This window comes from Anarhichas minor, unplaced genomic scaffold (genome assembly GCF_050575085.1).
Source record: "Anarhichas minor isolate MPS153535 unplaced genomic scaffold, ASM5057508v1 ptg000029l, whole genome shotgun sequence".
Taxonomy (NCBI): Eukaryota; Metazoa; Chordata; class Actinopteri; order Perciformes; family Anarhichadidae; genus Anarhichas; species Anarhichas minor.
In genome coordinates this window covers 1786924-1859012 of record NW_027466475.1, presented here as the reverse complement: position 1 = coordinate 1859012, position 72089 = coordinate 1786924, and the positions used below count along the sequence as shown (strand labels likewise).

At 43.7% G+C, this 72089-nt stretch overlaps 1 protein-coding gene across 1 annotated transcript; it reads right to left on the bottom strand.

Moving 5' to 3' along the window:
• Window positions 1-22779: 22779 nt before the first annotated feature.
• On the bottom strand, window positions 22780-47057 carry cdh11 (cadherin 11, type 2, OB-cadherin (osteoblast)). The gene is made up of 14 exons (XM_076104163.1): window positions 46907-47057; window positions 45977-46116; window positions 44931-45225; window positions 42612-42731; window positions 40439-40606; window positions 35285-35472; window positions 29708-29821; window positions 29464-29603; window positions 28712-28848; window positions 26767-26888; window positions 26513-26630; window positions 24468-24719; window positions 23361-23512; window positions 22780-23145 (listed from the first exon to the last, which is right to left on the bottom strand). Exons 1-14 carry the CDS (start codon window positions 47055-47057, stop codon window positions 22780-22782), a joined length of 2463 nt encoding a protein of 820 aa, XP_075960278.1.
• Window positions 47058-72089: the final 25032 nt, after the last annotated feature.

The following is a 72089-nucleotide window of genomic DNA, read 5'->3' as shown; positions in this document are numbered from 1 at the left end:
GTGTAAAGGATTGTTTGTCTCCACATGACTGCTTTTTAACAGGGGTTGCTTTGGGGTTTATGGGTTCCACACACACACACACACACACACACTTTCTGTACCTCACTTTATCTCCTGTCCAGAGCCTGTTAAATTGATATCACCTCCACTCAGCCATATGGCGTGGTGTGCTGTGGCTGTGGGAGAGAAAGTGGAAAAACAGCAGCGTCCGGACCTGACGAATAGGTGCAGACAGGCAGACGGACAGACGGACAGAGAGGAAGACATGAAGAGAAATGTGGTGAAGAGATAACGGCATAAAGAGAAGCAGTGTTGGGCAGAGAGAGAGAGAGTGATAATGAAGAGGAAAAAAAGGAAAAGATTTCAGGAAAATAGAGAGAGAGAGAAATAATGGAGTCAGATTCTGCTCTGCCCTCATAACAAAAAGCAAATACCTTTTCTGATTGGATATATTTCAGCACCACTGGTACCTACGCGTGTGTGTGTGTGTGTGTCATTCCCAAAAAGCATCCATGTCCCGCCGCTATCCGCCACGGCATCCAGCTGGATTTGTTGCATCTCCTCGGACTGAAAAAAAAGCTTTGCAAGCATATGCAAAATTATAGAGTTCAGCTGTGAAGAATTAGTTGGCTGCAAATTAAAATAAAAAAACAGGGCATATCAGCCGTTGCTAATAAACGTTTCCGAAACCAAAATGGAACTTTGATGTTCAGATTTCATTCATGTGATATCAAATAAATTAAGCAAATCACATTTTTGCTCCGGAAAGGGCCTTCAGTGTTTGGAACAAGTCGTGTCTGCCAAAGTCAGGCTGCTCTTATTTCAATGTGTAAATACATATTTAATCATCATTTCATAACTTCTGCTGCTTTTTACGACGTGTATTTAGAATCTTTGGAACAAACACTTCTCTCAGGCTCTGCCTTCGCTCATCTTCAGGTTGTAGCTGAAGGTTGTGTTAGTTAGAGTAGTGACCAGGTCTATTAATATCCTAGTCAAGTCAGTTTGCCTGTGCATCTCATGCCTACTGTACGTTTAACACTCAATGAATGGTATCAATTTAAAAAGATAACTTCATTTTTGTCCGTGCCCCTGCTGTTTCTTCTTTTGCACTAATACTTCTAGCATAGAGCCCTGTCATAGTGCTTCATATCACTAAACAGTGTACAGGATGTGCATGTGTAAACATGGGCAAAAATAACATAAATATTGCACGTGTATTCCGTTTCACAAAACATTCCAGGTAAATAATACAATTGATTTTCCCTTGTATAAGTTATCATAGTTGTATGCCACATTTATGACATCATTTTTTTTGGGCGTCTAGCTAACCCCCCCCCCCCCCCCCCCCCCATCATGTAAAGCTGTACCCGACCTTTAGCTTGTGGGTCCTAGAAGCTGGTGGAGTGATGTCATGGGTCAGAAGTTTGAATTCGGTCTGATTCGTTCATCTCTGCCGTACCCTCCTCCTGATCTTCAGCGTAGTTGAAGGAGGTGTGATCTGAGGCCAGCAGGGCTCCACCACTTCATATCTCTCTACAACCCGAATAATCAAGCGGACATATTTGCTAAGCCATGTCCACCTTTGAGTGATCCATCAGTTCTGTAGGATTTGATTTGAATCCCCCTCGCAGCTAAACCCCGCCCACATCTTCCGTAGTGAAAAGACGTTCATCCTTTCCTTAAACAAAGAGAAAGTAGAACTTCCTCTGTGAGCTGCAACCTTTCGCTGCCTGGTCCTTCTCTCGTGTCATCCGCCGGCATGGAGCATGTTGTGACTTTGTGCTCTCCTCACAAAGGTTAATGAGACCAGGCTAATGTGTTGTCAGTATAGAATGCATATGGCCGCTCTCTAAACTCACTGGTGTTTCTTTCCCTTTTTTTTTTTCTGCCCGTTAGTCCGAAATGTTACCAAATCATTAAAGCCTGTTAACATCAAAGGCCCCAACACACGTTCACAGTTAATTAACATCAATGTTCCCGGAAGAAATGCCAGCCAGCTACAGCATCGCCCGACAGTAAGCGCTCCATCACCATACTTTGGAGTGTTTATGCTGACGGAAAAACGCTGGGACGGATGATTTATAATGTCATCCTTCACAGATTCACATGTTTGTTTTTTGCACAACAAATAAGAGTCAAAACCAAAACCGGACCTTCAATCACAGCAGGCTGTTGTTGTCTCATTACTACGAAACAAACAGACATGTCAGTGTCATGAAACGGAGACGCACTCTGTTGGATCACAATACACTGCACAACAGTATCGTGATAGGTATACCAGCGCTGCTAATAGTAATACTTTAGATGAAAGAAAGAAAACAGATGTCCGTGTATTCATTAGCAGCGGACACAAACTATGATGAATGACGGAGCTTGTGGTGTTATCAGCCGACCCTGTTGCTCTGTTCAGGGTGTAATAGCATGGGATAATAGCTGCTCAATTATTCATATTGCCCCTGCGCTCTATGGAGGATACTGTCACACAGCCGCTATATGTCTTGATCTAATTAGCTGGAGGAGAGAAGGGAGTGGGAGGAAGAGAGGAAAGAACAGAGAGAGAGGAGGAGAAAGGAGGTAGAAATAGGGAAGGAAGGGAAATCAAAAAAAGGGAAGAAACAGAAGTGTGGAAGTCGTGTTTTGCCCGGAAGCTTTGTAAACACTCCTCAGTGTTTGTTGTAGACTACTTCCTGAGTCTACGGAACTGTCTCTGCGTGACTTCCATGTTGTGTGGATTGTGTGTGTGTGTGTGTGTGTGTGTGTACACTTGTATTCATATATAGGTTACGTCTCTATCGAATTCAAATGTGACGTCGTCATCGTGTTAAAAGCAGATTTCCGTCTCTTCATACTAGTTCTTGTGTCAAGAACTCAGTTAATCCACCAGTTGAAAACTAGTAAAAAGATAATTCATGTTCAGACCGATTTGTTTGTTTTTCTATCAGGTAATCTCATGCTGTACATGGGACCACGAAACCCACTGTTTAAGTTTAAAATCTGCTTTAATAATTGTCTTCATGCTCGTGAGCCTGCAGGGAGCTCCTTCGTCCGTTTAGATTTTCCTAAATCAGAGCGTGCCAATCAAATCGTGACGTTTCGTGCATATCTTGACCTTCAGGGCACTTTCCATGACATTCTGTAGCTCGTTAACTCGCCCGAGATGCATATTCATCGACCGAAAATCAATGCTGCTAAATGGCAAAGCTGAAGAAGCTATCTGGTTGAGGTATAGAACAGCTTTGACAGTATTAAAGAGCAGGCTGGTCTCATCCAGCATTCGTAGCTGTAGCTATGAAAACTAATGCGCCGTAATCTGCAGATATCCGAGTGATCGATGTCATCCACTTCATCTTGAAGGAGGAAGTATAAAGGCTGATAAAGCACACAGGAGGTGGATGGGCCCGTCATGCAGCGATCTTTCAGCCAGACCGCTGTTCGATCCCCGTGTGAAACGAGAAGTCAGAGGGATTTATTTAACTCGTAACTTGTGTACTTAAGTATCCGTACTTCTGTTGTTATTTTAAGCCAAACAACGATCTTTTCCTAAACCTAACTCTGTAGTTTTGTTGCTAAACCCAGCATTTTTTTTGTCATAAGCGCAGGCGCCTCTGTCTTCTGCCTTCTGGGGAAACAGTATTTCTGTTGTCAGTGCGACTTAACCAGAGCTGACAGGATGAAACAATATCAGCCTGATTCTGGAAGACACGAGCATGAATCAAGTCCTAAAATACAATGTAAATAAAACATAAATAAGGGGGGATGAGTTGTTATGAAAGCAGATTAATACATACAGTGTATAGTGTGGTGTCAGTGCGGGCTGATGCTATAGTGACTGCTTGTAGAACAAAGAAAGGGTTGAAGAAAGGAAAACAGGATTATTATAATGCACACACGAGGTTCGACAGGAAGCTACACTCCAAAAATAAGACTTAATAATGTAAAAGAAAGAGGAGGAGCTAAAGAGACACTGCACAGCCTCCCTCTGAGGGATGAGATGATACCCAGAGATCTCAATCATCACTAGTGTTTACTGCAAAAACACAACAACAAGCCCTGCTCAATGACGTTACTTTAGGCTCACCGATTTCTATTCTATTGAGTTCTGTTCTATTGTATTCTATTATATGCCAAGCCCTCAGACCCTGCTGATAAATGAAGTGGCCAGTCAGGTTATGCTAATTGATGTCTCCTCCTCTGCTTCCTTCCTCTTTTCTCCAAAGTTCAATTACACTCATCCACTGCCATCCATCACTGGAATGAAGCTGGCTGCGGGGCTAAATTAAATGTGCCAATTTCAATTAGCCAGCGTGAGGCAGTGCAGGGGGACAGAGGTGACTGTGGTGGAAATTGGTTAGTGGAGGGGGGGGGGGGGGGGGGAGGGGGAGGGGTGTTAGTTGAGCTGTGGGATGTTTGGGAAGCAGAGCCGCCCTGAACTACACTGATCTGTTTATTCTTTCTTGCTGTTTTATTCCAGCTGTTCAGGAAGTAATGCAGCTTCCTGAATTGTTTCCTCCAAGTCCGTCTAAAAACAGGTGCAACGTGCAGAGGTTTGCGTCGTGGGTTGGATCATTATATCGCATCAGAGCGAAGCCCCATGCTTTGTTTTGCTGATTATTTTTTAATAATGTAACCATAGACTGTAAATAAGACGTGGACGTAGTCATCGTGACGTCACCCGTTGGTTTGTGGACTGAAGCCTCCAGTTCGGCATTTGGGCATATCGCCATCTTGGGTTTAGGCCGTTGCCGTCTTTGTTTTTTTGCAACCAGTGAATGTAAGTGACCATAGTTGGACCGCTGAGGTGTGACCGCGTGGTAGAGACGCCTTATACGGTTCTGGTAGCTACCTGTCAATCACAAGGTAGCCCCGCCCTAAAGCAAACCATGCTTTATGCTTTATTCACTAAATAAAGACATGCAGCTTAGGTGAATTGATGACTCTAAATTGCCCAGAGGTCTGTCTGTGTATGTCAACCCTGCGATAGTCTGCCGATCTGTCCAGGGTGAACCCTACTCCATGTAATCTGGTCACAATAACGTGAGTGCAAACATTTCAATTCACACTTGCAGTGCTGTCAACACTTGCAGAGGCAGCATGCAGAGGGATGTGATGGAGATCAGCAAGAAACAAAAAAGTGGGAACAGTGCAGGAGAACAGACTCGTTGGAAGGAGAGCCGAAGCGTGAGACGACAACAACAACAACAACAAAGCAAAGCTGATGAGGGGAAAATGAATATGGAATTTATTGTGGCGGATGACCAACCCGTTTCCCTGCGGCTTCCACGCTTAATTGAACATCTCGAGCATCGACACAGGACGCCAAACCGACACGACATGGCTGTCCCGCATCTTTGAGCGCTTGTGAATTATTCTGGAAAATGTTGCCGTGGTGGTTTTAAAAGCCGACATGCGGAGCACAAGCATCTGTCAACAACCTAATAGACAGTAATAATTTGGCCATTGTAGAAATATGAGATTTGTGTCTTGTGCTTGGGGGAGAAGCACAACATGCCAAAATGACAATGCTCTGAAAATGTTGTTGAAAGAAAATAGGGTGTCATAATCAGCACTTTTTCACATGATGCGAGAAGCCCTTTGGAAATAATGATATCGAAACTCTAATCTTTACTTTTGAAGCACATTCTGTTTTTATTAAGAAAGGGAGAAAACAGTGAATCAATCTTGAGTTTAATCCCTTAGATTACATCAGGTTTAAAACAACCCGCTGAAAGGTGTGCCAGCGCACCGCAGATCATATCCAAACTTAAAATCAAACCCGGCTCCACGCGTGTCGTCAAAAGCAGCTTGTTTTAATAAGCAGAGAAGCCGGAGACGCTTCTTTGTTAGCAGCTTGTTATTAAAGCTGCAGCGGCATGACGACAACAATCAGAGGAGTTTCTTTGTGTTGCTGTTCAAGTGCCTCTCACATGATAACTAGAACTCTCTGGGCACCAGACAGGAACGGCTGATAAATAATCTCCTCTTTACTGAGGACTGGCAGGCAGGCAGGCTGGAGGAGAAATAATAATTTTATCACCTTTTTTTTCTTCTTCTCAGCAACGGACCTGGTTTTAGCCACAACAGCCTCCTCCCTCCCTCAGGCTGAGACAGGCTGAGACTTTACAGAGAAGCGATTTCAAACTTTTAAATGGTTTCTCTGTGACTTGTATATCCTCTAATTGTTATTCATAGCTCTGTCAGGAGAGGAGGAGGAGGAGAGAGAATGGGAAGAGGGGGGGGGGGGGGGGGATGTCGAGGACAGACGGTGGAGGAGAGGGAAGGAGAGCGGAGGAAAGGAGGGCAGATGGGCGGACAGAAGAGAGGAAACAGAGGAGAAATAAAAAAATGAGGAGAGAAGGTACAGCCAAACAGGAAGTAACAGTACCTTCCTCACATATTGTGATGATTACTTTGTAAGACCTTCCACACACACACACACACAAGCATACTGTGGACAGTTGGGGGTTGTAACAAATCAAATCACAGAATAATTAAATCATTATACAACCTACAACTAGATGTGGAAACTCTGTCAGGTGTATATTTACTGGAGGTGTTTAAACTCATCCCCGTTCATCCACTCCAGACTTCACGCTGAGCATCAACGTGGCAGCAGCTGCATTTATTCGGTGAAATGCAAAGCGCTGTTTTCAGCCGCTCTCCTCCCGAGTGAAGGAAATGTCACGGGGAGAAGAGAGGCAGGCGTGTGAGGTGTTCCCAGTGTTTTAACATCAGACGTTTCCACCAGCATTCAGGGAGTCTTACTCTATTTGTTGTCGTAATAACTCTGAAAGAGGAAATTTACCGTGCATGAGAACTTGTTTTTTTAAAATTTTTAAATACTCTTTCAGACTGATTAATGCCAGACACGCTGATGTAATGATGCATGAATCGGAGAGCTCTCAAGGTGTTGAGGGAAATCAGACAATGTAAGCTTAGCGGCGTCTAATCTGCGTCCCCAAAGGCCTCACTAAACTGTTTATCTGTGTCTTAAGAGCTCTGACAGGAATGATAACTGAACTCCAAACAGGAAGAAGGGATTTTTCATACGCACCTTCAAGTCTTTATGAACACTAGAAAGACCAAGGCACGGTCAGCTGACTCACAAGTTATCTGGAAATTTGAACAGTACTCTTTGACTTTTGCATTTTCTTCATTTTTTTGTTTCACCCCTGTTAAAGGTTTGTTTTGTGTTGTTTCACGATGTGAAGGAGGATGTTGTATGTTGTACAGCTTTGTGATATTGGGATATACAAATAACATCTCATTTAATTTAATTGAAAAATATCCCACAAAATGGCATTCACACCCACATTAAACCCTACAACATCACATATTGACTATTATTTTATAATATTTAATTAATACTATCATCTGATTTAACTTGAAAGGTGACGTATTTGGAAAAAAAAACGGTAGTGAGCTTTGTGGAATATTTGAATTAATTGAATTAATGATAAAACTTCACTGTCCGTGCGTTTTACCTAAAATACACCCCCTGTGAATCACAAACATCACGACCACGACTTATTAATGCGGTGTCATACAAAGGGCAGCCCCATATGTTGTTGTTCTGAATATTGTATTAATTCTGACAAATCAATTAGCGATGTCTTAACTGCAGTTACTGTGTGCCTGAAGCTTCAATTATGTACCTCGGTATAACCTGTCACACCGAACCCTCCGGAGACATCGCCGTGTGCTCAATTAATCTCTGCAGCTGAAGGAACATTGTTCTTTCCCTTCTATCGCGGGGACATAAAGTGTACGTTGAGGAGAAATGAAAGGAAAACCTTTACCTTCTGTTCCCGCCCAGTGAAACCTCAGCCAGTTACAGACATTATTCAAATTCATTCATTCTGCAAGGAGCCACATCAATGTGTGACTTGGTCAAAAGGAGCACAGTGTCATGACTGCAGAGCATGTCTAATGCATTTAAAGTGGTGGAAAATAAATAACAAATGCCATCGTTTGGAGAGAGAGACCCAGGTTGGTGGGCACTGAGAGAGAGAAACGCTTTTGAGTTATTCATTAAAGAAGAAAAATGGGATCATTCTCAATTACATCAAAATTGGCTGTAAGTAACTATTTGATTCTCATGCATTGACTCGGCAGCAGTGAAATCATCAAAATTAAAATAGAATTACTCTGAAACTGAAATAAAGAGTGTAACTGTAACCTAATTATCCTACAAACAAGTCGGCCTAATATTTCTAATTGTTTTCTGGCTGTTACGTATGAAAACCTGAGCATTTCTCCACACAAACAGGAATGAAACCATAACTAAATATCCATTGGGTCAGATCTGTCCGTGCTCGACTCGGTCCACCACAGAGCGCCACGGGAAGTCACTCCTGCCTGTGGCCATCACATGTTTCAACTCCTCCCAAGAGTGTCAAACACAATAGACCCCGGAACTCCCAATCCCAAAATGCAATCTATTGGTTTCGTGTACAGATACACCAATTGTCCAGCTTTTTTTGGTGTCACTGGGAATGACTTTTTTTCCGCTGCCGACCTTAAATTAAAAACAAAAGTTAGGTTTAGCCAACAAAACCGCTTAGTTAGGTTCAGGAAAAAACACCACGGTTGGGCTTAAAATAACCACTACCCACGCACCTCCACTGCAGCCCACCAATACTCGTCTTTTGTGATATGGAGTGTTTGATTCTGATGATTATTCTGATACGTGCTAACATATTCAATAATACTACCAATTCACTCACCAAAAAAATGACTTCTTGGATGGTCTGTACAAAAAACTAGGGATGCAAATATAAATTTTTCCTGATCTATAGCCAAAGTAGATTGCAGTTTCCACTCCAGTAGTTTAGCTGTGAGGTGGAGCGCTGCGTGTCGGCCTGCTGTACTCTGTCATGGTTTCCGCTGGCGTATTTCAAGCCCGGCGTTACGTTAGCAAATGTCCAGTCGAGAGAGCGTACGTGTGAAGACGAGTATGGAGTTAGCAGTAACGTAGTAGCTATGAAGTTTCTTATTTCTGCTGTTAAGTTTGGCATTTTAACACGGGGGTCTACGGGGATTCACTCACTTTTGTGGAGCCGTCCTCCAGTGAACATTCAAGATACTGCAGCTCTATTTCGGGGTAAAACTGACACCCCAGGATGTTTTAACGCAACATAGATCATTGGTTTGTGTGCCACACTCTCACTGGCCTTTGCAACAGTTCTCTCCATCAGACAGTAACAGATGTACAGTGGCAGGAGAGAGCAGCAACAGTTGTCAGAGTTGTGCCTGTCTTTTGCTGTACTGTTGATGTTGTGCTGCTGTGCCCCTGGTTTGCCATAAACCTCCAGTAAATTATTTTGCCATCTGGATGAATGGCTGAAATTGCTGGTGTGCACGGGCGAAACCGAATTACCAGTCTCCCCTGGTGGTACTAATAACCAGGGAGGGCTTCAGCGGGCGTTTATGTGTAACCATTAGAAGTAAAGCAACTCCATTGTCTAGAGGTGAATTCAAAGTTATGGGGGCAGCTCCAAAGAATATGCCCTTTAAAGCACCACGATGGAAAAAGTCCAGACTGGATTCAGAAGGAAGGTTTAATGCACAAGAAATAAACACAAAGGGCCAATAATGATACATTCTCTCTCCGTCTACATGGCTGCCTGGCTGGCTGGTTGTCACCCTATTCTTTAATCTGTTCCGGGTCTAATTGTGAGTAATGACGCTATTGGCTGATATGGCCTGTGGCTCAGCCAGCCCCTCTGTGCCCACACTGCATATCCAACCCATCTGTGAGCCACACACATGCAGCCACAGCACAGTCCCCCACCGATACACACAGACACCCGCACATGTACACAAATCACTGCGGCAATCTCACACACACACGCACACACACACACACACACACACACACAGCACACTAGTGTCACAGCAACCGTCAGCTTTAGCACGTTGGCTAACCAGCAAAGAGGATTCATAACACACCAAATTAGCTTTAGAATTGCAATGAAAGATCAGTTCATTAAAAATGCATTAAATATGAGCGGGTTCAGTTGATGCTAAATGGAAGAAGGGGGGGGAGAGATTAATCTAGCCTCTCTTCCCTGTCCCTCCTTTTATATTCTCTTTCCCTCTTTCCTCCTGGTTTTTTGTTTTTGTTTCATTTTTTTGTTGGCGCCTCTCAACTGTCTGTAATATCTTCTTTTGTGTCCGAATCAGTGTCGCATGTAACCACGACTGTGCAGAAGTATCCTTTCAGCCTGTCCATCCTCTGGAAAACGCTTATTTTGGGCCCAGTTGTTGATCAGATTGTTTTTTTTTTTTGGGCGCCAACCGGTCATGCAGCAGAGTTTTGTAGTGGATTCAATCAGATAACAGATTTTCGGTTGGTCCAATCAGAGAGTTTTGAACCGGGCTAATCCAAACATCAGAGGGTCCAGTTGCTCCAGCCCTGATGAAAGATGCCATTTGTTTGTCCAGTTAGCCTGAATATGTGTGAGATGTGAGTCTGGCTCCGGCCCCGTGGATTACACATGTGCTTTGTTAACGTGCTGCTTTACCAGGTGACACTGGCCACAGACACACTTTCCAATGCATTGTTCCAAATTGCAGAGATCGTTGCCGTGTGCCATCCCTCGGCCCAGAACATGATTTGGCAGAATGTGCTCTGGTCCGTGTCTGCACTGCTTCCAGACTACAGCACCAAGTCATTCTTATCACCATGCAAACCGCAATTCTACCACGTACGGTTTTTGAGAAATCCAATAACAATATGAGCAAAAAAGCCATATTTTCTTTTTTTTTGTAGTTGCAGACCTGTCACCTAATGCTTGCCGGTATGATAGGATGATAGAAGCCACAGTGAAAGGAGGGGAGTAACTGCAGGCAAGATAACTGGCAGTTGTTTCCGGAGGAGAAAGGAAGGCAATTTGTTTGCTGGATTATGTGAGACAGAAGAGAGAGAGGTTTGCGAGACAACTTCTCTGCACACCTATTCTTATCTTTGTGCAGGTGCCGGTGGGAGACAATGAGGTCATAGCCCCACACAAAGTCTCAAATAAAGCTCCTGCATGTTGAGCAAATTATACTCTGAAACATTTACAAACAGAGCCTCCGTCTGACACATGCAGGCACAAGGAAACTGGTCCATAAATAAAGTCTTTTTGGAACCTCCACAAATATACACAAACATGGTTTAAAGGAGATTCACCGCTGTCACATCTGTGCATTTTCCTTTTCTTTCGTGAGGTTGTTTTACCCGAGAGAGGAAACTAATCTTGACATTTGACAACCTTTCACATTTTGTACCCAATGATGTCGTACACAGTCAGTGTGCGCGTGCAGTTTGACAACAGAAGTATGGCGGAGTTGTATTAACCAGCAAAGATCGCCAATACAGACCAATCATATTAACTTTCCAGATCAGTGTGCTAACAGTGAGTGAGTAGAATTCAAGGGTTCAAGGATCATTTCTTGTCATTATGTGTTTATTATCTGCAGCAACCATTTACGTTAAGTCACTACGAGCAAACACGGACACGTTCTTGAGTCCACTGAAGGATTATTGATTCTGACAGACGTGCAACAACCGGACATTTTGTTGCTGGTAACAGTTTTAATTAACTGTTTAAAGTTGCTACCTCGTCTGGGGGGCTGAGGTAAAACACTACTTCCTTTGCCAACATGTGCACGCATATTCTTTGTGACATGGGCTGTGAAAGGGTCTTTAGAAACTGATTATGAGATGGAATAAGGCACACAATTTAACTCTCTTATCACCACATCTATTAAGTCAAATGCATCCTGGCTCAAAGGGTCGGTACACTCCAATCAAAGTGGTGGTTTGATGTTTGAACAGCGTGTGAACCCGTCCTCCCCGCACCACTCTGATAATCACATACTTCACAATCAGAAGAGAAACTAAGCAGCGTTTAAACTTTATATTTCTGTGTCCGTCACTTGTTGTGTGTACAAAGCGCCACACTATGAACGCCCTCCAGGAGAGACTGTCCAACATTATCGTGTCTCTCTCTCTATGACGACGGGCTTTTCACCCCACCTTCGAGTGTGGCTTGCTACGATGAGTCGGTGAGAGGAGGGGGGATTATGAGGACCGGAGGAGGCGAGGAGTGGAGGAGGTGGTCTCTCACTGGATCCCACACAGACTTGTTTCGCCGTCTTGGACCGGTGGCTCTGCTGCAAAGCAGCGTGGGGGATCAAGCAACGAGAGATGATGATTATGGAAATGAGCGAGCCCTCTTTCTGAAAGATTAAACAGGCCACTGATTGCTTTTACATAACCTTCACTCACTGAGACACAGGCTCGCTCTGTCCCTCTCTCTCTGTCGCTTTCACACACACACACTTATTGTTGTTGATTTTTCGAATTGCTTTGTCTGTTGTCTCTCCTCTCGTGTAAAAGTAGCTTCTCTTCAACCCTTCATGCGTTATGCTCAGCTTCAGAAAACCAAAATGCCACACACACACACACACAAGAGATCTGCAGTGAGTGTATATCTATAAAGACGTGGCTCTATATAGGAGGCTATAGCAAGAAACGGCCACCTCATAGTGCTTTTAAAAAAATATTCACACTATTATATATCTGATGGATGGACATAAAGAGACGGAAGATACAGACAGATGGAAAACTCTGAATGAAGCAGAGTGCGTAGTATAAATATGTATCTAACACACACACAGGGCAGACGGGAGACATTGATCCTGAACCTAACTGAGTTTCCTGTGAAGACGGAGGTTTATTTTGAAAAGACGGTACGCATGTAAGGTGCAGACATTAACACGTGTTGCTGGCGTTCGAAGGACAACATGAAAAAGGAGAAGTAACTTTTCGTAGGATATCATACGAACCGTTGTGTGAGGGTACGTTGAAATATTACAAGGTAAATGTACTAGGTAGAGTACTAATGTACTAGGTAGAGTACTAGTGTACTAGGTAGTGTACTAGTGTACTGCCTGCAGAACTAAACTCCTGCACATCAACAACTTGTAGAATTAGCTCATCACTCACTATATGTATTCTTCAGTCTATCCACAGCCATTTCCATGGTACACGTTTTTTTTTCACTTCCCTCAGTACTGAACGATTTGGTGAGGCCTTTCCAAAAAAAATATTCTGCTTGAATACCAATTTCTCCTCAATCAATTGGGGACCAATCTAATCTCTTCCCATGACACAGCTTTGAGCATCAACCCAGATTTTGACACATAATAGTCCAGCTGGTGGCTTCAAACAGTGCTACGCTTTTATCTCCACTAATTGCCAACACAACCTTCAATTTAACTGAAATTGCACAACCCCCCCCCCCCAAACACACATACACTTTTAATTTATTATTTTTTGTTATATTTCCTCAGGACATGCAGCAGGTGCACGGCACAGCAGAGATTTAGCGGCTGCAGCAGTCGGGCTGGAGTTGGCGGCTGCAGCTCCTCGTGAATATGAAAGGTTCCCCACCTGAGGGCCTGACGGTGTCAGCAGACAACATCATTATCAGCACAATGTTGTGACTTTCAACTTCATCAAACAACCACAGTTGCTTTGAAAAGCTGGAATTTGTGGCCTAATGATTTAGTTTCAGGACATTGTTGAAGACTGTCCGGTCACATTTTCTGTGTTAATTTAGGCACCTGATTTTGATTTAGTTAAATGTTTCTGACAATAATGTACAGGATATAATTGAAGTCAGTTTTAGTCAACACAAATACATTCCAGTCTCGTCTTTTTTGCTTTTATATAAAGTAAGAAAAATACATTTTCGGAAGGCAATTTGCCTTTTATTTGACAAGTTAAAATGTGTTGAGGCGGTCGTCCAGTAACCACAAAGGATGGGTAAAATGCAGAGATCAGCTTTCATAAATGTACCTAAAGTAAATAAAGTTTAAGTTTTACGTATGACCGGGAATCAAATGGCAGACGTTGTTGTGTGCATCTTGACTGCTACTCTGTCACCACGGTCATGCATTAGTAGTTTTATGTCTTCTAAGCATTTTGAGGCCACAGCTGGCGGCGTTATTGTTGTCAAGCTGCACAATTCATCAACATTTTATGGAAATAGCAACATGGCCTCCTGCAATTTTCCAAACAGCAAAAGGCACAATATGTGTTGAAGGTGAAATGTGTGTCACGATGCACAGACGTCCCGGCCTACGCGTCATACTCTACAGACTGGAGACAAATCTTAGCTTGGTACACATTCCTGCAGAAATCACACCATGATCATTCAAACATGTTTTTCTAATGAAAATGAGAATAATAATGTAAAAAGTGATCATTCCCTCTAATAACGCAAATCGTACCGATATTGCAATGTCAGTCAAAACATTGCTATTAGATATTTCTTCTGACTTGTTGAGTGTGTGCACAGTTACCATGTTTCTCGTCTTATCGTGACGTTGGTGGAGATAATGTCCATCTCACTCTGCAGTACAACAGACTGACCGACGTCGTCCCTGCTCAGCTAGCAGGGTCAGCTAGCTGACTGAAAGCACTTGATGACGTTACATTAGCTTACCTTATGTCACCACGCTGACCTGCATACTTTTGTGTCAACTGTTGTTGTTGCTTTTTGTAAAATTTCCAGTGGATCGTTTATTATTTTAGTCCATAAATTGGTTTCCTCTAAGAGCTGGTGACGTCAGAATACAATACTGAGGGAGACAAAGTCACTGAATGCAAGACGCTTCTTATTAACGGGAGAACAATCAACTGCTGCACAACAGACCTTTCTTTGAGCGGTGGAGGACACTGTTCTATAATCAAGAGCAACGTGTTATTCCACAGATTCATGCCGGTCGCTAAACAAGACTTTGCATTGAAACAGTAGTTAGTTCTTCAATTTGTGCGGTTTTTAAATTATCTTTAAGTTTTGCCTCTTTTTTTGTTTTCGTCGTGACAAACCGGTACTCGGTACGTAGATTTAGTCATAGCTTTTGTTGATAAAATTGACATTGCACAACACTGACAACTGTTTTTTTTGTTGGTACCTTCGTAGACATCTTTGTGAGGAGATCATAACAAATCTCTATAAAGTTTTCACTATTTGTTTCACTGTATAATATTATTTTGGGATTGCGTCAGACTCCCTCATTTCCCCATCTGTCACATGCCTGTTGGATTAAGGTGCCTGCTGACAGATGAACCAGGCCAACAGTCTAACTGCCAAACTGAATGACTGACAGACGTACAGAGAACCTATCTGGCTTAACGTGGGGGGTTGGCTCACTCCTTAAATAACTAACTTTCCATTTCACTAATTTACTTACCGACTGACTGATGGCTCCTTGTGTGAGCGGCTGCGTGCTTCTGTTTGCGGTTTATTCAAGGACATCAAGCTGATACAGAAACACATTCCCCATGCATCTAACCAACTCACAGACGCACTGGCAAACTGGATGAATAACCACATTACTGACTGGCTGCCTGGCTGGTTAATTAACTTACTGTCTGTCTGTTTGTAGCGCACCCAAGGACATCCATCCAGCTTGTACACAAACTATTTCACAGGCGCACACACACACACACACACACACACACACACACATCTCTCCTCTCTGGAGTGACGGGAAGAATATTTCCCTGTTTACTCAAGTGCCACTTCATGATTAAAAACTAATCAGGCTTCAGCCAGCCTGGGATCCCCCTACACACTGACACAGAATGAACTGTAATTATCTTAACAGCGGAGCGAGCGAGAGGCAGAGAGACACGGACAGACAGAGAGAGAGAGAGAGAGAGGGAGGAGGAAAAGCAAAACGACAAGAAGGGAAGGTGAGGAGTCGGGTGGAAAATAGAAAATAAACAGAGATAAAGCGGGAGAGGTGTCAGATCCAGAGAGAAATAGAGACGAGATAGAGGGAGGTAAAGATGGAGGGAAGAGGATGCTTGTGTTTAAAGCCTGCTGGCCTTGGGGATTGGGTGTTACTGTAATACAACATTAGCACAGGTGAGACGGCAGCTTGCTGTTTAGGTGAGACGGCAGCTTGCTGTTTGGTTGAGCTACAAAGCGTGACTCATCACATATCAAACACGTTTTTCCGTCAGATATTTGTGTATTTGTACTTTAGCTCCCTGCCGAAGCTAAATCCACTCATGTCGGCCTCGAGCTCCACGAGAAAGTTTAAAAGGACAAAGTACCACTTCAAATGACTTTCATTTTTTTACCCCACTCGGCTTTCTCTGAAGCTGCTGAATCATGCTTTTTCTCTTTTTTCCCCCACAATGCTCGGAGTGAACAAGGGCTGCAGCATGAAAACAAAACAGAAACAACACAGACAGTGTTAAGCTTCAACTGCAAACACAATTATTCCTCCCCGGGGAAGTGATTTGTCATATACTTGTTGTATTGTGTTTTCATTACAGTTAGAAAATTGACAATTAAGCCAGTGCAAGTTATCTGTCGGGATAAAGATTAGATCTTTTTTTGTGTGATAGTATTGTCAGATTGTCTAGGAACACAAGAGAGAGAGAGAGAGAGAGAGAGAGAGAACACCGGGTGAACTAACGATATCAAATACAAACGATTGGAGTGTTCTGATCATTGATTTATTATTATAATAAAATGTCATTCTGTCAGTATGTAAACTGACTCCTATGGGACGTTTTATTATGTAAGAGTCAATGAGTTTGAGTATTCTTTAACACTTTCACTTCGTCACTCACTCAGTCAAAACATTTTTTGTGTGTTTTCCTGCAAAAGTCCAGCAACACGAGTACATTTCCCCTCGTAGTCGTACAGTCTTTTCAAAATAAACTTTCGTCTTCACAGGAAACAACTTCTTTAGGTTTAGGCAACAAATTTACATCGTTAGGTTTAGGAAAAGATCGTGAAATACTTTGTTAGGTTTAGGCAACATGAATTACTGAGTTATATTTAGGAATAGATTGCGGTTTGGGTTAAAATAACTACAGAAGTGGTGTTACTGAAGTACAGCAATAACGTGACAAATACGACACCTAATAAATAACGTGATGTGGCCTGAAAATAAAATCTCTCTGTGATTTACAATTTTATTCAATTATTTGTCTTCACAACAAACCAGGCCGACTAAAGACAAATGAACTATAAACCTTTACCAAACGTCACCTTTTTCTATAGAAAAACAACATAATGCTTGAGGTTGCTGAGCCGACTGTCACGTTTTTTTGGAAACAAACTCATTTTTATTCACACGTGCCGCCATATTGATCTTGTGCGAGAGTCTGAAGAGAGCTTGCATCTTTACTATGAACTACGGGAGCTCAGAGAAGTGGTGGCAGATCTGTACCGTAATTATTACCGTAATTACCCAAGTTAAAGTGAACGAACTCGAGGCTTCACAACAGCAGTCCACAAACCAATGGGTGACGTCTCGATGACTAACGTCCACTTCTTATGCACGCTCTATGGACCGTATGCAGTTAGTGAACACACATGCACACTTGTTGCTGGCTTTCGTAGGAAAGTGCACGAAAAATTGAGGAATAACTTTTCACAAGATGTCATACGAACCGTTGTGTGAGGATACGTTGAAAACTTAACAATTAAATACAAATAGAGACATGAAAATGTACAACAGAGTATGGAAAACAAATATCTACCATTAAGTAAAAGGATGTCTGTTTTTAAAGTGTTGAGTTGTGCAGGAATGTGTAATGAGTCCCAGTCAGTGGGGGGTCCCGGGCCTGGTTGATGAGGCCGACTGCAGTCGGGAGAAGCTGCTGTTATTAATACTACACATTAAGGGTTATTAATCATACTCACTTCTGCTGTATTTTGGCGTAGGTATTAATGGCTCTACAGAAAACAACATAAAGAAACTCAATGGGAAGCTTCCATCTTGGTCATTCAAACTAAGCTGTGCTTGAAATTACACACACAGCAGTTGCCTGCTGATCTCCTGATGACTGTTTAAACTGCAACAATCTCTGATTACACGCTCTAATTACATCACATTTGGCCCATTAGCCATTGAAATGTTTATTTCTTTTCCTTTCTTGAACCAGCCAAACTTGATTGTCCTCGTCTTCGCATCTGTCTCTCTGTGTCCCAGCTGGAGATGCTAAGTCTGCATAAACAGGTGCAAAAGTTCACCTCCCCTCTTCTTCCTCCTTGCTGCGTCCTCTGCTTCTTCAAACCTCGCCTCCTCTCTCACTCGTTCTTTTACTTTACGCTCTCCCTTCCCTCCCCTCGCTCACCTCTCGCTGGCACAAACAGCACTTGTCCTCCTTTTTCTCTGATTGATTCTCCTTCGATTTCCTTCTGTCTTTCTTCCAGTGGGACACGGAAAAGAAAAGTTCATTCAGGTGCAGAAGTTCACCTCTCCTCCCCCCTCCTCCCTCATTCCCAGTGGGACCTCTGTTGGCATGAGGCTTCTTTATTCCACCTTTCCTCTTTTATTCACACTCCCCATCTTCTGTCATATTTTGATAATTCATATGCAGTAGTATTTACTGTATCTGTCGGCAGAGTGATAGCAGCTAGCCAGAGAATGAACCGAGGTCTTTTATACAATTTTTGGACATTTTTAATCAAGAACATAATGAAAATCATCGTTAGTTGCTGCTCTAATTCATTGTGAATGCTGTGTTTGAAGAGGATCTGCCTTTAATTCCACACAATACTGTAATTCAAGCTAGGTCAGACACATCTCTTTCTCATATCCTCAGCTCATTCATATAATAGAATATCTGTACTATAACTGCAACATGATTTCAGGTATCATTTTTCTGCACCGGTCCTCTCCTTCCTGGCTCCTCTCTCACTTTCGACTCACGTGGTTCTATTTCCCCTCGTTCCTTTCACTTCCTCCTTTGTGTCTTCTCGCCGTCTCTCTTTCTATATCGACTCTTTGTTGTGCATCCAAAGTGCAGCCTGACCTTTCTCAGTGTTGCTCCCCTCGGAGTGAGTGAATGAAATCTCTCTGTGTGTGTGTGTGTGTGTGTTTGTATACTTTGAATTCGTGCATTTGCACATGACATTTCTTTATGATGGAAAACGAATGGAATCGGCAACCTCTTTCTAAAGGTGTGTTTGTGGAAGTTAATATGCAATATTAAAGTGATTCCGGGAAAACTATTTCCTGAATATTTTGCCGCGCTATCTCTTGCTCTCACAAAGGCAGAATAGGAAGATTCTGACTGCAAAACTTGGAAAGACAGTTTGTGTCCTTTAAAACGTGCATTCTCTCTAATGACCACCAGGGGGCGACTCCTCTGGTTGTATAGAAGTCTATGAGAAAATGACTCTACTTCTCTCTTGATTCATTACCTCAGTAAACATTGTAAACATGAGTTTATGATCTCAATCTCTAGTTTCAAGTCTTCTTCAATACAGCATGATGTTCATTTAGTACATTATGGTCCATTTAGAGTCAAACCGACCATAAAGCAGACCATAAAGCAGACCATAAAGCAGGGTATGACTGTAATGTATGCTTCAGGGCGGGGCTACACTGTGATTGACAGGTCTCTACCAGAGCGGTATCCGGTGTCTTTACGTCATCTCCTCCACATTCCAAATATCGTAACTTCTGTTCAACGGTTGCAATAAAGAACAACATGGCCACGGCCGTATTCCAAGATGGTGTTGGCGGAATCGGCGAACTCGAGGCTTCCTAACGGCAGCCGACAAACCAATGGGTGACGTCACCATCGCGACGTCCACTTCTTCTATTCAGTGTACGGGTAAAAAAACAATCTGTTGATGACCAGAATACAGTTTTCAAGGCGGTTTTATTGGCCCCATGGTGGCGATGTCTTCTAAGACTTTCGTTGACCAAGTTGACTTCATGACCAAATACCTAAAAAGCTAATATCGTTCCCATCAGCTGCACATTGTGTTTCGTCGTCTGGGAGCACCTTCCACCCCCCTACTGTCTCGACCCCTTGATCTTGTCATCTGCCAGCCGTGTGTCCTTCCTGCAGCTCTGAATAGAAATGCCCCCTTCCTGCCTTTTGTTAACATTTGTAGTTGCGTTACGTCTGATCACGCTCTTCTCTTGACCTTTGTTCTCTACTTTCTACACACCGACTAATCACTGCGTTGGCTTACTGAATAAAGTGCTTCCATTTCATTTGCTCTGGGTCAATTCACCGGCTCAGATCCGTTCCGTGTCTGTAGGTTCACCAGTGTGCCGGCGTGCTTCATTAAACTCACACCACCACAGCAAACTGCTGAACTGGACTTCAATGCTTTTCTTGGAACGTGCTAACTAGCTACGCTCAGATGTGGAACGTGGGGAATATTATGCAGTGGAAATGGCTCATAGTGATCAACCATCAGCACATGATTATTTAAACTTTCTCATGCAGATTACCAATTTACATTTTTTAAATGTAAAACTCAAATGTATTTGATTGAACCCGGGTCCATTGATGAGCGGCTGCATTTGCTCGTTAACATTTTATCGGGCTACCGTTCACACATTTGCTAATAGTTATTTAAAAGTTTATTTTACTGCTGTGCATGTATCCCATGAAGACCACCTGAGTTAATAGGTATCCTTTCTGTGTAAATGTAGTGAAGTACATTAAGCACAAAGTTTACCTCCACACACAATTCAATATCATTTTATAAAAAGAGCATTTATTTCAAAGGTTTTTTTTTCGCTTCGGAGATTGAAGCACATAGTAAAGCAACATTACAATGTTCAGAAAATATAAGTGTGATGCTGTAACATTTTTTTAAATCTTATCTTAACATGTTTTTGTTGTAATACTGGAATATTCTGCATGTATACTAAAATAAGAACTTTTAAAATTGTACAAATCGGTACCATAACACTTGACAGAGAATAAAAACGAGGCGTTCTCTCGCTGCAACACACAGATTGCTAGTTTTCCTCCTGAACAGGGAGAAAGAACGAAGAGACGCCAAATAATGGAAACCGAAAAAAAAAAATGGAAAGAAAAGAGAAACAAAGGAAATGAGAGAGGTTGTATTCACACAGACATAAACCAAAACTGATGTTTAACTTCCGGCTGTGATGTTCTTATAACGTCCAGAGATGAAAATCAAATACTCTGTCGTCCCTCCATGGTCAGACAACCATAACAACATCACATTTGCACGAAGTTAAACATGAATTAGTTCCTGTGTATCTGCAGCCAAAGAAAGAACAGTTATTGTCATAATAATGCTGATAATAATAATAATAATAATAATAAAAAAACAACAATAATAATCATAATAATATAATAACATTAAAAAAGAGATCGAACAAGAACCCACACGCTTAAAAAGGATGTTCTGCTTTCAGCCTCTCTGTATATGTGGCTCTGAAAACACACCTTGTGTTGTTTTCCAGCGTGCACGTTGTATGTCCAAACAGCAACACGTGTTGATACAACAGGCGTTGCTGCCGACATAGCCGGTGTCGAGGGGGAAAATAACACAACGCACATTTTCTCGGTCTACATGTACCGTGCCGGCCAGAAACTGCACATCCTGTTTGAAGAGTGCTCGAGGCGCAGGTTGGATCCGCAAAGTGATACATCACACGTCTGCACACCGCTCTGTACATACCTAACATGGAGAATAGTTTGCTTTCTGAATATACTTCTCAAGTTACAAAAAAAAAGAAACAAAAGGAGAAAAGAAAAAATGAGAATGCACTGCGTTGCAAGAGTGTCCGTTAAGTTTAAGGCGATTTTTAGAGCTCACAGGTTGTTTTTTTCTACTCATCGTGATTGATCATCATTGGTGGACTCTGGATGAGGAAGTGATCATTCATTGGTGGACGCGGTACGGGAAGTGATTGTTGATGGGAGGGATTGGGCGGGGGGGGGGGAGCTTTTCTTTTCACGTCAGTTCTCCTCCGTGAAGAATGAAAACACAGAATCATCCACAGTTTTTTTTTTTCATTGAATCCATGTTCAGTCTCGTTTTGGGAGGAGTAAAAAAACAGGTATTTGTGTTCCATCGTCACAGATCCTCAGTCCTGTCTGTGCGTAGCTACTGAAGGTAGCGCTCTCTATGCTCGCCTTTTGTAATGTTCACCCCTGGAGTTGTTGTTTATTTATTATAAGGCCACCATACTGTGAAGATGCTGTGAGCGTCTTCAAAGTACCAACAACCCAGAGTCTGTCACGCTATTTAAACCACAGAACCTGCTGAATTCTGCACACACGACGACAACATTTGAAAAAGCATTTACTTTCAACTGTTGGACCCCACCGACACGTCTTCTGTACCTTTTAATTTCTCTTTTGCAACATCACGCCATTGCTGGATCCCACGCTAACCTTTTCTTTTAATTAGCTTGTATCTCCTTATTCGTCTCTTTCTGTGTCTTTTTCACACACCACAAAGAGAGCAGCTCAGGAACCTGTTCGGGGAATAAAATCTCTCCCAGGAGCCACTGAGGAAGTACGTGAATCCAGTCCACAAAAGTACATAGAACCCCAAAGAAACTAAACAGTTAGCTAGAAGCAAGTCATTTTGATCACACAGCAACATTTTGTTCCCAACAATTTACTTTCAAAACTGGTGACAAAACTAATCTCCCAGCCCTGCAATGCTAGAGTCCATAGAAAGAGAAAGGGAAAGACATACTGTAGGTGGGAAAGGAGGGATTTTGGGGGAAAAACTGGAAGCCGAGTCCAAGAGTTCGTTATGTGTTCATTACCAAATCGTCTTGGAGGACCAGGGAGAGCTGTTCACGTCCGTCGACTCGCTGGCGTGAACGGATCAGGTGGTAGTTGGTAACATTTGGGTGCTGGGGAGTGTTAACCCTCAGCTAACAAATCCTCATGGAATCAATAAATCAGAAATCCGGGGAGGGGGGGTGGGCGTCCACTCTGTAAGACCACTGTTAAGAGTCTTCACCATCATCGTCATCGTCCATGATGCTGTCTTTGGTCCCGTACAAATCCGCCAGCTTCTTAAACCTCGGCCCCCAGCTCTGCAGATAGTCATAATCCAAGTCAGAATCTGTTGTGACGGACTCGAGGGAGCTCAGTGACCCGGCCAACGATCCTCTGCCTTCATATCCGTAGATCTGAATGGAGTCGTACGGGGGGGCCGTCGGGTCGCTGTCGGCTTCCGCGATCCGACTCTTGATGAAGTCGTCGACGTCGACGCTGTTGGCCGCAGTGTGGCCGGCGCCGGGCCTGATGGAAAACTGGAGCTCTGGTTTCATGTCCTTTCTTGGCAGGAAGCCGTTGGCACCGTCTGGGTTCTGAACAATTAGAGAGAGAGAGAGAGAGCACCGGTGAGATAAAAGCTGTAAAGACACTTTTCAGAAGTTATTGGAGAATGAGCCAGAGCTGAAGAAGAATTGTGTTGGCGGATGAAGTGCATCGTGTCCAAATATCGGTAAATAACAAAGATATTATTGTCAAATACAGAGTAAACTGAAGAAATACTGGGTTGCCACCTTGCCCCTCTTCATACCTGAAGTGTGGCGATGTCGAAGGCCTCCGTGTCCTCCTCACCACCTCCCTCGTCATCGTACGTGATAATGTTCTCCCTGATGTCCTCCTCCTCGAACACTATCAGCGGCTCCTTCTTCTGACGCCTCAGCGCAACAAACAACACCACAATCGCTGCCAGAGAGAAACACACAGACACACGAATCAAAAAAATTGCTCCGCATTTAGTGATTACATAACAATCCTCACAAGATCTCTGTGAGAAAAGGAGAAAAAGTGAGCATTAGATAATTAGTGTGCACTGTGGGAGATAGTGTAATTAGACCTTGGACAGTTTAATTAATATCATTACTGTATTGTGCTATACACACACATGCCAGTTTAATTGCAGTTGGTTATCAACATGTTGGACTTCTAAAGGGATCCCAGCTGTGGAGTACGATGGTGTGAGAGTACATTACAGTGAGACAAGACAGCGGCTGAAAGGTGGGCTGAGGAAGAAACGTAAGGCTGGAGACACAATTGAAGACTTTCGCTGTTTCTGAAAGCACATTTTCACCAAACGGCAAATATAAAAAAACAAACAGATTTTCACTCAGACCCCGAAGATGGAGTATCTGAGAAGAGTAGAAGTGATGCTGTAGCCGCTGATGAACGAGTGACTCTAGGACCTCTAATCTTATCAGGAGCTGAAACAATGCAGTGCAATGCCAACATGGACGTTAAAAGTAAATATCCAGCATGTTTGGTATATCTTGGACATCGAGTATACAGACTTGGACCCTCTGTACCCCAAAACCTGCAGGCAGGATTGAAAGGCATGTTGTTGTTTTTTAACAATCGCCAAAACTACACCGTTTATCATAGCCAGAAAAGTCTGTATCGTCAGATTTTTATCTTTCCGACGGTCCTCCAACACATCATGTGTGACGAACACTTCTGTCAGAAAAAGCAGCCAAAACAAAGCTTAGAATTGTGATATTTCTTCAAAAACATTTTATTCTAAATGTCTCCTTTCAAGTTTTGGGGATCAGAAGCTTAAAAGACTAATTCTGTAAACAAATGAGCAACCCTTAATGGTGTTACCAAACCAACTAAATATCTAAACTGACTAGTTTGAGCTCCTTACCCAGCAGAATGACGATACATGCCAGGATAGCTATCAGCGCCCCGGTGCTCAGACCAGCGGGCAGGACGTAGGGCTCCACGTTGCAGGAGAGGATGGTGTCTCTGCTGTCACAGGAACACACTCTGATGGTCAGCGTGTTGGTGCTGCTCATCGCGGGGAAACCGTTGTCGTTGATCTCGATGGGAAGGTAGTAAACATCCTGGGTGAGGCGGCTGAATCCTTTACGGAGCACATAGATGCTGGCCGTGCTGTCTGTTGAGAGAGATGTTGGTAAACGGACAGGAACATGAGAAGATGAAATGATTTTAAAAGTAAAGAAAACAAATAATCTTTCATCACATCCTCTCTCTGGAAGAGATGAGGTTTCTTCAGAGGCGTTTTAAGGGCTTCATCGCCAAGCAAACTGTCTCTTAACATTTACATTAAAAGTACATTACCAAGCAGTAGAAGTGAAACGTGTAAAAGCGACGTGCACTGAACACGGTACTTGGAGCAATTTAAGGAAAGTGGCTCAGGATGAGCCGCAAATTATCTCAAATGTACACAGAGTTACTTTTGGACAAACTTTGCAGAATCACAAACTCTCTGGTATTACTATACTTGTGAGCACCCCCACGGGCTGCATTTCTTTCTTTCCCTCAAACCTTAACCTTTACTGAAGCCTCGTCCTTAAGCATAAAACGCTGTTATCACTTCTACATCTATAACTTCAGCACATTCAGCAGCAGCAGAATGCTCTTGCTTCCTATTTACCAAAATATGTTTTGGGTGATTCTACTGAAATCTCACTTTTCATCTCTTTTCATTTCCTCCAATTCTTAGTGTAGTGAGGGGACACACACACACACACACACACACACACACACACACACACACACACACACACACACACACACACAGGCCTGGAACCACTGAATGGTTTTCTATTGAGGGCTATCATGATCGTACCTCCCGACCGCACTACTCCAATATATTCTGTCAGCCTGACTCTCTGTAGGGTTTACTGTAGAATAGCAGCAATAATGATCTTTATTAATAGAGAAATGCTTTAACAATACAAAGACATAGACATCACTGTCTTTCACTGTTTAAATAAAGCTCAGGTAAAAGGAAAGAAGGATGCAACACACAGCAGTTGCACTGAGGAATTAAGACCTTTGTGATTTTAACATTTACATTATAAGCACAACAAAACTACAGCTCCCACAGAAAAAACACAACAAAAAACTACAAGTGTGGCACGGGTACTTGCGTCATTGTAATTTGGTTTTGTCCATATCTGAAAAACTAATTTTTTTAAAGTCATTTTTTCAACTTTGTATTCGTTATGTCTGCTGTCTAAACACTTGTACAGCGTTCGCTTGTCTGCTGTTATTACAAACAGACTCGCCTCTTCTATCGAGCCATGGCGTTGAACCCGCGAACATCTGTGGCTCATGGGAAATAGTGTTTGTTAAAAGCCGCTCGTAACAAATATCTAATAGACAACTTTTTCTCATATTTTCTGAAAGAAATATCCTTCACTAGATGTAAGAATTGAGCCACGTGTTGAAGCTCTGTTCCAAGGCGGGGTCTGTCTAATGCTTGGTTTTGTATGCTCAATACGTCCTCCCTGTTCATCATATGAATCTCACTGAATGAATCTTACGTGCTTCTCTTCAGCCTCTCACAATCTTCTTCTTCTCCATCTATAGTCTTCTTCTCTCTGTCTCTCACTTTCTTTCTTTTGGTCTCTCTCTCCCAGCACTGACAAAACTTAATTCAATCAGTTGGCCCCCTAAGATATTTGTACAGACGGAAAGAGACCCCACTGCAATTAATACAGCCCGCACAACATGTGTGCATTCGCTCGCTCGTGTGCGTGTGTGCGAGAGAGATTCAGGGCACCTGCTGCTCGCTACAAGGTAGCGTAAGCCTCCATCTGGTTATGCTTTGATCTAATCTGAGTGAAAGAGGGAGGGAGGGAGGGAGGGAGACGGCAGATGAAGGAACTGTAAGATCCGCAGCTAGAAAAGGGTCAGAAACGCATGGCAAAGGTGGCCTACCTCTGTTGTCTTTGAGGGAGAAGTTGTGGTTGTGTGTGACTTCTGGAGCGAGGCTGAACGTGAAGTGTTGTCTGTGAGCCATCTCGTCCTTGTCCACCGCACTTACTGTTTCAATGTCCTGACACCCACACACACACACAGACACGAGTTAGAAGAGAACACACATCCATGTAGAATAGTGGTTGTGGGTAAATCATGTGTTTACCATCATCTCACACACACACACAGACACACACACACACAGACGTACGTACCTTCCCTGGCGCGACAGTTTCACACATGAGGACTTCGTTGTTGTTGCCAAATTCTGGGGCGTTGTCATTCATATCTTTCACTTTGATGTTAACACGCACTTTGGTGTCTTGGTGGTGGCCTCCTGCACACACACACACACACACACACACACACACACACACACACATAGTTTAAGGCAAAGTCATCAGTATTCTGCTGCATTCAAAAATTCAAAGCAGTGTCAAAGTCATTAAAACCAGACTTGTGTGAGTGAGGAATTGCTCGAGTGTCGGCACTGTAATCCATGTGTGGCGTTGCCCGAGCACAAAGCTAACGATGGATATTTTCCAGCACAGATTGCCTGTCAATCAGTCAGCCACTCAGCCGGCCATTTGTTGTTTTTATTTTGCGAGACATCAAAACCATGCAGTCGGACAGCGTGCCACTCAGTCAGCCTGCGCCCACACTGCTTCTTTACTGAAACCATGTTGATATGATCAAGTTATAAATGTCAAGTTGTGCCTGTTGAAGATTAAATTGATGAACAAAGTGTGTTGCAGGCAAATATACAAAGTTAGACTCCCGATTCATCCAGATTATTAGCTAAGAAAGAATATATTTTTCTATCTATATTCATCTTTAAAACAGAAAGAAACAACCATTTGTTTCTACACTGTACTGCTTCGCATATTTGTAATTCTAGTCGGTATGATTTTTCCCTCTACCCTGTCATTACCAGGCATTTATTTAGCTTTCCAGGGCCTGTTAGCGGTTTGCAAGGGTCCTAGTTTTGTGGGCGGCGAGCCCGTTTCCATCTGGCCGTCTGGCGTCTAGCACGCCACAGGGAAACCACGCGGCGCTCTGCTAGTTTGAGCCCAGACCACAGAATACCAGGGTGGGGCCACTGCGGCTCGCTGGCTGGAGAGGGTTTTTCTTTGTGGGGTCGAAAGCCGAGGAGAGAAAAGCGCCGGAGGGTTAGGGTTGTGAGTTGACTGGCGTTTCCCTCTTTTCGCCCCTCACTCTCTCTGTATAGTCCGGGGTTCTGTGGTGGGGACGGATACCTAAAGGTTTCAGGGGCGCCTTAACTTTAGTTTTTCACTTCTCCTTCACTGCTTCACGGTTTAGATAACCATTTTTGTGAGCATCAACAGCTGTAACTGTATGCCTTCAGGTTTTCTTTCATGTATCCAAATCACAGAACTAAGTCAGAAGAAGTTTAAAATCCAAATCACTCGCCACATGTGGGACAATCTCTTAAGAGCCAGCCGAACACAGTCGATCCGTGTTGGTTCCTCTTTCTGACTCTGACGTTAGCTGCGTGAAAACAACACGAGATGCCATGCAGACAAACTGCACCCAATGCAACAGTTACATACACCGGCCTGCCGGGACACGACCTGGGGTAAATAATACCACCGAGCATCTGCATAGAGCTACTCCCTCCTGGTTGAATCTGAATATATAATTCGTTTCCCAAGGTTTTAAGCAGTTCTTCACTGACATTCACGGTGAAAAAGAAATAAAAAAAGCTAACTTTAGTCCCAGCCAGAGGGAAAAAAATAAAATAAATTAGAGGCAGCAGCTTGAATCCACTTAAATGTTGTGCATTAGATGTCATGCAGTCTCCCCAGCACCCGCAGAACGACATGTTGGGCTGTGGATGCCAGCAAATGTACAGCCTGGTGACTGTCTGGGATCTTTATTTTGTCTCCCCATCTTATACCAGTGTATATATATATATATATATATATACAGTTTATATATATATATATATATAAACTGTTACTACATCTCAGTAGTTCAAATCAGCCAGTCACTAACTGTTCTTCTGAAATGACTGAACACATCAGTAGATTAGCACCGACAGTCCCGCAGCCGTCGTGTCACTTCACATTCAAACATAACGGGAAACAGACAGAGCGGCTGCACACTTGAGGACGTTTGTAGACGTGCACACACACGTACCTATCTCTGTGGCTGACACAGAGATATTATGCCAGGCCTGTGCTTCTCTGTCCAGTGGCCTCGTCGTCGTGATCTTGCCGTCTTCCGAGTTCACGCTGAAGAACTGCTCTATGTCCGTGTACAGAGGGATCATGTACCTGTACGCGGAGTTAACACACAGACACAACGGTGCTGTTACACATGAGGAGGAAGAGACGTATGAAAGCTTGCATTTTAAGACACGGATACACTAGATTTATTAGTGATATTCATCAAAAACAGCTGTAAGATGCAGCAATCCTCCAAGTCTTGCAGAGGGGAACGTTGAGCTTTCAGTCGGATTATTGTGGAGATAATTCAGTTACAAAAAGAAACGACTTTGCAAGCATCTGTTTCTATAGGTAATGTAAAATTACTGTATTTAGGAAATAAAAAAAAGTGAGGCATGCATATTGTTTTATAGCTACTAACGCAGTGTTTTCAGTTGATTTGTTATAAAGTGGGACTGGCTCTGCCTTTGTAATCCTATTTTGCATCCCTATTCTGTTGAAAACTCTTTATATGTAATTTGTGTTTTCTGCATAAAAATATAAGTTCCTCTGAGTCATATTGTTTGTTCAGTGTAGCTGAAAATATTGTATTTCAAAGGTTTCTTTTTTTTGGCGATGTTCCAATTCAAACTGGTTTGAAAATTGAAATTGCTGCGAGCATGACTTGGTGAATGTGTGCGTGTGTGTATGTGTGTACACACACGCCGCGTGTTTCCTTGTTACCTGACGGGATTGTTGGCAACATCAGTGTCCTTGGCGTGGACTCGTCCCACCAGGGTGCCTTCAGGCGCATTCTCCTCCACCTCAAAGGTGTAACTGGGAGCTACAAACACAGGAGGCTCATCTGCATCCTCCACCGATATCTGCAGCCACGCAAACACACAGTTAAAAGGCTCCACAAACACACACACACACACACACGCATACACACAATCAAATGCATGCACTTTTTTGTTTACATGCCTACCTTTATTGTGGCTTCGTCCTTATAAGGCCCCCAAGCGAGGTATTGGGGGTCAAGATGCTGGTTGGATCCCTCCACCTTCAAGGTGTACGACCTTTTGGTCTCAAAGTCCACGTGCTGAGAGAGGAAGAGAGAGAGACAGGTCACTTCATTCCTCTTTTACCCAATATCAACTATAAACACATTCAAATAGTGTATCATCTTCATGCAGTGTGATGACGTCTGATTCAGTACTGATCCAGACAACAGCCATTTTAAAAGGTGTTTGCTCGTTCTCTTGCAGACAGACATGACGGAGCAATGAGTCTGACTTTTTACAAAATACTTTGATCCGTTGATTGCATTCTCAGACACTGGCTCTGTGATATTCAGTGAGTGGCCGGTGCAGTATCTCTGTCCTCTGGTAGGGGGAGCTGTTGCTGCATGAATGCAAACTGTCATTTTATCACATTATCACAGTAGCAGACTCCAGTGTTACCACTGCTGTTACAGACCAACGGAACCAGGAGGAACCTGAACGCAGTGGTTTGATATGATTTAATACGATAGGAGTAGTTTGGGACCAAATTAAAATATGTGGTTGTTTCTGTTAATGAAACAATACAGGTCTGTTTTTAATGAGCTTTGGGAGTCTGTGAAATCACATGATAAAGGGGAGGAGTAAGGGTTTGGGGTGGGAGATGAAATTCAAGTCCAAGGCCACAAGAACTTCAGTTACTTGGCGTTTTTTAAATAGTTTTTCATTTATTACACCCTTTATAATGAAGACAGGTCAATTAATAATACGTTATTATTTAGAAATCCCTGGCATGGGTTTTTCAATATCACAGGTAGGCCAACGTCAGACCCTCAGATTGAATTCACTCATATTGAACTGAGCGCCAATTCACTTACTCTATGCTGGGAGAAAACCCATCGACTTATAATGGCTTTGATATTAAATTGACTGGAGTGTGTGCTTTGAGGTATGCAGCTCGATTGCCCGAAAAAAAAACCTCCATTGTGCATTTTCCTCACGTCACCTTATCACGGCCGTTGCGTCGATGAATCCAACTCTTTTCTCCTCACTTCTATTCTCATGCGCTGAGTACTTGCGGGGAAAAGTCAACTAATGTGTTGGCAGTCATTGTATGCAAGCTATAATACCAGAGGGAGGCTCTCCGCCATGATTATGGGGACTTGTGCATTGCCAGCAGCACTTGGCTGCGACTTGCACTCATCCGCTGCTCCGTCGTAGCCGTAATCACACACTCTTATGGGTGTCATTGCTGTATTATGAACCCAGATAATAACCACTTTGGTCCCCACCACTATTTCTTTTATATATTTTTTTCCCAGCCAGTATGACTGAACTGGCGAAGTCCCAGGAGCAAGCTTGATCTTTTCATCTCCTGGCTACCATCACTTAATGAACCCCCAGTGGGAGGAGAGCCCTGTGTGAAGTGTTGTGAAAGCAGAGTGAAGCTGCTGTAGATTTATGAGTTCAGCACAGGCGGCAACCTCCGCTTCTGAAGAGTGAAGCCAGCGCTCAAGTGTCTTAAACTTTCATTTTTTTCTACTGGCCAACAGGGGTGCGCCTCCTCTTGTTGTAAAAAGAAGTCTAATGAGAAATTAACCTGACTTATTAATTGATTTATTACCTCAGTAAACATTGTAAACATGAGTTTATGGTCTCAGTCTCTAGTTTCAAGTCTTCTTCAATACAGCATGATGTTCATTTAGTACATTATGGTCCATTTAGAGTCAAACAGACCATAAAGCAGGGGATGCTTTGGGGCGGGGCTACACAATGATTGACAGGTCTCTACCAGAGACGTATACGGCGTCTCTACGTCACTCCTCCTCAGTCCAAATATGGTCACTTCCTGTTCACCGGTTGCAAAAAGTCAAGATGGCGACGTCCAAAACGTCACGTTTTACGCTTCATAACGTAAGTCCACAAACCAATGTGGGACGTCACGACAACTACGTCCACTTCTTATGTACAGTCTATAGTTTAACACACACACACACACACACACACACACACACACACACACACACACACACTGGGGGTTTGCAGTGATTAGGATGGTCACCAAGACTACAATAACAAATATTATGGATGGAAGCTTCTGCATTAAAGAATGTCTCATCTTGTACTGTATATTGAAGCTACCCTGCTCGTAAGTGACACAAGAAGAGAAGGGGTTAACGCCAATAATTCTCCCATCATATCAAACATGGTGGCCATGTCCTCATCATCAGCAGGTAACGCCTCTGAAAACAGCTCCCAGCAGCTCTTCACTCTGATCAGATTCAGAACATTTTCATGTGACGCGGCTGCCAAGTGAGTCGGCGCCGCAGGGACGTTTCTCCTCTGGATGGATTGTCTCACGCTCATTCAGTCGCAGTGGCATCTGACTCCGTGGCGTCGGTGTTTAGCGTGTTGATGACAGGTACAATGCTAGTCGGATAGATTTGACCCAGTTCTTTCATTTTCCCTTTCTTTTTCCGTCACGCTCCCTCTGTATCATCTGCCCTCTCTCTCTCTCTCTCTCTCTGTCTCTCTCTCTTTCCCTCCCTCCATCTCCCAGTCTATAGAGCCACTCTCTCTTCATGTTCTCCCTCTTTTTGTAATCAGTGTGAGATAATAATATTCACAATAATGCCCCCCCCCCCCCACACCCCTCTACTCCCTCTCACGAACACACACACATACACACTCGGCTCCTTAATATTCTGTGGACTGCTTTCGTCAGGACACAGTTGAAAGAGAATAGCTGATTAAAGCTCATCCCTGTGTGTGTGTGTGTGTGTGTGTGTGTGTGTGTGTGTGTGTGTGTGTGTGTGTGTGTGTGTGTGTGTGTGTTAGAAAATAGAGATTAGTAAAGGCCACTCCCAATGCTGATTTTGAAAGTGTGTGAGCATGCCTTTAATTCTGCATTGTACCTTGAGGGGGCCAAAGGTGTTAATTTCCCCCGAGAAACATCATGACTCAATAAACACACACACACACACACACACACACACACACACACACACACACACACACACACACACACACACACACACACACAAAAACACACTTCAAATCAGCTTCAGCCTATTAGGCATTTGTTCCAGGAGACACGGGGATCCATGTCGAGGGATTGTTGTGCGATGGCTCCTGCCGTCAGTCGTGTAGACAAACATGTTTCATCAACCGTGGTCGAAATAAGCTCTTGCTGCTTTGGACGTGTTGGGGAAGTGCCGGATACTTTGGACAGCCACACGCCATCCTGTCTGGGTTCATGACATCATCCGGATGCACTCTGAATTCAACCCAGCTGTATTCTGTTGTATTTAGCAAGCCACACGTCGTCTGGTTTACTACCGCGGTGTGAACCCAAAATAGACAGATTTAGTGCATAAAAACTAGATCACGATGCCGATTCCTAATAAGTCTGAGTTCATGCTTTTGTTATCTGAACGGAGTTGGGATGGATCAGTGCTAGGCTATGCTAACGCCGTATAGCTGCTCCATCATCAATCAAAATAACGTCACCTAGGCAGCAACGTTTATTGTGCAATCCAGAGACAGACTGGTTTACACACACACATGTAGACACATAGTTCTGTCTGGTTTCTGGTGTTTTCGCAAAGCTACAAAAAAACCACAAATCACGCAAATTCCGAAATGAATGACTCAAATTACTGTCACTGCTTTCCAGACAGATTAAAGTGGAGCTGTGTGTGTGTGTGTGTGTGTGTGTGAGAGAGTGAGATGCACCAGACTGTTTTTACAACGAGGTCCATGGTCCTTAGATATACCGAGTTGAGCGTAAGATGTTCACACAGGCATTTAATTCCAAGTTTTCTGCCTCTGGCTGGTTTACAGACACACACACACACACACACACACACACACACACACCGTGCCCCACTTGAGTGTAATCAGCTGCTCTCATTTCTTTGATTGGACTGTCCTGCTTTGCTCATCAGTGCATTTTGTCAACTTTGAAAACTACACATTTTAAGGGTTCCCATGTGCGTTTTTTTACATTTTATCTAGTAAAAGCAATCTGTATTCCAGTTCTTACTCAAATCTGGTTTTACAAATTCCCACCTGAGCACTGCCCACTACAACCTCACAGTTTATACTGTTCTACTGATCTACGGGTTAGCGCCTTGCTCCAGGGCACACACACATGCCAGGCAGCGTTACTCATTATCGCTCACTCATTTCCCTGCTCGGTCCTGACGACACCGGTGGGAAGAGAGCCCCCCTAACCCTCGTGCAGTCTTAATGCCACGCTCCAGCAGACGGTCGGTGAGAAAAAAAGTCATGAGACAGACTTGTATCGATTGATTCCGACGGAGTTTTTCCCACAGCGTCGGTACAACCGAGGCCGGCTGCTCTCTTGAGCGACGTCATCACACTTTCATGCACGTACTGTAATTACATATTTAGATGCTAAGCCTGCTTTTCTTGCGTCTGGCAAACCTAAAACTGTATTCTTTATATTTCAAGGATATCAATCAGAGAAGTAAAAATAAAATCTTTCAGGAGACTGACTTTGATGTGCTTTTCTACAACACACTGATAGCTCCACTATGAATGCTTTTATCTTTTAACTGAGAGGTCGGACGCTAAAAGCAGGCCACCGTAGCTCACTGGAGGATTCAGCTCACTGCAGCGACACATTCTGTGTGTGTGTGTGTGTGTGTGTGTGTGTGTGACGTGTGTGTGTGCATGTAACAGAGAGTGTTTCTGTGTATTTCAGAGAATAAGAGACGGACAGAGAGTAAGAAAAGGTAATGGTGTGTGCTGAGCTGGATCACTGAAAGTGTTTGTGGGTGTGTGGGTTGTATGCACAGTGCAGAAGATGAGCATCTCTGACCGAGGGAAGCATGAAAGTTAATGCACGCTCACTCGCGTGCACACACACATACACACACACACACACACACACACACACAGCAATGGAAGAGTCAGTGTTCATATCAAACACGATAAGAAACCACGAGGGTCATCAGAGGAGGAAAGGAAACGCATCAAAGCCTCCCCTTTTGCTTCCACCCACGTTTCTTGCTGCTCCGTATTTCCTTATTATTTTAACACATTATATAAACTCACAAATATGGACTCAAACGTGGGGCTGTTCGAATCCCACACTGAGCCGCTTTGTCTATCGAAAAAGTGCCGTCTCGACTACATTTCTGTGCCGGCAAATTGAAAAAGTGGACGATGACGCAGACGTCACTCACCGCTCTCATAGCATCGTTTTCAGCAGACGGACACAGTTAGCGACTCGGTGATGGACATAGTGGAGCATTTAGCAGCTGAAACAGATATTTCCCTCAGGAGTTGGTAGAGACGGAAAAACCGAGCTAAGACGGAGTGAATGTTGGACTTAAATTCAACAAATAGTCAGAAACACGACTCCAAATGAACGGTAACGTATGTTATCAATGTTAAAATTAGCAACTGTTTGCTGACAAGTTTGTCTTGTCAACCTTAAAGTTGCACTTGCAACTTGTTTCTACTGCCCCCCAAGAGGCAAAACAACAGTGAGCTTAGCAGGTTTAAGCCATAAGTCTTGTTCATTCTCTCCTTACCTTCTTCAGTTTGATGACAGCCTCTCTGGTCTCGGAGTCGGTGCTCAGTTCAAACATGTCCAGTCCGTCTCCGTCTATTAAGCGGTAGTTCACCATCCCGTTGTCTCCGAGGTCGGGGTCCTTGGCCTTAAGACGGCCCACCTCCTCTCCGGGCACTTTATCCTCGGATACAGACATTGGATACACACCTGGGAGGAACAACAACAAAAAAAACAGGTGGAAAATGTCGTGAGCGTCGGTTGGCTGGTCGGGGGAAATGTCTGATCCCAGCTTGTTTTCGTACTCAACACTCTTTAGAGTCTTTCGATAATAATTCCTGGCCGGCTGCCACTGTGTTTACTATCTGAGGCAGGGGTCAGTTTGGGAGGGCAGAGAGGCATTACCATGAACTCTGCCATCTGTCTGCTGTGGCCCAGAGGATATTAAACCCCCCCATAGTGTCAGGTGAGTGTGTGTCTGAGGGAGCAGACACCTGGCCTGCAGAATGAGAGCGGCAGGACCATATGTCTACTCCCTCTCCCCCTTTATCCTTTAAACCCTCTCTCTTGTACTCTCGCCCCCAAACCGTGTCTCCCCCACTTCATCTCGTCTGTCTCATTTTATCGTAAAATGCAGTTCTCTCCCTGCTAAGTTCCCCTCCGTGTCCTCCCGCTCTGTGATTCAGACATTGAGCTCAGAGTGGACTCATCACTTTACACCATTAGCATGTTTGCCCCGCTCGCTCGTGGTGTCGCAATCCTGTGAATCATCAAATTCATCTTGGTCACGTGGCTTCCAATGAGAGGAGAGGAGAGGAGACTCACGGGACTTGATCCACCCGAGCCCAAATCCACCTCCGCCACATCTCCTTCAAATCCTCACCCAAATCCCTCCTCTCCTCTCCATCCTTCCTCTTCGTCTTTAAACTCCTCTCCACACTGTTTTACTCTCTCTTGGCGAGATCCTTCCCTCCCTTTTCGTCTCTCACTCTCCTCTCCCCTTTTTCCACGTCACCCTTTCCCAAATCCCTCCATTCATCCTCACCTCTCCTCCCCCTCGCCGCCTTGTTTCTCTCATGTATACCCCTCCTCCTCCACCTCCTCCTCCTCTGGCTAAAAGCTCATTTCATCCCTGCCCTCCTTTCACCCTTTTTCCTCCCTCTCTTCTCCTGTCGGTCCATTCTTGCTTTTCTTAAGTAGCTTAACTTCAATGGCTGCTGGCAGCTGAGTTAAACGCTGTATGACAGGACACACAGGCGGCCTGGCATACCTGGCTGAGGGATAAAAAGAGGCACAGCTCACACAGGAAAACGCACTATCAAGCCCCACAGTGGAAGAGAAGTTAAACAATAATAAACTCATAAATCACCCGTACTGGTTTCCTCTGTAAAGAAAAAGTTCTTTTTCACCAGTTAGTTAGAGTTTGAGGAAGTCATTAGATGCTTTCATTAGCTCTGTGTAGTTGATTGCTCTATTCGTATTCTAATCAGATGAACCATAAGGAGAAGCTCCTTAAATCAGCAAAGTTTAGATGGAAGCGCCAATAAAGAGCCTCGTAAATGTAACTGATGGCCACAATCTGCTAGGTCAGTCATTTTAATGTGATTACCAACAATAATGCCTGATATTACTTTGTAATTTATACTGGAGATTATGCGTTATGAGATTGATAATATTGTAGATGCATTTTATATTAGTATTTTCAACTTGGCCGGCAGACTGGTTCACAAAGCTTCAGGAAGAAGAACATCCATTTGTGGAGTTTAGGAGAATAATGTCCCCTTAACAGCGACTCATTTATACATTTTTAAAGTAACTTTCAAACAATTATTGACACGGGAGTTGTTTATTCATGAGTATAAACCGCTAATGTGTCTCTGTGGTGGGTTGTAATCACTGTGGACTTTACATTTAGCTCAGAGGTTTAATTTGTACCAACCAAATTGTTATCGAAAGTTGGAACAGTTTGCATTACTAATATGGAGGATTTGAACAGGACTCAAGGGTTGCTACATGCTTTAATATCCTCACTTATGAGATGATGGTATCCATGCAGCACACTCAACATCGTGCACTAAAGGCTTAAAGGGCCAACTGAACGTTCTCACGATTTAATATGTGATAACTGATCAAATTTAACCAAAAAGTAGCGTGGCTAAAGTGCTAACTGTAGCACATCCCCTTAAAAGTACGAAAATGTTACTCCATATTTTTGATGCATTTTTTGTTTTTTTATGTCAATTTCTGCTCGTTACATGAATGCATTATTTTCAAAATAAACTTCTCCCTTCACAGGAAACAACTTCGTTAAGTTCATGCAACAGAACTGCTGAGCTAGGTTTATGAACAGATCGTGGTTTGAGTTAAAATAACTAGGGAAGTGGCGTTGCTTATGTACAGAAGTTACGGGACAAATATACCAACGATGATTTCTTGTTTCTTAACTTCTGGGTGAAAGACCAGCTTTTGTTGGAGCCATCCAGCCCTGTGTGTGTTTTTGCGCTCTTTTCTACTTCCTGGTTCACGATTAGGAAGATCAGGAGATGTGAAAAGTTCCTCCCCAGGTTTAAAGTTGGATTTCCCGCAGGGACACAGAAATCCCTCATGGAATGTAAGCCATCCTCTTGTTTGTCTTTTGGTGATGAGAATAGACGCTTCTGTACAAGCAATCCTAAAACACACTGGAGGTAAATGATATGCGCAAATACAACCCTGCAGATATCAACCGACAGATCTCTCACAGCTCCAGACGTCTGCTATCGTCTTTGTTCTGCGTTGCTCATGTTTGAACAAGACGGAGAGACAGCCGGCCGTGAACGACGATATTCAATAAGAGCCATCTCTGTCACGTCGGGCCAAATAAAGACCCAAATCAGAGAGTTGGAGAGCAAATTGTTATTTGGTTTTTTATTGCTGTGATGGATTTTTCTCCTGATAATGAGGTGAAAGGGAGAGAATTACAAGGACAGAAAGTCTGTGAGCGCTCGAGCCTCGGAGTGAAAATATAACAGCTTGAATGGAAACTGAAAAGCTGGCGGAACACATGAGAGGGAGTCAAACTGCTACATATCTGCCTGTTTTTATCTCTTTCGTTGTGTTTTCTCTCTTTGTATCCGTTTTATTTCTGCCTCTTGTTTTTTAGTCTTGACTTGCTTATCTGATTTCCCTTTTCCTCTCCCCTCTCTCTCTCTCACTCTGCCCAACTACTGAATAAGTAATCACTGTCCTCATTCACACCATCTGGGAGGCTTTTCTTGCAGGTGTTTGTACTGCTTCCACTTTTTTTTTCCCATAGCAAGGGTACCGACAACCACAACATATTGCTATTTGATGTGTTGTCTTGTATCACAGATGTAAACTGCCAGCGATGCACGGCTGATATTTAGAAGTAATGCAAAGAGGCACTTTGTAAACACTTCTGACTGATAATGTGGCTGTGAATCCTGCGTTTTGTCCTTTTTGTCTTATTTTCAAAATGTTTGATGTCCACTTTGGACGTGGGAACATAAGGATGGCCTGAGAACCCGTCATTACGTCATCATTACGTCGTCCTATAAGCGTTTCTTTATTGGTATACTGACTGAAGTGCTGTCCTGAAGTCACTGGGAGGCTTCGCTGCCGGCTTCAGCTGGGAGCCAAAACCCAACGTCTACGCTTCTGGAGGCCCAGGCCGTATTGCTGGGCCCGCTGGAGGGAAGGCAGGAACGCCAGAACCAGAACCAGGACTGAGCGGGTCAGACTGTCCGACCCCGCTGCAGTGAAATGAGAGGTTTTCTAAAGGGAGTCTGGTGCTCATACATACATACATACTGACGACACTCTGCTGGAGATACAAACTTGTTTTTTCTTCATTTGAGCTGTCTTTCTCATCAAACTCTCTCTCAAAATGTTGTACGTTTGACCTGCAGAATGAGATTTTAGCTTTGTGTTGCAAAACACTGGTACACAGTCGGCTCCTGGGAGGTACACGAGAACCGGAGTGATGCTTTTGACGATCTCTTTCTTTCTCTCTTGTGTCTTTTCCCTCCCTCGCTACGTCTGCTTGTGTCTCTCCCTTCCCTCGCCTATTCAGCCTCTCCACAGGCTAAATATTGAGCCCCCGTCTATTGGCCCCCCCCCCCGCCCGCCTTCGCTCCATCCATTCTTGCAGCTACTCTGCTGAATCTCTTCCAGGAGTTGCTCTGCTCGGAGCCCCGGGAGAGGAGGAAGAAAAAAAAAGAAAGCTCAACAATATCAGAGAGGCAGAAAGAAACTCCAAGACAGGAAGAAGAAGATAGAATAGATAGATAGAAGATAGAACATGTTGGACATAGAAGTAGATTAATTGATAATAGATCCACAAAATATACTCCTGTTTCTGTCGGGTGAACCAGAAAGAATGAATCTTTGATTGAACATGTCAGACATATTTACCATCTACATTTGCTGCATTTTGAAATATTAGCATTGTGTGGTGTCAGCAAAAGTGATATAAAAAGGAGACATTTCCCCCCCATGTTATCTTTCAGTCTCAGAGTCAAATCAGAAACTGTCCACTTGTTTACTTGATAGCACCGCTGTGAAGGTTGGTGATACCAACATACCAGAAGATGAATCGTATTAGAACACCTGAGAGTAATACCTGCAGAAGCTTAAAGGTCCAGGGTTCTCAGGGTCCTTTTGTCTTCTTCAAACCTCAAATCTGCAGCTCTTGACAAACCCAGGCTAAATATTTCACTACTTTTTATTGCTCATAAAATCAGTAATTCACCAAATGTCCCAAGGAGAGGTTTAAACACACACACACACACACACACACACACACACACACACACACACACACACACACACACACACGCCTGAGGACATTGCAGGGGGGCAGTAAATAACCTTTAATAATTGATTTCTTAAGTTATCTTGTGTGCCCCCTACAGTGACTTCCCTAGCTTCTAGCGAGCGACATGTTTTCTGGGTTATACACACACACACACACACACACACACACACACACACACACACACACACACACACACGTGGACCGACATAACCCGCATGCACAGATGTGCAGAGCAGAAAAGGATTAAAGAAGCTTCGGGGATGAAGTACAGGCAGACTGTAATGTGGCTGATGTGAAAATTCCACACCTCCTAAAGGACAAGTTACACATCCCAGATGGAGAGGAGGCGTTTGTACTCACTCTGTGGGAACTTCGGCGGGTTGTCGTTGACGTCCGTGAGCGTGATTTTAACCTGGGTGGTCCCCGACAGCCCGCCCATGTGACCGCCCATGTCTTTGGCCTGGATGACGACGTCATAGTCCTGGCGCGCCTCGCGGTCCATGTTTGGCAAAGCAGTACGAATTATACCTGAATGGGCACATTTTTAACATCAACTTGATGCTCCGATGACATTATTTTTGACATGATACTGCTATACTATGATGACTTTTTAGGACTTTTTCACGACTCTTTTCTAAATAATATATAATAATATGAATATAAAGACATAATGTACAATGTTGAAACATTATTATGTCATACTCTACTACGACTAATTTACGACATCAATCTAAATTATGTAATTCAAACCTTTTTTTTATTTGAATATTTCAAAAAGTCAAAAAACTAAAAATCAGAGTAAAGAAACCTAGAGTGTGATCTACTTTCCTAAGAGCAGGTGTCATTTTATTTCAAGATATTTCATCTTTGCTCATCATTCAAATGAAGGAGAAGTCTAGTAAAACATGGGTGAAGTCTTATTTTCCTCCATCTCCAGTCCCAGTGATCGTTGCTTTCTGTTTAATTCATCAGCGACTGTTCTCTCTCCATCTCTCTCTCTCTTTCTCTCCCGACATGCCTCGCTGCAGTGTCTGGGAGTTGAGGCTTTCTACTGCCATATTATGCCAAGTGTGTGTGTGTGTGTGCGTGTGTGTGTGCATGTGTGTGTGTGTGTGCGTGTGTGTGTGTGTGTGCGTGTGTGTGTGTGTGTGCGTGTGTGTGTGCGCGTGTGTGTGTGTGTGACAGCATGCAAAGCTGATAATCTCCAAACCAATTAGAAATGTGAGCTATGGATTTGAGCCAGTCAAATACCCAACACTGGTTTGATTAGCCAGATTTACTCTGCCCAAATCTCTCTCTCTTCCTCTCTTTCCATGAACTCACTCTCTCTAAACCAATTCCTCTCTCCGTCGTCTCTACGCTGACCTCTCTCTCTCTCTCTCTCTCTCTCTCTTCCCCCCCCCCTCTCTCTCTGTGTTCTATTCTTCTTCACCCTCGCTGACCCATCACAGCTCCGTGTCGGCCCTAACCTCTCTCCTCAACCAATCTCTTCTTTTGATGGGAACCCAAATATTGGGCCTGGGCTGTGCAGAGACCAGTGCTGAATGTCCTCTGGGGACCTCTCTCTGCAGCAGAGCCTTCTCCTCCTCACAGACTCCAGTGGAGAGGACGTGCTGTTACGTGATCCCTGCAGAGGCCACTGCTTAGCTTTTTATGAGAGTGGTAGATGGTAAATGGTGCAGAAGCGATACGACGCTTCCACAAGGTGCCGTTACAGTTAAGGGATACACAACCAGGCTTGAGTCAATATTATTTATTGATATATTTTTTCAAAATGCTGAAATGTATTTTGTTTTAATGAGTCTAATATTATAATAATAACTAAGATTAGGTTAATGCACACATTTACAGCTTTAAAAAAGCAGGTGTTCAGTAAAGGACAACAACAAAAAAGTGCACCCATAGAAGGTAGTCGTCATTTGTAACCAATGAATGGAAGTGACCATATTTGGACTACGAAGATTGGCTTAATAGTATCTTAATCTCTGGTAGAGACCTGTCAATCACAGTAAGCCCCGCCCTAAAGCATCCCCTGCTTTATGGTCTGTTTGACTCTAAATGGACCATAATGTACTAAATGAACATCATGCTGTATTGAAGAAGACTTGAAACTAGAGATTGAGACCATAAACTCATGTTTACAATGTTTACTGAGGTAATAAATCAAGAGAGAAGTAGAGTCATTTTCTCATAGACTTCTATACAACCAGAGGAGTCGCCCCCTGGTGGACACTAGAGAGAATGCAGGTTCAGCATTGGCTTCACTTTTCAGAACTGAAGGTTGCCGCCTGGTTGCACTGTACATGACGAGTCATACTATATCATGCTGGCTAACTGAGCATAAACTTTCCTGTATTCACTGAAGTGTGGATGTTTAGTGGTCCTGCTGCACTTTACTTTATGTTGTCTACTTGCAGGATGCTGTTCAGTGTGGTGGCATGTTGCAACCCTTTCTGTGTGCAGTCTCTGTCTTTGCATGAGGCTACATGTGTTCGTGGCGTTGGTGTCTGTTGACCATGCAGGGCATCCTCACCTGTCTGAGGCTCCACAGAGAAATACGGCTGCCCTTGCAGGATGCTGTACACCAGCCTGGCGCTGTTGCCGTAGGTGGGGTCATCAGCATCTGTAGCTGTCACCTGCATCACTGACGTACCTACGGGACAGACAGACACACAGACAAGTCAGGAGATGACTCTACCTCAGCGATTGGTGCGTGCCGATTCACCTGGATGAGGAGAGGGAAAGGGAACCGCTCTCCCCTTCTCTCAGACACTGCAGCTGAACTGCTCCCGTGAGGCTGGTCCCCACTCTCATTTCTCTAAATTGCATCATCTGGTGGAAGCATCCACTCTCCAATTGTGGTGATTTTCATGATTTAAATGAAACATTATATTCCCTCCATGCGGTGACGGAGTTCTACTACCCCTGGGTTTATGAAACCCTTTTTTAAACCCACTGGATAATCTGGAAAACAAATCTCCAAAACAAGGTGACAACAAGTTACTTCCTGTAAATCTCTTTTAACTGAACTTTAACATATTCAAGCCTTTGTTTCAAGTGTGACACAACTCATGAAACTAACTCAGCCAAACATAATAAAGACAAGTAATATCAACAGTAGCTTTAGAGCAACACGTGAACATGTTGCCTCCTATATGCAACGGAAGTAATAGCAGTTTATAATCTGCAGGGCGAGTGTTACAGTTTTACTATATTTATAGCAGTTTTTGTGTATTATTATGAGGTTTTACATTTTATTCTATACCAACAAATCATAAATAAAAACAACACCACAGCATGAGAACAATCACTCAAATTAATGGCAGTAAAATACCAGCATGTCAAAGCATGAATTTTGTAAATTCATTCATTCTTTAATTTTCTTTCTGAACATAAATGACAGACTCCTTTTCAACCACTCAGCTGTAAGACCTTCAAAGACACAATTTGGTCGGCTATGTTGGCGACACATACGACCCGACCCGTCTTGAAACACGGACCGTTTACATCTTTATTTATGGGTGTGACTTTTTTGCTGTGTCATCACCATTCCCATCTATACGACCAATGTGTTTGTGATTAAATTGTTTACCAAAGGTCTCCATAGATCTCGCCTCATGCACCAGATGGATGAATTTATTCTTAAAATGTACAAAGTTTTCTTCCTAAGTGCTTGATGTTTCCAAAGTCAATAAGTAAGCGTGGTAAATAACTCAATCTCAATAATTGTGATAGTGATATTTGCCATAATAATCGAGGGGCCCAATAACACAGTGTGTTGTTTCTGGTTAAACTACTTCACACTTCTTTTCAGTTTCATATTTGCAGTTTTGACGTCTCCAGTTGCAGCTATGTGAGCGTCACGATCCAGCTCCATACAAAATTAATTTCACTCAACCCTGGTCTCATTCGGCTACCTTAAGTGCACTGGGTAAATCACCAAGAATGAGACTTCCTTCTCCATCTGTTCTAGTTCTGACATCCATGAGGGAACATGGACCTAGTTAGTCAAATTACAGCTTTTCTTTCTGTTCCACTCCCCCCCCCCTCCCTGCCAGACTTCTGTATTCAGGGTTCAGCTCAACAGAGCTCATTCCTTTCAGAAGTCCTTTCTTTGGAAGTCCAGTCCATTCAGAGACGGGATTTCTCTGGCTTTCAGAGAGCACAGCGCCACTGCCAGTGTGGTTCATTTGAGGTCAGCCCGAGGGTTGAAGACTCTCCAAGACCACATAATCTTTGGAAGGAAAATCTATCGAGATCAGAAGCTCTAAGTAAGGAGACTCTGAGGAGATGGCCCATGCCAGCCTAGTGCTAAATATTGCCTTGCTCCTGGTTGAGGCCATTATTTGTCACCATGTAATAAAAGAAAAGGTTAAAAGAAAGGAACGGCCCTTTGGGGTGTGAATGTGTCGGCTAATGGTACTTTCTGTTTTCCACTTCTCTGTCACACAATGATAATTTCAATGATAATTAATAATGTATGTAAAAGGCTATTGAGCAGACAAATAACAGACTATGAACTCCAGCGGTGACTTCATTAAGAAATATGCAACGGAGAGCTTTTCTCTAATATTGATTATCTCTTCTGAATTGCGTTTGTATTTGATGTTTTAAGATACACTTAAAACTAAAATGTAGCATTTAAGAAGCAAATTACTACGAGTTCTCAATTTAGATGTGAGAACAACGTACGCTAACGACATGCCTAGCTAACATGCATATGCCTCCTAAGATGCTAGACTTTTACGACACTATCGTTAGCCCACGGTATTTAATATTTAACTACCATAAACCTAAGCCTACCCCGCACCATCCCTCCTGTTCCCTAACCTTTTCTTTTCTTACTACTCACCAACATTGGACATCTCAGGCACCCTGGCGTAGTACGGCCCGTGTAGAAACTCGGGAGGATTATCGTTGATGTCTTGAACTTTCACTATGAACTGTGATGGAGGCTCCTGAGGCTTATTGGTGTCTCTGTCCACGGCCTGGGCTGTCAAAGTGTACTGGGCCTGCTCCTCGCGGTCCAGGGTCTTCGTGGCGTGGATGTTGCCCGTGTTGTCGTCAATAACAAAGATCGTTCCCGCACCTTCGCCGGACAGGATGTACTTGATGTTGCCAACGCCTGAGTCGGCATCTGAGTGGAGCTGAAATAGGAGGGGGGGGGGGGGGGGGGGGAGATACAAGAAGTGTGTGAGACAAACATAAACGGGGACATATGCAAAGGCAGTATGTGTGTGGCGCTGACAACGTCTGGATTTCAGATGGCGTGGAACTTGAAGAGAAAGAGAGACAGGACTGGTGATCACAGAGTGAGACGGGTAGTCTGGTCGCCAGACGAGACTGGAAGACGTATTGTAGCTCGGCTGCTTGGCGGATGTGACATGAGGCGTCTATTTCTCCAGCCTATACGAATTAAAGGAGCGAAACGACTGAGACGGGCTGTGTGAGACGGGCAAACACTAATAAGTAAGAAATTTAAAACGTTGTCAACCCTCCCAAAATATTGAAGAATCACACAGCGTTCAATTAAAGTGTTGTTCTTCCTTTACAACCCTTAGACAATGAAATATGATGCATTGTAAACATCATTTGTTGTTTGTTATGAAAGCCGCTGCTCGGTTTGAGTGATGCTGTTGCTGTGGAGGAGTACCACCAATCATCTTCACCTTGAATGTCTTTCTCTCTCCCCATTGACGAATGGGGAAAAGCACGTTTAAACCTGACTGGAGTTGGTGATTTGTTGTGACTCTGCGTGGCCCAATTGTGATTGTATATGGAGGAAAGATTGGCTATAAGTTTAACAGCAATTGTTTTTCAGTTATTAATCCTGTTTGACTCAAGAGGAGAGAAGCTGATCCAAGAACGCGTTATCAACTCGTGCTTTATTGTACTCACCCTGCCCACCAGAACTGGGTCAGGCCCAGTGTACTCCTCAATGACGAAGAACTGGTTCCAGACCCATCCTCGTTTGGACCTGTGGAGTACCTGCCCCTCCTTGCCGGCCCTCTGTCTGTGTCTATGCAGCGACAAGTGACCTACGAGCACAAGAACAACACATTCCTGTAAACAAATGCTGTATTTTTCTGTCAACCAATTTTAGTCAACAACACATTTAATGAATGAGTTATCACCACGAATATTTTCAATTGATTGAATCAAAAGTGGGAAGGAAGCAGTGACCTCATGAAGGCCCACTTTTGAGTTGTGGGTCATCAGATCTGAGAACATGTGGGTGGGTGGTTAAGGTGTCTCTAAGCAAGGCACTTAACCTCTGTTTGTTGCAGTGCAGCTGCTCGGTGGCTAACAGCAGCGGGCTGTGGTTGTACTGAGCAGCTGCCCCAGTGAACATCTGTAACTGAAGGGTACCTCGATGGAACAAATGAATTGCTAAGTAAGTCTCTGCTATGTAAGTGAATATAAAACAAAAAGAGATTCAAATAGTAAATAAATGCAAATACACTCCAGATGCACCGAAGACGTGATGATCCAAACCGTCTTGGGAGATGTTTAGAGTACGGCATGACCTTGTTGAACAGAAAATGTGAATGCGGTGCTTTTCCAGTTTTGTTAATGTAAAGGGGAAGAAACATTTCTATTCAGTTGAGTAAATATTTACTTCACAGCTTGGATGGTAACGTGTCTGTACAATAATTGTCACTCTGAAGAACGAGGCGACTCATGGTCACAAAGGACGGATCATTGTCAGTTTAAAACAAAAACAAATGCCATGACAAGAAGTGGTGATCATCTGCGCAAGTTTCAGAACGCATCGCATTTACAGTTTAGAGAGAGTGCGTTAAAGCCAAAAGGTTCCTTCTGTCCTACCTGGATGTCTGTGTTTGTGGCCCCTCTCATCCAAAGACGCGCTTCCTCTCCGGGTTCCCAATGCGACGCTACAGAGCGCTGAAATCCCCACCAGCACCAGGAAGGCCCTCAGCGGCCCGAGGCCCTGCCGCTTCATCGCCGGCATCGCCATCTCGCCCGACCCGAGCAACCGTGCGCTTCACTCCGCCCCCTTACTTTCTGGCTCCTCCCAGTGGAGCTCCGCTCCCACTGAGGTGATGTCCTGTTTCTGCTACTGAAATGTTGTTGATGAACTTCCTAGTTCATTAGCTGAGAAGGGGGCCTGTTGGTGCGGATACTCATCACCGACTTTCCTGTTATTGCCTTTTCTTCTCGTCGTTTATCTTCTTCTCCTCTCACAGTTGGTTTACTCCCTCTCTCCTCTGATCACAGGGCCTACAAAGAGAGCAAAGAATACTGCTTTAAAAACAATGCTGATCAACAAATGCACAGATTAATCTTCATAAAAGTGATGAATTCAACACTGACAACAAACAGTTCAGTGATCGTTCCTGTCTGTTGTAGAGGCTAAAGTTAATTGGCTGCAGTTGGAGATCTGACTTCTTAAATAGTTGTGTTAATTAAGACATTGTGCCTATTACGCAGACAACGCTGTCTGTAAACTCATTAGCTTTAATTCAATTAGACACTGACTGATTCGGTGTGGGAGGTGCAGCTCATGAGCAACACCAAGTCCCTGTTTTGCTCTATTTACAGCCCTTTCAGATGCAGCGGAAGTAAAGTAAAGCAACCACAGGAACGTATGAAAGTCATCAAAGGCAGGTTTTAGTTTCCTGACCTGTGAAGCAAGAAACCCATCGCTCTTCACAAGAAACTGTAGATGAAAGTCAATCAAATACCTTAAGTGCAATTGGCATATGAGCAGGTTGTAAAATAAATGCATAATTCAATAAATAAATGAATGAATTACATTACAGGTGAATGGGCATTTCTAGACCAGGTATGCTTAGTTCCTTCTGTTCGGATCGGACCCTTTCAGATCCGCCTTGGTACCTTCATAGTTACGTTCGGATGTTCAGATTATTACTAACACGACGTCGTTGAGATGAGTGAAAGCTTGTGATAAGGCCTTTGTGTGCCCAACCACCAAACCACAACCTTTGCAATAGAAAACTAATTCTGTCGTTTTTCCGTTGCCGTTCTGTTTTGACTCGAGATAAAACTGATGATAGAAGGTCAGACAAAAGACAGAAAGGTTATTGTGTTACGCTGATACAAGTGTGCATAATTACACTTCATTAAGGCAATAAAGTCACTTCATTGACCCACACATATCTCTCAGATATCTCATTTCCTGGCCCAGTGGTTCAAGCACATTGATGCACCATTTGCGCGCAGTTGCATCTCGAATGAACCTCCGTTATGACACCTGACGCGGTTGACAGGAGATTCGGTAACCAGCTGCAGATCCTGCATTCCACCTAGACCCACAGTGTCTCTAACTGAAAACCAAAAGTAGACTTTAAAACAATTGCACCAAAGCTGACAGGAGTCCAAACGCCTTCAACACATGCAAGAAGCAGACGCTGACAGTAAGCGATTGTGTGCACAAATCCCTTTACAACAAATGAGTTGTTCTAGCTGTAGCTGTGAGATTCTCTGAACTTCCTCTTTTTCTTTTCCTTTCTGTTCCCTGAATCTTTGCCGTTTCTGTCTTTGCCATATAAATCAAGGTTGCATACGCAAATGGTGTGTTTAATATTCAATAGCTCAGTAGATGAGAAAATTCCCTCAGGGCTCATTGGCTCCTGCTGACCACATGAGCAGCCAACCAGGAAGTGTTGACAGTTAATCCCACTCCAGCTCATCATCTGGCTAATTATCCTTGAGTCTCTGATTAATGTGTGTATTTGTTTGTGTATCTGTACACGTGTGTTTGTGCGTGTCTATTATCTGTCTGCATACGTCTAAAAGCTCTTGAGGTTGCTGTTTGGGACATATGTGGAAACTGAAATTCCCTTGAAGGATTGAAGAGAAATGAGAGACAAATACCAAAAACAGAAGACTGTTTATTTTCTTTGTCAAGTTTGAGTTGAGAAATTTAGCGTTGATTTGTAACAACAAAGCAAAAGCAAAACATCCGTCAAATCTATTCGTGTAAGTTGTTATTCGCAGGTACAAATCATTTGTGCATTTTGAACAGACGTCGAGCAAAACTGTTACAAACACCGGCGTGCACTGACAACTGCTGCGCAGAATGTGTTAACACGTCATTTACGACTCAAATTAAGTGTCGGTTTTATTTAACGAGTAAAAATACAGCAAGTCTAAAATGAACTGAAACCGGTCATCTGTTATTCATCTCAGGAACTCAAGTCAAACATAACAACAACAATAATGAAACAGATTGGTATCAGAGTGACAGCTCAGGGATGCTCAGTGTGACTGTGAACATGGTAACGTGTGACTTGTTTCAGAATGGAGCTGTCAACTTATTTAAAAAAAAAAAGCAATTGCAACGACTTAAATATCCCCAAATCCAGTGTCTTTATGATACTCAATGTAGGTTAGTGCAAAGGGAAGCCTGGAGAATCCTCCACATAGTTTCTGTATCTAATATTCTTTTGTTGTTTTATTCTCTTTTCGGGTATCCTTTAAGGCTGAGAGAGAGAGAGGGAGGGAGGGAGAGAGGGAGGGAGGGAGAGAGAGAGAGAATGCAACCCAGAAACAGACAGTGATAATGACTCCCCAGGGCGAGCATGCCTTTTGGCCAGACCACATCCTCTGTCTGAATACATGACTCAAGAGTCACATTAGAATAGTGAACAGCCTACACGTGTGTGTGTGTGTGTGTGTGTGTGTGTGTGTGTGTGTGTGTGTGTGTGTGTGTGTGTGCGTGCACATGTGTGTGCTCCATTCCCTTGGGCTTTTCGAGTAGCTGTGAATACATGAGTCAAGTGTTGGACTGGACTACTGTGATTTATTGGCTAACATTAGAGGGTAGCTACACCTAAACTCTGTGTGTGTGTGTGTGTGTGTGTGTGTGTGTGTGTGTGTGTGTGTGTGTGTGTGTGTGTGTGTGTGTGTGTGTGTGTGTGTGTGTGTGTGTGTGTGTGTGTGTGTGTGTGTGTGTGTGTGTGTGTGTGTGTGTGTGTGTGTGTGTCACAAAGGTCAGAGCAGTAGGGCTGGAAAAAATGCAGCGCGACAAGCCCCACGGGCAGACATATTCTCACTATCTGTCCAACCACACCACATTCTTGCATTTCTTAATAACTATGACATTTGAGTGTGTCTCACTGTGTATAGTACTGACATATGTGGGGTGTAAATGGAGTGTTACTACTAAACACACACATGTATATCACTACTTCTTCTCCTCCCGTATTGGGTAAGTCGACAGGTAGGACAGACTCAAAGTTAAATAGTGTTATAAATAGATTTGGTCCCTAGAATCGGTCACTTTCTGACAATGCCCTGATTGTTTAGAGTGGGAATCGGCCCTATAATATAATCTCCTCCATCCTTCTTGCACTCCTTTACTTTGCACCAAAAACCCATTAGGGAACAAACACAATGGTTGGCAAACAGTCACTCACATCTCGTTTTAACAGAGAATGTGTGTCTGCAGTGAAGGAGTGTCGGGAGTAGGTGAATGCGTTTTCTTTTCTCTGGCTCTGCCTCACGCTGAGCCTCTTCAGTCGGAGTAGCTGTAATAGCGGCCCATCTGCAATTACAGTGATTATCTCCAGAACCGAAACAAAGCACAGAGTGGTAGCACGCAGGGATATTCCACCGACTCAATGAATGGAGACAATTTCTCAAGTCTCTCTCTCGGTGCTTTTCCCCATTCTGTTTTTTTTTTTTTTTAGATTGCTGTCTGTGCAAATTAACACAGAGTAGAGTACAATCAAGATCAAAGGTTGCGGTTTTAATTTCTGCAACTTAAAGCTGAGATCTGAGACTTGAGCACGTTGTCGGCAGTTTTGGTGTAAAACAAATGTGGCTGTGCTGTCTTTGGTTTGCATTTCTATGAAATTACTCCTCAACATTAAATCTGTTGTACACTATTACACACTGTTTTGACAACTACACCCTTTCAAAAATCATTTCCAGGTCAAAATGACACTTAAAACTTAGAGTTTAATAAACATGATCAAATAGTATTCGCCCACAATGATGTGGATGCTCATTTCAACCACTGCGATGCCTTTTGCTCATTCAAAGACTCTACCTGAAGCCGCATCGCCCGTTCACTCACGCAGCACTCAACAGGAAACTATCCGTGTCAGATGCATTCTCACCTACTGGACATGTTCGATCTGGTTTTTGGAGAGGGGGGGGGGGAGCCTTGGCACCGCGGTCCATTGCCGGTTCCTGATTTGGTAATTAACAATCAAGTCTCTTGTCAGTTTCAGGGTTGGCCTCTCACAGACAGAAGTCCCTGCGTCTCGTTGTCTCTCCAATTGTGTGTAGATGCATAATAGAAATGTCATCAACACGTTCTCCGGACAATGCCTGGGCTCTATCTACTCATGGGCTCAACCGGATGTTACACAGACTTTGTACTGGGGGGGGGGGGGGGGGGATCAACTGATTCGGACATTTGCCTTCGCACATACAGCTCCTCCGGGGATTGTCTAGATGATTTCGGGGTGGCAGTGCATGTGTGAAAGCGGCTTTTGAACTGTTACACGACAATGAAGGCTCTCACTTTCTATCATTTCCTCCGTCGGAGTCTCTGTGTGGCCTTTACCTCCCTCTCATTTCTTCCTCTCGGTGAACCAAACCTCCCACCAGCTGCATTAAAATACCTTCAGGAAATGCCTTGAAACTAGAGAGAGTAAAAGGTGACCCTACTTTTTTTTACTCTGTCTTCCTCCTTCTCTCTCCGGGGGTAAGTGGTAATAAAGGTGATTGATTCTTGTACGGATGTGATATATATCCACGGTCCGCCTTCATGCTGTGTGCTACTGTGTATGTAGCTGACTGTGTGTGTGTCTTTTCATACTTCTTCCACATATTGCCTGTGTCAGGGATGAGTAGGCAAGCAGTGATCTTACTCTCCCTGGTCTGGACCATGAGTACAAAAGGATGATACAAGCATATGAGAATTAAAGGAGAGACGAGGAGAGCGACGGGTACATCTGTTGAGAATTTCCCTCGTGCTGCCTCGTTCACACCTTACACATCTGGACGCTGTCTGATCTTGAATATCGGACATGATGCCAAATCAACTGTGCATTCATCTGAAGAACACACCTTCCACTTTGTATTCCTTAATCAATATCAGGAGAGATTTTGTATCCATGAAGCTGGTCGGACTGTGTTAAGATAATAGATGGGAAGTGGCTCCCGTGACTTCACCATCTTTACATCGTCATCGTTCAGATGCTGACACACATTTGGTACGTCGTCGTGAACAGTGAACTCTCCCCCAAGCCACGAAAACTAAAGCATTCGGTGTGATTTGGGTAAGCGGCTGACACGAAGAGGAATTGGACGTAGGACGTGTTGTTTGTTCCCACAGGGCGACATTTGTCCCCCTCTGTGTTCTCACAGGCGCTGTATCATCCTTCGTTCCTGCCACATTGGTGTCGTCCAGCATGGGGGCGAGTCGACTCTGACCTGAACAAAGACGGCGGTACAACAGACAATCGTGGCCATGAGGCAATGAGCTGACGTAGAAACAAATCTGTGTAACTTAGAATGTGGAGTCTAGTTTTTACAGGTATTACATTTGCTTTTTTTTATGATCGGCGTGATAGAAGTTGTGACGTTAGCCTGCTTTGTCATCAGCAGGTTAAAAGGTTATTTCTGTGCTGATCCACTAAGCGAGAGCTGTTTACTGTAAATGGACCAGTGTGGGTATTTAAGTCTTGCCCGAGGAGATGCGGCGAAGGACACCTCACACAAACACAGCTGATTGGCTGTCGCTAGGAATAAAGCTGTAACCATTTGACACACACTCCTCCAGCCACGGGACCCTTCCTTAACCCCCAACACTATCTGAACCAGATGTTTCTGCCGGCATGAGAAAGGGGGTCATGTGAGGTTTATAATGCGATTTTCTGATGCTGTAGAAATCCAGTCCTACTCTCCAAAACAAATCCCACAGACACTCTGCTGTGGATGCAAAGCTGTGAACCGTGAGGGCTTTTTCCTTTTTTTTTTTTTGGTTCCTTCAAGCGACATTTTCTGTAGGGAGGGATTTAAAAAAGATGAAGGATGGATGAAATTTACCAACCAGAGAGCAAGAAGAGGGAGGGATGATGGGAGAATGACAACCAACATAAATAAAGACTAAGCGTCATCATGTTTCTGTCCAGCAGCTGTCAAGATCATTTTACACAAACCTTAGAGAAGTTTAACCATCCGATCCTCATTGTTTCCGTTTGCAGGTTGAAGATTCTTGAACGTTGGAGATTTATACCAAATAATAAAGGCCGGATAAGTAGTCATCATTAGGTTAGTTTTCGTCTGTGAGATAAGTTTTATAACTTTCATGAAAACCAAGGACGACAGAGTGAGAGAGTGACAAGACAAGAAAAAAACAGACACGAAGACAGACAGACAGAGAGTGGGAGTATTAAAATTCACTTTGGGTGTCTTGTTTCGGTGGCTGGCTCTCTGCGGTCTGTTAAAAGCTTAAAAAACAGAGCGGTGCTGAAAACAGACACCCAGCGTTTAGCTCACACCGCGAAACCTGAGGCTTAATTGCCTTTCAATTAGAGGAACTAATAGGCCTCTGTGTGTGTGTGTGTGTGTGTGTGTGTGTGTGTGTGTGTGTGTGTGTGTGTGTGTGTGTGTGTGTGTGTGTGTGTGTGTGTGTGTGTGTGTGTGTGTGTGTGTGTGTGTGTCGGGGGGGGGAAGCGAAGTGATTACAGAAAAAGAGCTACAAAGCTTTCTCAGCATTCATGAAAATAGGTATTAATGAGAGGCTAGCAGCTCCGACACACACATGCACAGAAACACACTTACTGCAAAGTTAGTCTTCTCAGTGCGTGTATGTGTGTGTGTGTGTGTGTTATGTGTGTTATGTGCTTTATGAATTTGTTAGCGTGTGTGTGTGAGGTTGCTGATTCCTGTTCAGCCATTAGTGAAATCCAAGTGCTAATTACCACCCACAAGACCCCACGTCTGCCGTTTTCACAAACACACTCACACACTCACAGTTTCTTCATGTACTATTATCTCTAATCAACTTTAATATCATTAGGATCTTTTTACATGGACGGGAACAGAGGACAGGATGTTGTGGTGCTGTCTTAATGTTCAGAACACGTGAAGCTAAATACATGAATTAATTGTGACGTAATCTAATCATAGCAGTGCAGTTATTGATTATGCCGTTTGTATTGCTTCCTCAACATTACGTTATCAGGCAGTTGTTTGTGACGGTCAAGAGGGTGAAAGACACGAATGAAAGGTCGGCGATTTGGATTTAGTCTCGTGTTCTCCTCTTTTCATTGGTCCACAGGACAAAGCCCGACACGAGTGCACACACAAGTCGCTTACTAACTTACTGCGTGCTAACATACTACACACTGCATACTCTATCAGCGTGTACTGCGTACTGTCTACTAAATGAAAGATGAAGTACGACACCGCCAGCACCTCCGTCACAGCTCGGAAGAGGATTCCAGGAAATTTCCAAACAGTTTTTGTTGGATAAACCGACCACACATTGGTAATCTGAAAGGTTGCTTTCAGGAAACATAATTAAACTTAATAAAATGACACACTTACAGCTTTTGACTTTGCTCAGAATCTCACAAGACTGACGGCCCGTCTTAAGGCACCCAGATGCAATGCATTGTGGGGCATTTGAGTCTGTGCGGTAAGCTCACATCTTCTACTCAGAAATGTATTTCTTGCATACACAAAATCCATATTGTATACAGTTTGGACGCAGTACATACTCATCTTTGCATCATATTTAGTATGAATAGTACGTTGAATGTTGGAACACAGTGTAGCACCGTAAAACGTTTGTCATGCCGTTCGTCACGACCACATCTGCCATCTGTTGTCCGTCTCTCTAGAGGTAATTCTCTTTGTGTCACAGACCTTTTGATAGATTTTTGACCGAGTCCGAAGAGGATTATTTTTCCTCAGTGAGGCAGATCTGTTTCCTCTTTGGAGACAAAAAAAAGCATCAACTGATGCGCTGGTGTTCAAGTGACGGAATCATTGCCAGTGAATGTGGACTCACTTCGGTTGGAAGAAGTAAACACTGCTGGTGAATAATGTGGCGGGCCTCGGAGAACGCTTCAGGAGAAGGCCGGTGATTTTAGGAAAAGAGACAAAGACAAGCTGTGATATCGACGTTTATATTTTCTGTCCATCTGTGTACTTTGTGTTTTTATATAGATCCATGTGTACAATTACTTTCATCAGAGTAATAATTACAGTAACGCCATCTCTACAACTCCCAATAAAGAAATCAGTAACGTGCAACTCCTCCGACATCGCTGTTGGCGCAACAAAAGCACTAGTGGCATGTTGCATTAATTTGAAGAATGCTAAATACACGAAGCTCATAATGAAGAACGCAAACAATGTGCTGACAGCACACACACACACACACACAACTTTCATTTGTTGCATTCAGCTTACTAGCGCCTAATTAGCTCTGCCATTGTTGTGGTTGGGGAAGTCTAATTCTGTTTAAAGTACTTTATTTCATGAGAAATAAACTGTTTACATGTGTGTTTTCAGAACATTTTTAGTTTTGCTCATTTTGATTAGCGCCCTCAATTACTGAGAATCACACTAATTAGTATGGAAATAATATGCAATTTGTGGGGAAATTATGTGCAATCAGAACAATTCTTTCTGCTAATGAGGCAGAGCTGCTTTAGTTTTTTTAAATCATTGGGCCAACATGTCTTGTTGGACCAGTATTTCTTTACTGCTGCTGTCACATCGATACAGACAGCTGCCTCGTCATTTCACATCATGATCTAAACAGACGGGTTGCAACATAAAACCAGTATCTTTGCATGGTTAAACTATTTTAAAGTACAGTTCATCATCTATACAGATATCAATGCTTTTTGCAACTTGTACTCTCACAGACAGTAGGGCTGCACAATGAATTAATAATAACAGGAACCTGATTTGGGCTCCCCACCATTGAAGGACTAAAGAGAGGTTCCTGAATGTTGCAGCTTCAGTCCAGAGAAGAGTAATATTTTGGGTAAAACGTTGTTCTAGGAGGTGCTCTGTGAATAAGGGGCCGGTCTTTGTTTTCATGCAAAGATCTGTTCATTAGCAGGAATGCTAAAGCACCGCATCATGACGGTGAAAGCAGTGCTCTGGTTTATTTCAATTTAAAAGTGCAATGAAATCATTTTGTACCTAAAATCAGTGAATTACGATGAGCAGCTGTGGGATCTCAATATTGATCAAAATAATAGTACTTATTTATACTTGTGGCCATAATCGTGCAGCGCTAACAGAACGAATCATTGTATTATTCACAACACATGTTACTGTTGCTCCTCCTTGTATATTAAAAGTAAAAAATATGTTTTCCATGCAGTGAAACTTAATGAAAACATAAACAATGCCAGTAATGGGGCTGAATGTTTGTCCTGATTTGTCCTTTTAATTCAGAAGGAAATCCTCTGAGCTGAAAACCAGTTGATGAGCAAACCAATCAGCTCTCCGTGTTCCTCCGAACGGACCGTAAAACAACGGGCGGGCGGACGAGCGGCCGTTAAGCTCGAGGCGAAACAATGCCGCTCCAATTAGACCGCTGACCACCTTTCATTGGCTTGTATGGGAATGGCCTCTCCCGGGACTTTAGCTCTGTGACTGTTAGGCCTCTCGCTCCCGATAATTGGAAAGACGAACTGCAACGCTCGCCGGTAATTATGACGAGCAATCACCAAAAATGCCCAACGCTGGAATTAAACGTGTGGAAATGAAGGGATGTTGCGTGAAAGCCTCGTGCTAAGGACTTTGTTAGAATTGACTGGCTGTTGACTTGAACGGGAACCTTATAATGTGGTGTTGAAGGGTGTCCTTAATTAACCGGCCCTTTAATTATCCCTCTGTCCGTCCCTTTGTCCCTTTCTGTTGTTCACATGGTCGGCTTTTCTTCCTCTCTTTTTCCGCCTTCACGTCACAGTCCAGGAGGATCCATGTTAGCAATTATAGCTTTGCGTTACAGCGTTGGAGTGACACTGCAATTACCGGCAAAGACGTTTAGAATGGAAAATAAATATGGATAATCACACAGGGCTGCGGAACATCTGTTTTTTTTCCCGTTCTTGTTTATCCCACTATCTCTCTTATTGAGGAAAGGACTCATGACCCTCAGAGGCTGCCAGACTTTGTCTTTCACTGCTTTCAAACCCGTCCAGAACCATTCATCACGCGTTTCCCCTTCATGTGTGTACACATCCGCGACGTGGTTAATGAATGAAGTACTTCAAAAACAACTCATGGGGGGGGGCATCTGCTGAGGTTCAGAGTTCAGAGCGGTGCACGCTCTCTCCATCACCGGGGACTCATGACACTGTCACTGCACCTTTTGATCTGAGGGAGGGAGGGAGGGAGATAAAAAGACGGATGGGTACGACGGGGGACGTGCCAAGACAAACGCACCGAGAGAAACGCCGGAAATCGTGGCGAGAAGATGCTGCTCAATCATAACAGCGACGCACACAATTCCTGGAATAGAAATGGGGGCGGGGGGGGGGGGAGTTTGGGAAAGAAAGCAAAACCTGAGACTCTCCTTGCTGCTCACTCTGTCTTTCTCACTCCATTTCTTTGTGTGTGTGGTTGAGTGTGGTTTTGGTCTATAGCCCCTAAGGGAGGACGAGGAAGAGAGCGAGGTGGGCAGGAAACGGTGGCGTCTGGAATTGATTTGAGGCTAAAGGAAAAATAAAATACTTTGGATTCTTAAAGGCTCGGGGAGCAGGGACGGACGACCACAGAGAAATGAAGAAACGTAGGAGAGAGAGAGGGAGAGAGGGAGAGAGGGAGGCCACATAACCACAAAAAGAAAAACGTAAAGACGGATTTATGCGCCTACATAAATACTGCAATAAAGTCTGTGAGGTCGCTATAAGTACACTGTGGGTTGTATGGGCTACGTGGGTGAGAATGGAGATTCTTCTTCCCTTGTCGACAGAGAAAACAACATTCGCAGACTGATTATAAAGACAGATGTCTTTACATTCAAGTCATGAGAATCTCCAAAAGATCAGCCCTGGCACTCAATGAATGAAGCCATATGCAGCAACAAAGCATTATTCAGCTTCAGAGGGCAATGAAGAAAAGAATGAGCACGAAATCCAAAACAAGGGTGAGGATGAGAAAACGGATAAGAGGAAGAGGAAACGGGGAAGTAGAGCAGCTGCTTCGGAGAACTGGAGTGAAGGGAGGATGAGGGGAAAAGGGCAGAGGAGAGGAAGCTGAGTCGCTGCTGCAGTGAGATTCCCTTTAAAACCAGTTTCACACCACAGCTGTAAAAATGTTTATTTTATATACAGTTTCAACAGCAGTGTGTGAGCTAGTGCTGCAAAATGGTGAAACAAAACATTACTTTCTTTGACAATAGACGCAAAGACATCTTCATAAGTAATGTTTTTATTAGTGCAAAGTGATGTGGAACGAAGAACAGCTGTGTCCGTCAGCTCAGAATGAACCCTTCACGTCCTCAAAGGGAGCAGGTCTTCTTCACGGAGTCCGCCGCGTTGCACCACCGCGTCTCTACGGTAGCCCAGAACGGACAAACCAAACACCGGCTTTACACGTTCTCTTAAAAGCAGCGTGGTTTTCCTACACGCCTGTGAAAACTGCACTAACGTTGCTACAGCGTTGGAAAAGGAGGCGCGAGCGAAGGGATGTTCAGCTGGTTGCAACTACAATCTAGATGCGACCGAATCCGACACACAGAGGACAGAGGGGGAACAGAAGAAGACTGTGTTCATCCTCTGAGCCACAACAAATTCAATAATTACTTTCAATTCTAATAAGTTTATTTGTTTCTGAACTCGAGTGATTGAAGAAATAAAACAGCAAATGTGTGTTTGTATGAGTCAGCCAATGAAACGTCCTTTATAAAACGTGAACGTGTGCGTGAGGCCGTCTAAATGGAAACACGTGATCGTCCGCTGAATGTGTCTGCGTTGCTTTTCCACAATAGTTCTACTGTAAAACCACTCTGGCTGACTTCTCAAATGACACGACATTAGTGATTAAGTCGCCCTTCAGTCCGGCGTTTTTCCACGTGCAAACTGTGAATCGCCGCACTGTGAATGCGCCATTAACCGCTCAGCGGGAAGCCCGTTCATCGTATTAGCAAAGCTCATCAAACCGACCACAACGATGATGAGCGCCGCTGAGTGTTTATTGGCCCCCGTGCAGCCGTTGCGCTGCTGCCAAACCTCCGCAGATGGAAGGAGGAAAGACGCAGGTAAAAAAAAAAAAAGGGGAATTCATGGGGCCTTTTTAAAGTCCACCGCAAACAAGCGACATTGCCGGGAGACAAAGAGTGGACGAATGTTTACCGAGAAATGAGGAGATCAACTGGAATCGCGAAGCAGCATGGGAACGAGAGGAAGAAAGAGAGCAACAGAGACGGATTTGTGTCCAGCTAGGTTAGCCATGTGTGTTCATGCTTTAGCAAGCTCAGCGAGTCTGTTCCAACATGATGAATACAGACGAAAGATATTAGAATATGGAAGAGAGAGAGAGAGAGAGAGATATCACAGAGAGGAGAGGAGGTGGAAAGCCTCTTTTCTTTCTCCCCCATTCTTTCCCATAGAGACATGAGAGAGTTAATCCTCAGGGGCTTACATTTGTTTCTTCTCCCTCTATCTCGCTGTATTTCAGTATCTCTTCTTTCTGACATTCTCTCTGCTCCCTCCTGATCTTGGCTGTTCCTCACTCTGTCTTTGGGTGCCGTTAACAGTCATCCATTTTTGCATCTCTTCTTTCCATGTCGTCCTCTTGTCGAGTTCCCACTGCATCCCGATCTTTCCCCCGTCTCTCCCCTCCGTCCCTCTCATTCCTTGCAGGCTTTATGGGTTTATGATGCATGGTAATCTTACTGCAAACACATTTATCTGCCCATTCTTTCTCCTCCGTTCCCTCTCTCTCTCTCTCTCTCTCTCTCTCTCTCTCTCTCTCTCTCTCTCTCTCTCTCTCTCTCTCTCTCTCTCTCTCTCTCTCTTTTCTTCTTCTTCTTCTTCTTGCTCGGCAGGGCTGTGAGCTGTGTGATGATGCTCATTGGATATTAACGTTCGATTTGTGCACACGGCAGCAGAGCGAAATGTAAAGACGGAGGAGGGAAGAAACGGCACAAAACGCAGCGACGGAATGCAGAAGAGAAGAAGAGCCGAGCCGAGCCGAGCCGGACGAGACGGAGCAGTGGATATGAATTCAGAGCACAGCGCCGCGGATAAAGGCCAACGCAGAGTAGAGCGGAATTCAAATGAAATCCATCTAAGGCCGCCATGCAGGAAATAGTCTCATCTGATCTTTAAAAGTCTGTGAGAAAAAGAAAAAGGTCGATCTTATGATTATTTTGACTGATTTGCGTTTTTTTCTGATTTTGATTAGAAAATCATAATAAGATCATTATGGAGTGATTTTTGCAGGGGTCTGCAGCACGACGGCGTTTTAATTTAAAATGACAAACTTTTCACCTTTGCTTATTGTAAATTCGTTAAAATTTCAATTCATTTTGCAGCCCTACCATCCATCCATCCCGTTTAATCCATACATAATTATCTATGTTTAAAAAGCAATTAAACAAAAGTGGGTCACAAAGTATTGTGTCTCCAGTTCCAGTGGAAATCCAGTGCAGGTGGCCGGTGGCGGTCGGCTTGGTTGATCAAGCCAAGTCCGTAATCTCATATCGGAGGATAACTCCTCTTGAGCTCCCCAAAAAAAAACAATTTCCCTCCATTCTGAAATGCCATTTCCTCCTGATAGAAGATCCCTTTAAGCTTTCAAATGAAACACCGTCACCTGATCTCATCACTCAAATGTTCCCGAAGCTCGGATGATTGCATCATCACCTGTGTACCTGTTTTATACCTTAACATCCACGGACGGATGTTTACCCAAGAGAGGAGCTTCCCCCCAAATAAGACGTCGTGTTTGCCAAAATAAACTCTGGAGCGTCTGGTAACTTCATTTCTCCGACCGCAGGAAGTGAGAAGGTTTTGAAACGGCAGCTCATCACTCCTTCCAGGGAAGACTGGATTTGCACTTCAGGTGTTCTGCCTTCCTCACCTTGTTTTTTTTATTACTTTCAAACATCAAACTAAACCCACGGGGTTGATAAACGGAAGTGTTTACTGGCATGACATTTCAACATTCCCGGGTATTGAAGTTCATATTTTTCAGCTGCCATTTGAATTCGCCAATCTCTGAAGATGCCCGCGGCACAAAAACGGCAAAAATAGCAAAAATAAACACCAAACTGTCAGTGACATTCAGTTGTAAGTTTAAATGTAATGCCGGTGTTCGCTCTGTCAGAGAGAGGATTTCAAATTGCTAGATATTTAATCGAATGAGACTGCAATTATTCCATTTTCCGAGTGCATCAATCCACACAATAGTGTCATTATTGCTCACTTACAGAGTACCGCGCCGTCCCGAACAAGAAAAAAAGAATTCACTTATTGTGTGTGCGTTGAAAAGGATGTGAAGCTGAAATAGTCTCCCAAACACCTGCTGTAATGCACCTCACTCTCTTATTTAAGCGGATGCTCTTATTCAGGTGCAAGAGTAGTGTAAGCTTAAACCAGCGCATTGCAAACATCACAAAAGCATCAAAGCCAGTCGGTGTCCAGATGGCATTGTTAGTGACGTGTGTGTGTGTGTGTGTGTGTGTGTGTGTGTTACCCTCGAGTGATCCTCCAGAAGTGATGGCGGCAGGAAGGCTCCATCAAAGGACTGATGTCTCAGAGATGCCTGATATGTAGCCTCTTGACATTTCTTTTCTTTTCTGTTTTGTGGTGATTCATCCACCCGTCTGCCATCATGACCAGCAGCTAAGCCCGTCTGCAGTTTAGAACGAGCCCCTTGTCGTCACTCTTAAGTGGCCACACGATCGACAGGTAATAATGAAACGCTGATTAATCGCTCTCCAGCGCTGCAGCCTCACAACAACCGCTACGCAATCGATAGCACACGAACACAAAGTCCGGCCTCCTGATATCCCAGCAGAGACGGTGTCAGATGATGGATGGGGACGGGTGCAGCTAGGATGTGGGACAAAAAACAAGCTACATCTTTAATTGAGTTATGAACAGACCAATCATAACTAAGCAAATGGTTTTGTTTTTGCACTCCTGACAGCTACATTTATTTACTTCCAGGAGAAACAACCTTGAATCTAAAAGCTCAGGAGGTTTTCTTGGAGGGGGGGGGGGGGGGTTGAAACTGACTACTTCCTGGTTTCCCAAACTGTATTTGTAATGCGACTTTTGTGACTGTTAAATGCAGATTGGAGCTCAGCGGTGTCCATATATATATATATATATATATATATATATATATATTTAAGTATATTTAAGTATATATATGTGTGTGTGTGTCCACACTTGCCACCTCAACTCGCCCTGCCTGATCTGATAGTGACTGGATATATTTTGAGGTCAGAGGAGCATCTGTAAAACGATAAACACACTTCATTTCCCATAAATCCTTCTACAATAAAAGTCCCATGTGTTCTTGCTGCTAACTCTTCCTCCCTGCAGTATTAGTACTTGTTTCATTCACTGTTTTCCTGTTATTCTCCACAGTAAACATTCCCTGTATTTTGTTGTTTTAAAAGCAGCAAAATCATGAAATGTTTGTTTTTTTATCAACGGTAACTTAACACGACTCAGCTGGTCTCCAGCCTCCTCTCCTCGGGAGGAGGAACTCCCGCGTCAGGGGGAAGGTGACGGACATCTACGTTCTATGAATTGTTCGGGTTGCGTCCACATGCCGTCTTCACCTCACTGACATCCTAACTCATTGAGCCAGGCCACCTCAGGCACGTGGTCCCGGCTGATCGGATCCCAACGCGAGCAAGATCCGATCTCAGAGAAAATGTAGATCTGTCACTTAATGCGACCGGATGACAAAAGTGGCTTTGAACAGACAAATAGAACCACGAGCAGCGTAGCAGCTCAGTGGACCTCTGCAATAACTGGATCACATAGCAGCTGTTTGTGTTGGTGCGAGCGGGTCTTTAAAAGTCTCTGCAGGTTTTCCAGACTCTTTTATGGATGTGTGTCTTTTTTTATTTTTTATATCTAGCTCTCAATCAGTCAGACTGCTGGCTAATCGATACTGGTAGAGGGCATTAAAACTCACTCCGTGTGTGTGTGTGTGTGTTTGTGTAAATCCCTAGAAAAGGAATCTTCTCCTCCCTAATTCCTGCTCCTTATCTCTCCTCCCAGACACCCATCAGTGTCACATGTTTGAAGATATATGAGCCTGATAGTTAACGACTTTTAACAGCATTTCCCGACTTAACTCTCTTGAGAGAGGCTTATCGCGGCTGTGCTGCACCCTCCACTGACTTTATGTGCTAATTCTCACTGCTGCACTTTGCATTTTCTGCTTTTTTTTCCACTGTTCTCTTCATGTTTTGCAGATGTCCGACATTTTTATGTAGGTTGACCAAATAACGTGCGACATTAAACGGAGCTTGGACTTTTAACTGCGTTATAAAGAGACAATATGTGAAGGCTTTCATTGGAAGACGGCTGATATCCTGCTCCTTGATGATGGAGCCATTCATCTGCCATCACAGCTATGCGCGTGCAAATCATGTTATTCTTCTTCTTCTGTAGCCACACGATCAATGCATGATTATAAATTAATATATTTTAATCACATCCACTGCCAGGTTCCAGTTGTGCTCCAGAGTTGGAACAAGTATATCCACACAAGCGATGAGGCACAAATGCTGAGAGGAGCAATCGTGACCTGATTGACCCACTTTGTGGAGCGTCACACACACACACACACATACACACACACACACACACACACACACACACACACACACACACACACAGTAGATCAGATTGTTAGCAGATCTTTTTTGATGTTTGTTGGTACAAACCTTTGGCAGAAGCACACTGCAGTTTCAGGGGACTTCTCACTCCAAAATCTCATTTTGGAGTCGTTTCACTGCAGCTAAACTTAATCTGCGATGATGCTGATGTAAGCATTACATTTGCCGTGTATAGTTAATGCATGCGAAATTAGAACACAAGTCGCATAAAATGTGCTGTGTACAAAGATCTGCATGGAAAAAACCAAAGCACGCAGCGGCGACAGGAACGTGAACTAATTCTTGGCATTTTGCCGTAACTGCTGTGACTGCTGTGCATCAAAGTGAACACTGAACCCCGGAGTTGGTGTGTGGAGGATTGTGCAGCTAAAGTTTGCAGCTCCGCCGCCAGAAAAGATTAATTCCACCAGGACCTGGAGCCTCTGGCTGAGGTAAAGACGTGTGGCTTGAACTGCCTGTACGCTGAAAAGGAACGCAATTTAGAAACTATCTCATGAAAACACAGCAGGCGAAGGGAGAGAATGGATGCTTGACCAAATATCCCCCTGGTGTGTGTGTGTGTGTGTGTGTGTGTGTGTGTGTGTGTGTGTGTGTGTGTGTGTGTGTGTGTGTGTAAAACTGGTATAGAAATAACTGAGCAACGTAGCCCAGGGCTGCGCCCATGCATGCACATGCAGCCACATAAACACACAACAATAAATCTGATGCTTTCTTACAGCAGCAACGTGCAAAGAGCAGAAGGCACTAATCTGAGAGAGAGAATGATGTGACTGGAGACTGCTTCAGATAAGCACTTTTGTTCCTTCGCTATCTCTTTTTATACAAAGCTAAGACACACACACACACAGGAACTCTGTCAGTTTGCCTGCCGCCGAGAAGAGGTCATCTGGATGAATGCCTCTCATTATGGGATATGTGCTCGGATCCCCGGTTTGGATGTCAAGAGGTTAAACATCCAATCAGCACGCAGCGTAGCTAAACCTCTTCTGAAACCAAGATTCACAACAAGTCACAGGGCGGAATCAATAGAAGTCAACGAGGACACCGTTCATAGGCAGCCCCGCAGAATAATCCTGGCAAATAAACCCGATGGAGGGGGAGCCTAAGTCTTCGTTTATGTCCCACTGATATGAGTTTCTAAAGGACAACATTAAGCCTCTAATACTTAATATATTATTATTTAATATCTTAAAGTGTGACCATTATCGTCACTTAGTGAGGCTGATTTTCTCATTAATAACTAATGTCTCATACCAGAGGGATAATAAGGAAAACCTACACATCAATCTGGTATACAGACGTGGAATATACTGTATAGCTATATTACTTATTTATTATACCTTTACTGTGTGATTACTTATTTATTATACTTGTTTTGATCTTGTTTGTTGTACTTTCCACTCTGCAGCTGTAATCCTGCATATGTTCTCGCTGTGGGACCAACACAGGATTATCTTGTTTTATCTTATCTTATATACGCTGCTATTGCAAGTCACATTACAGTATGTTTGCATACACATAATCACACATTGTTAACATTAATATACTTCATCATAATATTCATTTTTACCTTTTGGTGCGTCAACATATCCGTGTAATATTAACTTTGCTGTTGTCTTCCACACCCGACAGTTCTTTCAGACCTAAACTATTCAAAGGTGCTCATTGTTGCTGTGTTGCTGTCTGACCTGCTGCCTCTGAGTCTCTCTACCTATTCGTCTCTTTCCAGTCTCCAGCTCTCCGCTGAAGGGTTAGAATATTCTGTTCTGAAATCGGCTCGTCAGCCTGCCAGCCGCCGATAAGCTTGCTCGGGATCGATTAGATCTGCCCTTAATCTATTCAACTTTTTCAGGCGAATGGGGAAAAAGGAAAGGAAAAAGAAATGCTTAGTATGGGAGATGTGAGGTGCGCGATACGGTGACTTTGGGAACACGCGCCCGGAGGTCAAAGGCATTGTACGCCGCATTTTCAGGCACGAGATCATATTAAATATGCATTTTTACAAGTCCTCTTTAACACGCTGCTGTAGGCAAATACAAGCTAAACAATTTCCTATTAACCATGAAGGACGGAGATCATTACCGAGAGAGAGAGAGAGCGGATAAACAACACACGCACACAAATAATTATGGAATGAAAGAAAGAAGGAATGAAAGAATTGGAGATAAAGCTCTCTGTGTGCTTTCACCCATCACTCTCAGTTGCTCTCTGAAGGAGAAGGAGCCGCTGAAACTGAATGCTAAACAGGCAAGTGGGGCCTGATGTGTCAATGCCAATTCACAGGCCTTTTGATTCCACACACTGGGGCGTACGGAAGATCGGCGGTTCGATCCCCGGCTCCTCCAGTCCGCAAGACATCGAGCCTCAAATTGCTCCTGAATGCTGGGCCATCGGTGTGAATTTTAAGATGAGAAAACACACACACACACACACATCATAGGAAATAGAAATGTCAGAACGCACCTTTAGCTCATTACTGGTGTCGGCTACGTTGAGGTTTTCTCCTCTGCACGGCGACACAGATCTGCCTGAGAGAGAGAGAGAGCAGGAATTAAGATTAATCACACATAAGAACTACCATTTATTGAAGAGCAAAGAGTTCAAAGACGTTGTGATGATGATGTAATCAGACGTGTTAATTAAATACACTGTATATCTCATTATGTCGTTGGAAGGGAAAGAGTACAACAAGGCTTGTTTATGTCAGTGTATTTTTAGGAGGACACAAGTGAAAGAAAACAATAAATAAGATGTGGAATGTTTGGCTTGTAGAAGTAGAATAAGCTTAACTAAATATCGTATGCTAATTTAAACATTAGCAACTGAAACAAACCTCTTTTAACCTCTAAATGCATGTGAAGCTATTAGATATTCTTTCGTATCCGCCTTTCTTGAGCTCTCGACAAAGAACTTCCAAGTTTGACATTTTAAACCCAACAAAGACGGCAGCAGGCTGACAGCGTTCCAGCACAAACATACTGGACAGATTTTTGGATTTTCAAACAGTATTCAAGTTGCCCTCCAAAATGTATTGCGTTCCACTCTCTCATGACTGCACTGTAGCAAAGCATGACCGGAGTGAGTAAAATACAAATACAATATATATATATATATAATTCATGTGTTGACTCAGCCAGGACTGCTCTGAATTCACCAAGACGCCTCCTGGATGTACAGTACAGCCGCCCGCAGCTAGTTTGAGCTTGTTAAGACTTTCACCGTGCAGCCTGATGCACGAGCACCGAGCGGACGGACTGCGGCACCAACGTTACGATGCACCAAAAACAAGTTCAGCTGTTGCTGCTGCTGTTCACATTCATTAGTTTACATCCCATCACAACAACAGCACATCTCATTGATTGACTGTCTTTAGAAATGTTACGTCTAGAACACGAGGTGGTTTTGACACATCCGATGCACACTGCATGCATATAAAATGTTACCGTGAGGTATTGCTGCCAATATTAAACTAAATCAACAAAAACAAATACTATAATAAGTATGGGTTATGCCTTTGAGCAACAGTACTGCATTATTGGCCAGAAATGATTACAAACAGATAAGAAAGTGTTTAATTGCGTGCCATCCTTTATTGAGATGAACAGACAGTATTTTTGTATATTGTATGAATAATGTCACTGGTTCACTCAACGTGGAGGCAAACTCTCAGAAGAGGATGACCTTCTCTTTTCCTCCAGTGATTGTATAACTACCAAAAAAACAAAAATGTCGGACACAGCGAAAGGAAACCCCAAGACACAAATCAGAGTGGCGTTCGCTCTTTGCTTTCACCTCGTCCATAGAGTTCATATCATCTGGACGTCTCACGTGTTTCTGCTGACGCGGCACACAGTGTTCAGATGTGAGCAGAAGTCGGCTCAACGGAGACCACCTGCTGAATCTCAGCTTTAACTAAAGCGCTTACTCTTACATCGTGTTTGCTTCACCACCACAATGACAACCTGATTGACACACGTGCGATTGGCCACCAGTGTTATTTTAAAGGAGCCACTGCCTTTATGCTTCCACCACATTCCCAGTTCACCTGAGGTGTTGTCTGGGCAGGGAAATGAACAGGACACGCTCCATCAGTAACTACCAGTGCGAAGCCCTTGAGTGGGCCACTTAACCCCGGCCCGTCCCGGTGGAGCGGCTCAGGGCCTGTGGTGGCGCTGAGTGGTTGTACAGAGCAGCTCCCCTGCGTCGCTGGGCGTCACCCAAAAGGTAAAAAATGTAATTCGTACGAGCATTCAACGGGCGAAGGGTGAAAAAAAAAGAAAAAAAAAGCCGTCCAACATCACAGGGTTTCTCTAAAAGTCCCCCTCCATCTTGTAATTATGTGAGTGTGAAGAGTTGAGGCGACAAAAAACCCCGTGAGGGAGATATTTTATAACGTCGTAATGGCTAAATATCAAAAGGCCAAAAACTGCCTTTATCCCCCGTGCCGCGTTTCTTTTATCCATGTCTGTACAAATGTGCAGCGAGAGATCACACAGCTCCGAGGACCGAAACGGCAATAACGAACCTCCCCTCCATTCTTTAACAGGAACTGAAGATGAGCAGCAGCAGCTTTCAGAGGAGAAGACGTTCGTAAGAAGTTCATACATTTTTCAGACAATCGACCAGATTAGAAAGACAAATTCTGATGTTTGACACCTTTTACACCGAAAACATTTGTACATCAGTTGTTTGAAAAGTGCTGCTTTCATCTCCAACACAACTGTAGGACATCACTCTACACATGGTGAATCAACAACTTGTGTTTAGTTTCAATCACGTATTTCTTGTAAATTATGTTTGCGGATGCATTTTATTCTGTTCTATAAACACATGGGGAAAATCCTCAATACGTTGCTCAAGCACTTAAAAAAATCAAGAAGACTTTTTACGAATGCAACACAGCTCATCTGTAAATCAAGGAGGATTTGGGGAACACAGAGTTTTCTCAGTTTCTTTCCCCCTAAAATATCCAATTAACACGAAGGATGGATCAACTTGTTTGCGATACAAGAAAGTGTCAGCAGCAGCAGTGCAGTCAAATTTACACCACCATCGGCATGACGAAGTGCCACAAAGACCTTCATCATCAGCAAAACACTTCACCAAACCCTTAACATTGAGTCTTTGTGGAATCCCTCCTGTATAACACCAGCCATCATCGTCATCATGCTATCACTGTTATCATGCAGCAGCTCGGCCTGCTCTGTGTTCAGAGAGCGGGGACTCATTTCCTCTTAAGAAGAAGAAATGGACTTTTTTTAGTATTTGCAGCAGCACACAGCGCCCGTAGCTACGCCGCCGCCGCCGCCATCTTTTAGAAGGAGGCATGCCGCCTCGATGCCCCGCGCTGATCATCATTGTGTGACATGAGCGGTGTGTCGCTGTGGAATTATACCAATGGCCAATTGTGCCGTCGTTATTATCATTCTGCAGCTAAATCCGCCCGCTTTGTATGCGGAGACAATTGAGCTCATTCCAACCAGAAAATGACAGCTCGTTATGTGAGGGGGGTTAAAATGGATTTCGCCGTGTTGTGGCGTTTGCGAGGGGCCCTGAGACAACACCGTCAATACTATAAAGCGCCGTCTGAATTGCTTCTCGTGTGAAATGTGCCGCGCATGAATAAAGGCCCATTGATCGGTAGCAAACAACCGTTGCGTACATGTTTCGCTGCACGCACACGGGCGTCCAGAAGGTGATGACATTGTGTATTGATTTGTTTTTGATGAATCACATTGATATCTGAGGAGTCATTTTCCTCACGACGAGAACCCGACAGGTCTGGTGTTCTGTCTCGGCGATAAATAACAGTCGAGATGCGAACATTTGAGATGCTGTTATGATGTATAGATAGATGACTGCACTCCAACGGAGTCCTGGGTGTGCAGATTGAAGTTGTGGCTGCAGTGTGCGTCCCTAATAGGACTGTTGTGCGTCAGTCTGTTATCATGTTGCTCTAAGCAATGCTACCTTCTTCTCTCTTGCCTTTTTTGTTATTTGTCTGTGAATGTTGTAGGCATGCCGAACTGCTCAAACTCTCTCTCTCTCACACACACACACACACACACACACACACACATGTAAATAGACAGCTTGAAATGCAGTGTTGCGACTGTCATTAGCTAAAAGGCCCGGAGCTGGAGTGAGACCAGAATAATTATTCTGATTGCAGTCCTCTCGCTGAGCTCTATCCAAACACATTACACTCTCTCGGATTAAAATCTGGTGTTTCATCTAATTTCTAAATCAAGATGCTGGGATTTACTCCATGATAGCAGCCAAGTGGAATCTCAACACGGCCACTAAAGCTGGAGAGAAGCCTCATTCTATGCTCGCCTGTAAAGGCAGACGGTCCTTCCTGATGGTTTGTCCGGTTATGGTCTTGTATAAACTTCTGGTGAGAGTTTGTGTTCACGTGTTGACGTTTGGCGGGCAGCCTTTCAGTCATTTAGTAATCCTGTATCTGTATCTGTAGGTTGCATTTGCAGTTCTGTGTGACATATTTATATGCTAATTTTTAAAGCAGTGTGTGATTTGCTTCAGATTAGGGTTTGGTTATGTGATGAAGTCATGAATTGAGTTCAAGGTTATGTTTTTTTTGATGTATTATTTGAAAGTTACAGGTTGATTCTGTCGCCCCCTGTGGACTAAAGTGGTAGTGTTTCTGAGCACCAGACTCCCTTTAGAAAACCTCTCATTTTACTGCTGCAGGGTCTGACAGTCTGCTCCTCTCAGTCCTGGTTCTGGTTCTCCCGTGCCTCCCTTCCCTCCAGCGGTCCAGCAACGTCCTGGGTCTCCGGCAGCGTGGTGTCCGTGTTTTCTAGAGGAGGAGGAGACGCTGCTGCTGCCGGGAGCTGAGCTCTCCTCCTCCCGCCGGAGGTCCGACTGCAGCGAAGCCGGATCTGGGTCTGTCGTCCATGGTGAGCTGGTTTCTGAGCTGAAGGAGTTTCTGGTGAACATGCATGATTTCTGATTTTGCTGGAATTGGACCCGGTCTAGACGGTTTAGAAATGGTAAATCTTCTCGCTGATGGTCTCGTTTTGTTATGGAGCTCAGAGACGCCAGTATTAAATAGTTTCATAACCAGTTAAAATAAACATTAATACATATAATATATCATTTTTCACATAAGACTGGTCCTTTTGGAGCCATGACCAGTTGTCCAGAGTAGAGATAAAGTTTGAAGCCTATCACACAGCTGCTGCTCGCTGTCTTTATCGGCCTGTATAACCGTTGACCTTTAATGGGGAAACTTGGCTGCATCCGAGAGCCCTGAAGTCCTTCTTGACCCACAGTCTAGAGAAGCATTTTGACCTCTGCAGACATTCTTGACAATAGTGGATGGTTGTTTGGAGACGCTTGTCATTCAGGACTGTCCTGAGACGTTCCTCTCCACCACTAACTGACCGCAGCAGGTTTAACAGTCATTCCTTTTCTCGTGGCTCCTTTTAACAGCTCGCCGTAAAAACATGCCCGACTGAAAATCTAATTTATAAATGGTACGTTTGATAGAAATCAGCTTAAAACACCAGTGATATGTATTCATAATCTCTCTGAATGGGTGTTTGTTTTCTGTTTGTAAGAAAGTGATTAGACGCATGAATGTGAGGGTGAATGTGCGCTTCTAACAGCGAGCATGTGTTCGTGGGTTTGATGCTCTCAGTACGACAGCGGTGAAATGATGCAAGCAGAATGTGATAGCGGCTTTGAGGATCAGCACAGTGGATGCAGCTGGCGGCCACACACACACACACACACACACACACACACACACACACACACACACATACATGTATTGGCTGGTGGGACTGGTGGATCCCAGCTGTGTCGGTGTAATTCATGCGCCAGTATGCATTCACAGGTGCCCGGGCACATGGACAGACACACACAGGCACATTTTCATTGAGTGAGTGTTTACAAGCTGCTGAAATGTTACCACGTACCGGTCCGTGCACATGTGTACCTGCACTCGCACGTTGCCCGTAAACTTCCCTGCATGTTGTCACATTAGCGAGCATCGTGGGAAAAAAACCTCAGCATGAGCCGAGCGACGGGTCAGCAATTTACAAGACCTGTCTAAATTTGGCACCGGTGTATCTATCGATGTGACTCTTCTTTATCTGCACTCTGTTAACTTATTTTTGGTGCACAGTTCCTTTCATA

What these genes read in the sequence shown, in the direction of transcription:
- cdh11 (XM_076104163.1), bottom strand. Translation starts at nt 47,057, where the DNA reads ATGGCGATGCCGGCGATGAAGCGGCAGGGCCTCGGGCCGCTGAGGGCC. An exon ending in CCCGCCGAAGTTCCCACAGA is followed by an intron (nt 35,473 to 40,438) that starts GTGAGTACAAAC and finishes TGTTCCTCCCAG; the next exon opens with GTGTGTATCCAATGTCTGTA. An exon ending in ATGTATCGTCATTCTGCTGG is followed by an intron (nt 23,513 to 24,467) that starts GTAAGGAGCTCA and finishes TCTCTCTGGCAG; the next exon opens with CGATTGTGGTGTTGTTTGTT.